At 43.9% G+C, this 72089-nt stretch overlaps 2 protein-coding genes across 2 annotated transcripts; one reads left to right on the forward strand and one right to left on the reverse strand.

Moving 5' to 3' along the window:
• The first annotated feature begins 43862 nt into the window (after positions 1-43862).
• LOC126990332 (putative nuclease HARBI1) lies at positions 43863-46926 on the forward strand. The gene is made up of 2 exons (XM_050848903.1): positions 43863-43881; positions 45972-46926. Exons 1-2 carry the CDS (start codon positions 43863-43865, stop codon positions 46802-46804), a joined length of 852 nt encoding a protein of 283 aa, XP_050704860.1. The 3' UTR covers positions 46805-46926.
• A 335-nt stretch (positions 46927-47261) lies between these two features.
• Positions 47262-52474, reverse strand: LOC126990333 (uncharacterized). The gene is made up of 4 exons (XM_050848904.1): positions 52254-52474; positions 50386-50600; positions 49567-49719; positions 47262-47344 (listed from the first exon to the last, which is right to left on the reverse strand). Exons 1-4 carry the CDS (start codon positions 52472-52474, stop codon positions 47262-47264), a joined length of 672 nt encoding a protein of 223 aa, XP_050704861.1.
• Between the last annotated feature and the right edge of the window lie 19615 nt (positions 52475-72089).

The raw sequence follows: 72089 nt of genomic DNA on the forward strand, positions 1-72089 counted from the left end.
TGAAGACTTGCAGTGCAGCGCTCTACCGATTGAGCTACCGGAGTGGTGTGTATATGTGTGTGAGTGTGTGTGTGTGTGTGTGTGTGTCCACCTAGTTGTGACATACGGGAAAAGAGCTATGCTTGCGCTTTTCCTTAAAATCATGAATGTTTCTTGCACAAACCACCTCCTCCTCCACTCCATTCCACACCTCAATGCTTCTGTTTAGGAAGCTAAACTTTTTCACATCTCGCCTACATGTGGTCGCCCTCAACTTCTTTCCATGTCCTCTTGTTTCTCTCTCACTCCACAAACACAGGTCCTCCCTGTCCAGATTCTCCACCCCACTCGCCACCCTGTACACTGCTATCAGGTCTCCTCTTTCTCTTCTTCTCTCCAGGGTTGTGAGCCCCATGCTATTGAGTCTCTCGTCGTAAGTCCGATCCCTAAGTTCTGGTACTATCTCTGATCTCCGTCCAAGGGCACAATGCATTCAAGCTAGAAATCGAGCAAATAGGGTACTGGGATTAATTTCAAGGAGCGTAAGCAACAGAAGCGCCGAAGTCTTCCTCAAACTATATTTAGCATTAGTTAGACCTCATCTTGACTATGTGGTTCAGTTCTGGTCACCTTACTATAGAATGGATATCAAAATGTTAGAATTGGTGCAGAGGAGGATGACTAAGATGATTGAGGGGTTGAGAAACTTGCCATACGAGGAAAGACTCAAACAGTTAAACTTGCATTCTCTAGAAAGGCGAAGGGTGTGTAGAGACATGATCGAGGTTTATAAATGGATGAAGGGCTTTAATAAGGGAGACATTCATAAGGTTTTGTTGGTAAGAGAACCGGGTAGGTCACGAAGTAATGGGTTTAAACTGGATAAATTCAGATTCAACAGGGACATAGGCAAAAATTGGTTTACAAACAGGGTGGTGGAGGAGTGGAATAGGTTTAGCAGTCATGTGGTGAGTGCCAATACAATTGTCACATTCAAAAATAGATTGGATAAATTCATGGACAGCGATTATTAGGTGGGGTTAGATACATGGGAGCTTAGGTTCAGAGGAGCTGCCTCGTACAGGCCTACCGGCCTCTTGCAGACTCCTATGTTCTTATGTTCTTATGTTATCTTAGTTGCCATTCTCTGTACTCTTTCCAGCTTTCTTATATTCTTCTTTTCATGAGGAGACCAGACCACTGCTGCATACTCCAGCCTTGGCCTTATCATTGTAACTATTATTTTCTTCATCATCTCTTCGTCCAAATACACAAATGCCGTCCTTATGTTCTTCAGCAAATTCATAGTTTGTCCCTTTATCCTGTTGATGTGTTTCTCCGGTGACATGTTCTCTGAGATAGTCGCTCCCAAATCTTTTTCTTCCATTCCTCTGCATATTATCTCACTTCCCATCTTATAATCATATTCACATCTTCTACCACTCCTACCAAACTCTTTTTTACATTTCCCAAGGTTGAATTCCATCTGCCATGTACCACTCCACTCCCATATTTTGTCCAGGTCCCTCTGCAATGCCTCACAGTCTTTCACATCATTGACTCGTCTCAATAGCTTTGCATCATCTGCAAACACTCACATAGCTGGTCACTCCTTCCACCATATCATTTATATAAACAGCAAACATTATTGGCGCCAGCACCAAACCTTGTGTGACCCCACTCCTCACTGGGCACCAGTTGGAAGCCTTGTCCTTGATTATTGTCCTCATTTCCCTGTTAGTTAGGAAGTCCTCCAGCCACTTAATCAGTCCATCACCAACTCCACCCCTATTTTTAATTTTCCAAATTAGTCTTCTGTGCAGTACTTTGTCAAATGTCTTTTTCAAATCCAGGTACACTCCATCCCCCCAGCCGTCTCTCTCTTGTATTAAATCTGTCACCCTTGAGTAGTAACACAACAAGTTGGTGACACACGATCTCCCTCCTGAATCCAAACTGGCAATCTGAGATAATTCTCTCACTTACCAAAAAATCCGACCACCTGTTTTTAACTAGCCTCTCACATATCTTCACAACCACACTAGTGAGTGATACCGGTCTGTAATTTAATGGGTCCTCTCTCTCTCCTCCTTTATAAATTGGTACTATGTTTGCTCTCTTCCAATCTTGTGGTACCCTTCCTTCACTCAGGGAGGTGCTCATTATGGAGTGCAGTTTCTCTGCAAGTTGCTCACTACATTCTTTCAGGATCCACCCTGATACTTCATCCGGCCCTGTCGCCTTTCTTACATCCAGCTTGTTCAAGCTTTCCTTGACCTCCTGCACCGTTAACTGTATCTCCTGCATAACCCTTCCTCTTTCCTGGCCCGGTGGTTGTACGAATTCGTCTTCCTTTGTGAAAACTCTGTGAAAGCTGTTGTTCATCACTTCTGCCATCTCTGCTGGGTCTTCATATGTAGTTCCATCCATTTTCAGTTTATCGATTGTTTCTCTATTCTTTAATTTGCCGTTCACATGTCTATAAAATAATTTAGGTTGGTCTTTGCATTTGTCGATTATATCTTTTTCATATTTCCGTTTTTCTTCTCTTCTAATCTTTGTATATTCATTCCTTGCTTGTTTGAAATTGTTCCACGCGTTGATTCTTCTTCGTCTCCTCCATCCCTTCCAGGCTTCCTCCTTTCTTTTTCTAGCCGCCTCGCATCTTTTGTTAAACCACTCCTTTTTACTAACATTCTTTTTGGTTACCTAAGGGACATATCTATTCTCGGCTTCTTTGTACAGCTTTAAAAACTCCTCCCACTTGTCTTGGGTACTTTTGGCTTTGTACAGCCCACTCCAATTTGCATTTTCAAAAAAAATGTGTGTGTGTGTGTGTGTGTGTGTATGTGTGTGTTTAAACCCTTCAAACTATAGCCTTTCATCTCTGTAATAATATTTATCTATGTTTATATATATATATATATATATATATATATATATATATATATATATATATATATATATATATATATATATATATATATATATATATATATATATATATATATATATATATATATATATATATATATATATATATATATATATATAAATATATATATATATATATATATATATATATATATATATATATATATATATATATATATATATGAAAAATCAGGGTAGAAAAAGATCACAATTTCCCTTATAATGATAATCTTTTTTATGCTTTTTAATATTTGTCCTGTAATAGATTAAATCACATAATTTAAATCAAAGCAACTCTGATATATGCCTGTCTTTTTATGTGTTTACAAATTCCATCATTTAGTAATTATTTACTTGCATTTCTTGGCTTTTAGAAATGCGTATCATCACTTTGCTTATATTCAGCCAGCCATCTTGTTTCTTTCATAACTTACCAAGTCCTTCCTTGCTCTCCAGGCCTCAGCATCACCAGACCTTGGGAGCAGCAGCCCAGTGCCAACGCCAGGCCACAGGACCCCAGGCTGCCCAGACCACTGCCAGTGCCGGGGATCTTCAGACTCGTCTCCAGCCTTAGGGAATGGAGGGCGGAGGGCTGCAGTGGCGGTGGCGGCTATAGTAATGTATCAGCAGTATTTTTTTTCTGCCTCTAGGTGTGGTAGTCTTTCTTGGTGGTGGGTCCCGTCGGTCAGCCCCAGCCCTCTATAGTGCAGGGAAGTGTTTATAGTGGCGCCACCTTGCCTGGCTCACCTTTGATCCTCTTTTAGAGAGAGAATCTAGAGTCTGGGTTGACAGGCGTCCACCAGGACAGCATGTGTGTAGTGTTGGGCCACTCGGCGGTGACTGAAAAATACTGTCTATGGTGGCGGGCGGGACCCAAACCCCCATCCTGCACTGGTAGTCACTTTTTGTGTCAATTATTTATTATTATTATTATTATTATTATTATTATTATTATTATTATTATTATTATTATTATTATTATTATTATTATTATTATTATTATCATCTTTTTTATGTCCTAGCCTATAGCAGCGGCAGGCTTTGGTCAGTGGCCTGGTGGTGGGCCCGCGGTGTTTTCAGTGGCAGGGTTGTAATTCCTGGGGCTGGATAGAGATTCCCAAATATCTTCTGCATCGGCCTCCAAATGCCCCGAAGAGTGCTGGGTTTTCAAAAATTTCCCCCACCTGAGGATGCCTTCTAGACCCCCAAAATATCTGCCAAAATTAGTCCTGAGTGGTGGTGGTGGTGTTGAAAGTGTTAATGACAGTGATGAGAAGCATTGTTAGGGGTGCTGGTGTGTAGTGATGAAGTGGTGGTGATGTCAGTCTGTGGTGGTGTTGAAAACAAGCCTCTTTTAAACGGTGATGAGTGGTGGTGAACGGTGTTTTCTGTACTGGTGGTGATGCAAATTGGTGTTGATGGCCTTTGTGGAGGTGTTGATGGCAGTGATGATGAAATATAGGCATTTTTAGAGGTTCTGGTGTTGATGGTGGAGGTACTTGTGTTGGTGGTGATGAAAATTGGTGTTATAGCCCTGGTGGTGATCTCTATACCTAATGGTGTTGTAAATATGCATCTTTAGTGGTGTGGCAGTGTTGAAGGCAGTGGTGATGAAAAATTGGTGTCTAGTGGTGTTGTGTGGTGGTGAAACATGCATCAACACCATTTTTGTCCATTCCAAAATTTCATGTCTATCTATTGCAGTTCATTTTTATTTTTATTACTTCAACAGTAAATTAGAATGCTCAAGGTAATGGAAAGGAATGAAGAAAGAGAGACAGGAGAGGATAAAAATAGCTTAATCTATCTATCCCACTCTACTCTGCAAGGTGTACAATAGGGAACATAGTCTTTCATTACACCCAGTCCTTCAGCTCTTAGGGATGGCCCCAGAGTCCAGTCTTAGCAGTTAAGTCCCCTAAGAGAGAGAGAGAGAGAGAGAGAGAGAGAGAGAGAGAGACTACATACATAGAAAGTCAGACCACACAGACCCCATGGTCCAGACTAGGTGGTCTGTCCTTAAACCTAAGTGATTCTACATTAATCAGATGGCTCCAAAACGTTGCTTTTCTATTCTAGTCAATATTAAGTTCAAGGTAGTGACGGTCGAGCTTGTTTTTAAAGGAGTCAATTGTGTTACATGTTATTACACGAGAGAGAGAGAGAGAGAGAGAGAGAGAGAGAGAGAGAGAGAGAGAGAGAGAGAGAATCAAATAAACATTAGAGTAAACGAAAATGAAAAAAAAGGGAGAGAGAGGGGGGAGGGGTCGTTCATTATCATGGCTATTATTATTAAGGGAGTCTAGTTGGTCATTATTAGCATTTCCTATCTCCCATTTCCTTATATTGATAAAATTTGTATTTATTTTGCAGATTTGAGTCAACAGGAGGAAGAAGAAGAAGGAGGAGGAGGAGGAAGTGATAATAAGAGGAATACCAAAAGAAGAACAAGAGTTTGAACAGTAGTAATAGTATTTGCCTCTACACATTCTCCCTCCCTCTCTCTCTCTCTCTCTCTCTCACACACACACACACACACAGAAAACACTCGAAAATTTCTTATTTCTAATGTTTATTAATTTATATTCTTACATCAATTTCCAAGTCAAGTCTCAATAGTACATACAACACGAACATATACATACATACATAAGTGTTTTCTCCTCCCTATCTTTTTATACTCCAGTTAGGTTCCTTCTTCTTGTGCTCAGTTCATTGTATTCCTTCCTTCCTGTTCTATTTCTTCCCTCTCTGTCTCTTCCCTCTCTCCCTCTCCATTCCTTCCTCATATCTGCTTCCTTCCCATTCCATATTTCTATCTCTTCATTAGGTTTTTATCCTTTTTTCTTTCATTACACACACACACATATTTGAGGCATTTGGAAGGGAGGGGACGTAAGGGAAAGGCCCATTGTGTTCTAGTCTGCACTGGGAAAGGAAGGTCCGGCTATTCTATGCATTCCGAGAAACAAGTTGCAAGGGAAAAGCGACCTTGTGTTGGGCGTACCAAGAGTTGCTTTCCCCTTGTAACTTGTGTTTTGTTCCTCCTGGGATGTGTAGGATAGCCAGACTTTCCCTTCCCAGTACAAACGAGAAAAAAATAGGACTGTTCCTTATGTCCCGCCTCCTCTGAAAGCCTCAAATATACAGTTACAGATAACTGTACTTTACACATTAACCTTGTATATATTTCCTTTTTCTCAGCTCTGTTTAACTTCCTTATTTATCACTCAAGTTCTTTCTCCCTCCCTTTCATGCATCTTTCTTCATCTGTTTACCTGTCTACTCCTTCCTTGGGTTACCAGTCTCTATCTCTTGTCAATCCTATTTTTCTCTCTCTCTCTCTCTCTCTCTCTCTCTCTCTCTCTCTCTCTCTCTCTCTCTCTCTCTCTCTCTCTCTCTCTCTCTCTCTCTCTCTCTTAAACAATTACTTTTCCTCGGTGTTTAATACTAACAGTCTTCCTCTCGCTACCACCAACACCAGTACTATTGTAAATCTCGACCATGCATTGCCTAATTTTGAAATAACAACCGATGAAGTCCTTAAAGCTCTCCATTCACTTAAAACAAATAAAAGTCCTGGACCTGACAAAGTATATCCAACTCTGCTGAAAGAAACAAAGAGCGAAATACTCTCCTCCCTCACAACCGTATTCAATATGTCCTTGCGACAAGGCATCGTCCCTTCAGATTGGAAAAAGGCTAACGTGACACCGATTTTCAAGAAAGGAGACAAAAAAGTACCAGGTAATTACAGGCCCATTAGTCTAACTTCGGTTGTAGGTAAGCTACTTGAGGGCATAATTAGAGACAAAATTGTGAATTACCTTGAAAGCCACTCATTGATTGGGGACTCACAACATGGCTTCCGAAACAAAAGATCCTGCCTATCAAACCTATTAACCTTTTATAACGACCTCTTCACTGTTTATGACGTAACCAAATCACTGGACGTAGTCTATCTTGATTTCCAGAAAGCGTTTGATAAAGTCCCGCATCATAAATTACTTTACAAATTAAAGCAAATAGGTATTGACGGTCAAGTAAACCAATGGATCGCGAATTGGTTGAGCAACAGACAACAAAGAGTAGTGATCGACGGATTTAACTCAGAGTGGGCGCCTGTCACTAGTGGCGTCCCTCAGGGCTCGGTCCTTGGCCCAGTGCTCTTCATTATTTACATCAACGACGTGGATGTTGGACTCAATAACCGCATTAGTAAATTTGCAGACGACACAAAGATTGGCAACTCGGTTCTCACTGACGAAGACAGGCAAAGCCTCCAAGAGGATTTGCACAAAATTTCAGCTTGGTCGGATAGATGGGAGATGCCCTTTAACGTAGACAAGTGCCAGGTCCTTCAAGTTGGAACGAGGAATAAGAAGTTCGAATACGAAATGCGCGGCGTTAAACTCAAAAGCGTTCAATGCGTCAAAGACTTGGGGGTCAAAATCGTGTCAAACCTCAAATTCTCACAGCAATGCATCGATGCAGCAAATAAAGCGAACAGAATACTTTGTATTCAAGAATAAAGATGTAATACTCCCGCTCTACAACAGTTTAGTCAGACCCCACTTGGAATATGCGGTACAGTTTTGGTCTCCCCACCATGCAAAGGATATTGCTAAATTAGAAGGTGTTCAGCGTCGGGCAACGAAAATGATCCCTTCCTTGCGCAACAAATCCTACGAAGAAAGGCTTTCTACCCTTAACATGTTCTCTCTTGAGAAACGTCGCCTCCGAGGAAAACTGATCGAATGTTTTAAAATACTTAATGGTTTCACGAATGTAGACAGATCAACATTGTTTATGATCGATGACACTTTGCGCACGAGGAACAATGGCGTAAAACTCAGATGTAGACAAGTAAATTCAGACTGCACCAAATTTTTCTTCACCAACGTTGTAGTGCGAGAATGGAATAAGCTTCCACCGTCAGTGGTCCAGTGTAACACGATTGACTCCTTCAAAAATAAGCTCGACCGTCACTTCCTTCAACTTAATATCAACTAGAGTAGAAATGCAACGTTTTGGAGTCTTCTGATTAATGTAAAATCACTTAGGTTTAAGGACAGACCACCAAGTCTGGACCATGGGGTCTGTGTGGTCTGATTTTCTATGTAAATCTATGTAAATCTCTCTCTCTCTCTCTCTCTCTCTCTCTCTCTCTCTCTCTCTCTCTCTCTCTCTCTCTCTCTCTCTCTCTCTCTCTCAGCTCACAGGCCACACAGGATGTCACCCACAGGAAGTTGATAACATCCCCCAGACACATAATGGACCCTATCCTGACCCGCCCCCCTACATAGCCACATGACCTTCCTTATGTCACTATGTGTATGTGTGTGTGTTTGTGTTCTAGCAATAAAAATATCAATTTGCAAATTGTGTTTTGTATTACATTCACCCTTGAGCTGCTTCACTAAATAACAATAAAAATCATGATGAAGCTAAATAAAAAGATACACCTAATAAACAAATATATAACAGAAAACCCATGAAATTAATACAGGAAATCTCTGGTGTCCAACTAGCCAGGAATAAATAGCATAGGATACCAGTGCCAAGTACTAGTATAATGCATGGCTCCATGGTGCTGTGGCTGGCATGCCTACCTACCAATCCGCTGGCCAGGGTTTGAATCCCGGCCTGGGCAGTCAGTATGCAGGTCATCCTTTGTGTTTGGGTGATCAAGTGTACCTGGAGACCCCTGGGGAGGCACCTGTGGTAGTCTGAGTGTCTCCCTGTGTCCTGGGTGCTGGATTCCTGCCCCCACAGCCTCCAGGGGCAGTGTAACAGAGATGAACACTGAGGCCATGCACACCAAACTTTACTTTTGACCTGGCCTAAGGATATGGGATGTCTGGATTTAACTCTACAAGAACACAACTAAATAAGGATTGGTGTACAGCAGCCGGGCTGCTCAAGTGGTGGCCGCAGTCTGCATCTGGACCTTGTGAGTATTGCGGCTGGACCCCCGGGCCGGGCGTTGGGAGTACAGGAATGTAATAACATAACATGAAGGACGTGTAATGGACTGTATGAGTCTTCTGAGATTATCTTCCTTCCTTCCTTCCTTTCTTCATTTTTCAGAGCTGTGGACAAAGACGTTCATTAATATACCTAGTGTTCTCATTATTATTATTATTATTATTATTATTTTATTATCATTATTCTTTCTTATTCTCTTTTCTTCCTTCTTGTTCCTCTCTTTATCGTATTTTCTCTCTCCTCCTTCCTTCCCATATTTCCTTTCCTATTCTGTTATTTTTCTTTTTTTTAAATTTCCCTTCCCTTCCCTTTCCTTTACCTTCCTTTCCTTTCCCTTATCTTCTTTTCCTTTCCTTCCCTCTCCCTTCCTTTTCCTTCCCTTCCTTTCCTTTCCTTCCCTCTCCTTCCCTTCCCTTCCTTTCCTTTTCTTTCCTTTCCTTTCCCTTCCCTTCCTTTCCTTTCCTTCCTTCTTTCCTTCCTTCCTTCCCTTCCTTTCCTTCCTTCCCTTCCCTTCCTTTCCTTTCCATTACCTTCCTCTCTTTTCTTTTCTGTCCATTCCCTTCCTTTCCTATCCTTTCCTCCACTCCTGACAGTTCGCCCCGAGCTGCCCCTCCCCTCCCCACTCCCCCCGCAGGATGGAACAACTTTCCTGCAAGCCCCGCCCTTCCCCAAAAGGAGCCCCGGACCCCGCCCGCCCGCCCCGAGGGGAGTCCTACATCCAGCTCTCCAACCTCATAAAGTCCTCAACCTCCTCCATGAAGAGTGATGCTCCGCAGGGAATCAACACTCCAGCCCCGCCCCGCCCCGGACACACCCACCACGCCCCGCCCCCACTTACAGTGTGAGGGTCCCTCCTTCTCCTTCCCACACAAACAAGGTCTTGGCGTTTCCTTCCCCTTTGTTTACTTAGCTCAGGTTTACTCAGTATAGATCTCTGCCTCAGTGTTCAGTTTGTAATTAAATGTAGTAACCCTTAGAATGTTAGCTAGTCAGAGCATAGCAGATCCACTAACAAGCCAGCCAGACAGTTCTCAAAGTAATCTGACCTCCTCACTATTCTCTCCTATGTAAACTAACCCAATTCCTTCTTATATTACTCTCACAAAGGTAGGCGGTGGCTGAGTGGTTAGTGCGCGGGCCCAGCATTCACTGCGTGCTGGACAAAGCTTTTTTTTTTTGACAGCTTCGGAGCCATTACAAGGCCACAAAGAAAAAAAAAAAAAAGCCCACTACTTACTGCTCCTGAATAGAGGTCAAAGGAGTGTCCAAAAAGAGAGGTCAATTTCGGGAGGAGAGGTGTCCTGATACCCTCCTCTTGAAAGAGTTCAAGTCATAGGCAGGAGGAAATACAGATGAAGGAAGATTGTTCCAGAGTTTACCAGCGTGAGGGATGAAAGAGTGAAGATGCTGGTTGACTCTTGCATAAGGGGTTTGAACAGTATAGGGATGAGCATGAGTAGAAAGTCGTGTGCAGCGGGGCCGCGGGAGGGGGGGAGGCATGCAGTTAGCAAGTTCAGAAGAGCAGTCAGCGTGGAAATATCGATAGAAGATAGAAAGAGAGGCAACATGGCGGCGGACTTTGAGAGGTAGAAGACTATCACTAGGAGGAGGAGAGCTGATGAGACGAAGAGCCTTTGATTCCACTCTGTCAAGGAGAGCTGTGTGAGGAGCCCCCACACGAGATGCATACTCCATATGAGGGCGGACAAGGCCCTGTAAATGGATAGCAACTGTGGGGTGAGAAGAACTGGCGGAGACAGTACAGAACGCCCAGCCTCGAGGAAGCTGATTTAGTAAGAGATGAGATATGAAGTTTCCAGTTGAGATTTTGAGTTAAGGATAGACCGAGGATGTTTAGTGTTGAGGAAGGTGATAGCTGAGTGTTGTCAAAGAATAGGGGATAGTTGTTTGGAAGATTGTGTCAAGTGGATAGGTGGAGAAACTGTGTTTCTGAGGCGTTGAAGGACACCAGTCAGAAATAATAGTAAGGTCTGAGGCAAAGCGAATCCCCACGCTACCACCTGGGATTTTTTAGTCACCGGCGAGTGGCCTAAGACTACCCACGTGCTGTCCTGAAGACCACCCATCAACCCGGACTCTAGAATAAATCGTTCAAGTGAATCAAGAATGAGTTCCAGGGGGGCAACATGAGCCAAGAATTAATGGCGCCACTATGAAAATTGCCTGTGTCATGGTGGGTTTGGGCCGACCACCAGGCCCCTGAAGAAAGCCCATGGGAGCTATAAGCGAACACGCAATTAAAAAATAAATTAATAAAAATAAATAAAAAAAAACAGTTCCTTTATCTCGTCACAGCACAGTAGGTTCATCAGTTAACAAGCTGCCCATTTACTTATGACTTCATTATACTCTCTAACTGCATCGTTTGTGACCTATACTCCCCGGTGTTTAGTTCACGTATAAATCACATACAAATCTTGCTCTCCCACAGTTCCTTCAGCCAGTAGCTAATACAACAACATTAACAAGCTCGCCATGACATTTGTAGGTAATTTTCTCCACCAGTAATTAGTGTTGTATATCCCCATTTTCAGTTCACAAAAAAATCTTGCTCCCCCACAGTTCCTCGAGGCAGCAAGTCCCCGAACAACATCTTAGAGGACAAGTCAGCCACGGCAATCTTGGTTGACTCTGTGCCTTGTCTGGCAACGGCTTGCTTTGATTAACCTTTTAGACTCGAGACAAATTAGAGAAGGTTTACATCATTTTAGTCAGCAAGGAGGCCTGGCTATGTCTGGTATGCAGTGTTTCCCTTCCATAAACACTCCCTCTAGTGCACCTCTCCGGCACATAAACTACTTAACGTTAAGGAATGTGTGAGCCAATTGGTGAGGACTTTAATGGTAAAGTCTTGCTCTGGCCTGACTATGCACTGGGTCTGATAGTGTTGCTTCCATTCTATGATACACCTAAATAGTCTTATTGCTGACCACTATGGCATGACCTGGGACTAATGTCTTACTGTTATATGGATTCATGTATGTATGCATGTATGTTCTAATAATGATACAGAACAGAAACAAGGTTGCAAATTCTCTCTCTCTCTCTCTCTCTCTCTCTCTCTCTCTCTCTCTCTCTCTCTCTCTCTCTCTCCTCCTCCGGCTCCTCCTTCATGTCGCCACACTTGAGGTGGGGCAGCAGGTGAACACGCCTTCCTGATGACACTCCCGGCAGTACTGTCATGGTTCTGGCAGTCCTGTAGGGAAGAAGGAAAGGTGTTAAAAGCCACTCCATGGTAGAACAAGGATACACAAGCCTGGCAGTACTGTCATGGTTCTGGCAGTCCTGTAGGGAAGGGAAAGGTGTTACAAGCCACTCCATGGTAGAACAAGGGATACACAAGCCTGGCAGTACTGTCATGGTTCTGGCAGTCCTGTAGGGAAGGGAAAGGTGTTACAAGCCACTCCATGGTAGAACAAGGGACACACAAGCCTGGCAGTACTGTCATGGTTCTGGCAGTCCTGTAGGGAAGGGAAAGGTGTTACAAGCCACCCCATGGTAGAACAAGGGATACACAAGCCTGTAAGGTATGTTTACACAAGCAGTTCATGGGGAAAAAAGGGACAGATGACAAATCAGCCTGCTGTGCACTGATGTAGCAGAAGAAAACAGGACAGAGGCTCAATTTCCTTCCACTGGAGGTGTCTTGCTCCTGAGGAAGGTCAAGTCACAGGCAGGAAGAGGCTGTTCCAGAGCTTGCCAGTGAAAGGGTGAAAGAATGAAGCTTAGTTATACCCCAACAATGTCATGGCCAGAGGTTAGTCAAGTATTTATTTTTCTGGTAATCCTGTGTGGCTAGACAGAGTTAAAACAGCTCAAAAGATAATGTAAGAGGCAAATTGGCCTCTTAATTAAGTTATGTTCCCACAATAACATACTCAGTGGCTTGTTCAGCAGTTATCACTCTGGTAAAGGCAAAGCAAGTCATGAGGCAGCAGAAGGAAAATGGCCCATAAGATACATGGTTATGGCCCCTCACTGGTACATCACATGCCATGCCGTGCAGTGGCCAGCGTGCCGGGCTGGGTCCACACACAGGCCAGGGTTCACATCCCAGCCCAGGCAGAAAGAAAACACAACAAGGAAAAAGGAATAGTAACCTCAACAAAAACAATAATAAAAATATTAATAAAAATAATAATAACAAAAATAAAAATGAATAAATGATTAGAAATAATAAGCTAGAAAAACACCACCACAACACACACACACACACACACACAGTCACTTTAAGGCACTATACCAGTGGCCAGGCCCCAAAGTCACCTCCAGATTTCCAGTGTGGCGTCAAATCTCATCCCTCCGTCAAATTCCATTCCATCCTGAGTTGCGGGCTTTGTTATTTTGTCCCTTTCCTTTAGTGCAGTGTCTTGCAATGGCTTATATACAGCTTACCTTTGATCCTATGGTGGTGTTCATGAAAAATTGCCACATTCCAGGCTGGCCTGGAACACAGTGCAGGGAAGGACATGGACAAACAGCAGAGCCCACGCAGGTGCAGATCAGGATGGGATGGAGTACGACGGAGGGATGAGATCTGACACCACACCGGCACTGCCCTTGTGGATCACAGTCAGGCACTGCACGCACACACATGACCTTGGGACCCATGATGACCTTCACACACACACACAGAGAGAGAGAGAGAGAGAGAGAGAGAGAGAGAGAGAGAGAGAGAGAGAGAGAGAGAGAGAGAGAGAGAGAGAGAGAGAGAGAGAGAGAGAGAGAGAGAGAGAGAGAGAGAGAGAGAGAGAGAGAGAGAGAGAGAGAGAGAGAGAGAGAGAGAGAGAGAGAGAGAGAGAGAGAGACTTTCTTAAGCAAAGAACAAGCTCATTCTCAGCACTTGAAAACCACATAGCAAGACTGTTTTAACTACCACTAAGCCTTGTGATTGCTGGGCTACAATCACTACTACTTGTATAAGCTTGTGAGAAATACATTGACAACTCTTTCTCTCACACACAAGCAACAAACAAGCTCCCAGCCCTTGAAAACCATATGGCAGGACTATTTTAACTACCACTAAGCCTTGTAACTGCTGAACTAAATCACTATTAGTACTTGTACAAGCTTGTGAGACCTAAATAATTTAATTACTATCACAGTCCAGTCCTCCAGGACAGTCAGTGTTAAGTTATCCATGAATATGTATTGATATTCAAATATTATGTGGAAATGGAGTTAAAACTATTATGCTCTGAGGTGTTAAGTAACTGTGGGTACTGGGGTAAGGAAGGGAGGGGGAGGGGAGGGGAGGGGAGGGGAGGGGAGGGGAGGGAAGGGATGGAAGGGAAGGGTAAGGGATGGTTAAGGGTAAGGAAGGGAGGGAAGGACGGAAGAGAAAGGTAGGGAAAGAAAATAGAATGTAAGGAAAGGGAAGAGAAGAGAAGGGAAAACATGGGATGGGAAGAGAAAGGAAAGGGATGGGATAGGAAAGGAAATCAAAGGGAAAGGATGGGATGGGAAGAGAAGGGAAAGGGATGGGAAGAGATGGGATAGGAAAAGAAAGGAAATCAAAGGGAAAGGATGGGATGGGAAGAGAAGGGAAAGGGATGGGAAGAGATGGGATAGGAAAGGAAAGGAAATCAAAGGGAAAGGATGGGATGGGAAGAGAAGGGAAAGGGATGGGAAGAGATGGGATAGGAAAAGAAAGGAAATCAAAGGGAAAGGATGGGATGGGAAGAGAAGAGAAAGGGATGGGAAGAGAAGAGAAAGAGATGGGACAGGAAAGGAAAGGAAATCAAAGGTAAAGGATGGGATGGGAAGAGAAGGGAAAGGGATGGGAAGAGATGGGATAGGAAAGGAAATCAAAGGAAAGGATGGATGGGAAGGGAAGGAAAGGATGGGAAGAAAAGAAAGAGATGGGATAGGAAAGGAAAGGAAATCAAAGGTAAAGGATGGGATGGGAAGAGAAGGGAAAAGGATGGGATGGGAAGGATGGGATAGGAAAGGAAGGAATTAAAGTAAAGGATGGGATGGGAAGAGAAGGATAAGGATTGGATGGGAAGAGATGGGATAGGAAGGAAAGGAAATCAAAGGAAAGGATGGGATGGAAGAGAAGGAAAGGATGGGACGGAAGAGAAGGAAAAGGATGGGATGGAAGAGAAGGAAAGGGATGGAAAGGGAAGGAAATCAAAGTAAAATGATGGGATGGGAAGAGAAGGAAAGGAATGGGATGGGAAGAGATGGCAAGGGAAGAGAAGGGATGAGAAAGGAAAGGGATGGGAAGAGAAGGGAAAGGTAAGGGGCAGAAAGGGAAGGAAAGTGAGAGGATGGGAAGGGAAGGAAAGGATGGGAAGGGAAGGAAAGGAAATGGAAGGGAAGGGTAACTCAATGGGAATGGGAAGAGAAGGGAAGTGAAAGGATGGGAAGGGAAGGAAAAAAATGGAAGAGAAGGGTAACACAAAGGGAATGGGAGGAGAAGGGAAGGATATGAAAGGGAAGGGAGGGGTAGCAGCAGAGGCCAAGAGGTGATATCGGGAAAGCAGTTGAGAGTCCAAACTCAGTTGAGGTTCACCAAAAGGCTCAGACAACTATGAAACACTTAACAGTATCACAGTGCCAGCCTGGGAGGTGTGTAAGTCACGGCAAACGGAGAACAAGATGAACAGACTGAGTTAGAGCCTTCAAAAGTGAAAGAATACCAGCCCAGGAAGTGCAGACATCAGGCCACTCAGAGAACCAGCTGGAGAGATGAAATTAGAACCTTAAAATGCAATACTAACAGCCCGGGAGTTAAAGAAATAAGGAGAAACAGAGAACATGATGGAGAGTTGGAGCCTTTTAACTAACAGAATGACAACCAGGAACTATAGAACCCAGAACAGACGGAGAACCAGCTGGAGAGATGAAATTAAACCCTCAAAAAGCAATACTATCAGCCCAGGAGTTAAGGAAAGGAGGAAAAACAGAGAACAAGATGGAGAGTTGGAACCTTTAAACTAACAGAATGACAACCAGGAACTATACAACCCAGAACAGATGGAGAACCAGCTGGAGATGAAATTAAACCCTCAAAAAGCAATACTAACAGCCCGGGAGTTAAAGAAATAAGGATAAACAGAGAACATGATGGCGAGTTGGATCCTTTAAACTAACAAAAATGCCAACCTCAGAACTACAGAACCCAGAGCAGACAGAGAACCAGGTGGAGAGATGAGATTAGAACCTTAAACAGAAATACTATCCGAAGTTACTATACTACCATACTACCAGAAGTTAAAGAAGTCAGGAGAAGATGGAGAGATGAAATAAGAACCTTTTAACACTAACAAAAATGCCAACCCAAGAACTATGAAACCAGAGCACACAGAAAACCAGATAGAGACATAATGAGAGCCTCCAGCAAGCTATACAACCCTGCAAATACCTTAGACCTATGTAACGGGCTTGTCGGGGGGCGTTTAAAGGGTGTTGATTAAGACTTCAGCTTCCTTAAGGCGAATTATATTCGTAGCCTTTATGTACAAGAAGCGACGGAGCGAGAGCGACTGTCGTTGTGTGTCAGTCGGACTCTCGTGAAGGAGTGGCGAGTTACAGGTTGGAAAATAATGGTTACAATTGGTCACGTATGTCAAGGTGACCTCCACGCACCATCGGAGTGCTAAGTATACAAAACTGAGACGGTAAACACTGACGGACGACATTCCTATAAGGTGGCGTGATCTATCTGTCGTGGGGTTTTTCCATTGACAATTGTATGCCTAATTCGTGGTGATAATAAATAATAATACATTGATATCCTACTATAACACTGCTCGGTCACCTACCAGTGATCGCGACCTCGCGATATATAAAAATCTAAATAGCAGTCTAGTTACCATGAACATACATAGAGGGAGTTTGTCAAGCAGACTGCCTATGATACAATTATATTAAAACACTGGCTATGTAAGAACATATGTGGAATCATAATATAAATAGGGAGTGGGAAACCACAACGTGTGTGACATGAAACATAAGAAACCTCTCAAAAGATAAATATAAGGACACATGTATAAGAAACTATCAACTGGCATAGTTACAGACAATGAAACGTTCATCTAGCTCCTAAAAAAAATACAGTAGTGAAACACAGTACAATGTTAAGTATAGGAGCAGCCAGGTTTCTGTCCCCTGACTTGTCTGAGAAAAGGAAAACTACCTTGCCAGTGGCCTCCCTGCATCCAGTCGCCGCGTCTGCACAACCAAATAATCGTGCAGGACAGAGTTTCTCCTAATAAGGTAGCACATGACGACGAGACTGACGAACATCAGAAACATTGGTACAAAAAATCCAGGGTACAGGTAGGGGAGATGCAAATAATCAGGCAGCGTTTCCTCCAGGGTTTCCGCAAACTCTGTTTTGTTCGCGAAAGACAATGAATTAAGGGAATTAGTCACATACGAGATGCTGGAGAAATGAATGTCATCGAGAGACCGTAGAGGAACACTCGATGGGAAATATTGGCCGTGAAAACCAGACGAATCCGGGACGGGTACGTTGTTATGTTAGTGGAGCGGATATAGCATGCTTCCGCTATGGCATAGTGACCAGTAACCCGTTGATAAGTGGTACCTCCGGGCAGATGACCGAAACATAGAATGACTGAGGAAATAAAAATAATGCAGACCCTGAAAGTTCTTATGGAAAACAGGCGTTGGTGTTAGCTGCTTGTAAGGGCACAGGGAAAGAGCGTCAGACGCGTTCACGCGGGTGAGGGCGATCTCGCATACCCCTCCCCGAACTGGAAGGAAGGCAAAGAGAGACGCAGAGCAATAGAATCGCCTGAAGACCGTCTCCTTGCAATACTGCAAGAGTGAGTAGCTACCCGTTGAATACAGAGCGAAATCCTTCGCGATTAGAACAAGAGACGGGACGTGTCCAGGGCTAACACACTGTCCTTAGCTGAAAAAGGAACGGACGATTTCGTGCCTCAAACACGTCCGCCGTCTGAAACGGAACATGAATGATTATGGCATCAGGGGTGAGGCTGGACTCAATCAAGGGGTAAAAATATTGACTCATGTCCGGGGTGAATAAAGGCGTCAGGCTATAATGTTGATACCCGATCTGGACAGTCGTTCTCAAATCGTGTAGAGGGAAGAAGGCAGGTGTGACTCTACCGTGCGCTGCGTCAACCACGTTGCTAATAACCTGCTGATTTGCCGTTGCGACGGAGCTAATGACGTTTTCCAATACATGCAAGGCCTGATCTAGGAGGAGAAACTGATTCACCTGGTCGATCTGTTTGACAACTATGTTGATAACCTCTACCATCTTATTTGTCTGCTCTAGCAGTACCGCAATGTTAGTATGCAATTGCGCAAGTTTCCTACAATTGGCGTTGATCACCCTGCGATTTCGAGCAGCAAAGGAAAGTACATGAGCGTAGTGGTCCCGCAAATCGCGAACGTCCTCGTCGGCAGCCGTACCGAAAAGGAACTTTGAGGCGGACCCAACGATGTTGAGCAACCCCCTCTTTACCCGAGAGTGAACTGAGTGAAAACTATAATCCATGTTTACCTCATCAACTTTTCCCCGTAAGAACAGAATCCTATCCTCCAGTAGTTGAAAAAGAGTCAGAGAGTTGGTACTAGAAGGAGCCTTTGATTCCCTAGTCTTGGTAGCCCGGATGGCGTCTGCCATGCCGAGTAGTTTTTCTGAGACTATCCTGATTGTGTCCGTGGTGTTGGTCAAGGAAGTATATGGATATTTTACGAGGAGCACATCTTCTATGAGGAAGACCTCTCCTATGTGTGCCGTGAGGGCACCAGGCTTCAGGTGGATGGGTGTTGTTGCAAGCAGGAAGCAGAGGACTACAAGATGGTCTGAAAACGCAACATCATGATCTGAAAGTGGTGGGAATGAAGTATTTAAACCCGTGGTCTCAAGTTATAGCTATGGGTGTTGGGATTATCTTGTTGAACATTTGACTCTGAGGGGGAAGTACCAATATCAAGGTCCAAAGGTGAGGGAATTACTTTCAGACGATCACTGTGAACTTCTAGACTGACTCCACTATTCGACTCGAGAACCTCGAACCGATTTCCCCTGACATTCCGGAACAACTCGGTAAGGACCTACAAATTTAGCCCCCAGTTGCGAACTCCTTTCCGCCTGCTTAATCATGACTGTGTCACCCTCTTTGAAATTCACCGGGACGGCCTGTTTGTGTTGTTTTGACATCATTTCAACCTTCGTACCTTTAACGTACACCTAACTTCTGAGTGTATCTTGGAAAACATATGCATCTGCTGTTGTGCGTACCTATCAATGGTGTAGAGAGGTTGCTGTGGGGTAGTTAGGAATTCGAACGGAAGACGTTTCTCAACCTCATACAAGATTTAGTAGGGAGACTTCCCCGTAGAGTCGTTTAACCACGTATTTATGGAAGCGGCTATATGCGATAGCCAATCCTCCCAATTATCGTGGAGATCGTTCACGATAGGCCTGAGGACCTGTAAGATTTTCCTATTAGCCCTCTCCGCCAACCCATTAGCAGCTGGGTGGTAAGCTGTGATGAAGGATTGCGTGATGTTAAACTGAGCGCATATTTCGCTCAATACTGAGTTCCTAAACTCGGTGCCATTGTCACTCAGAAGAATTCGAGGAGACGAATGTGGACACAACACGTGAGTCACGAGGGCATGGGCCACGCGTGTGGCTGTCTTGTCCTTGAGAGGCGCTAGAACTAGAAACCTAGAGAACTGGTCGACGCACACCAATAAGTAGCGCGAGCCATGTTGGCTCTGGGGGAGCTGTAGTAAGTCTATATTAACAACATCCCATGTCGCCTCTGGTACTGGGTATTGCAACATAGGTGCTGGCCCTTTGACGGACCCCTTGTGCTTAGCACAAACGACGCAATGTGCGACATGTTTTTCTACATCAACCCGTAATGTGGGCCAGTAGAATTTTCGTCTGGTGACAGACAGCTTCTTGTCTCTTCCTGGGTGACCCGCAATGGGTGTGTTATGGACCAGCTTAAGCGTCACGGGGACGCATTTGTCTGGGATGACCAGTTGGTCTATAGGTACCGGTTTGGTTGGCCATGACCTACAAAGGAGGTTGTCCTCTGATAGGAAGAATTGTGAAAAGGGAACTGGCAATTCAGGAAGGTTTGATTCATCTCCCGACTCGAGGGCGTAAATTAACCTCTTCCACACAGGGTGGTCTCGCTGAGCAGTGTGTAGCTCAGGTGAAGTGAAGTTGTGGATGACCTCTGGGGTGGTAATCAAGCCTATCGGAACATTCCGAGATAAGGCATCTGCGACCACATTTGTTTTCCCGGTGATGTATTTTATCTCCGGATTGTATGCTTGGATCGTTAAGAACCATCTTGCCAGACGACCGTGTAGGTTTTTTCCCTTGAAAAGATCAGTTATGGCCGCGTGGTCCGTAAACACCACAATTTTGTACCCCATCACAATGTCACGAAAATGCTTCAGAGCCCACACAATGGCAAGAGCCTCTAGGTGGGTAACAGAATAGTTCTTTTCCGGAGCTGTAAGTACTCGACTGGCGAACGCTATCACATGTTTTTTGCCGGACATATCTGTTTGCATCAGCGCGGCTCCTACTCCACTAGCCGAAGCGTCGGTACAAAGCTGAAAGGGGTCCTTGAAATCCGGAAAGACAAGGACCGGAGCCCGTGTAAGCGCTGTCTTTAAATCCTCAAAACTCGTTTGTTGAGCTGGGAGCCACTGAAATGGTACGTCTTTCTTTAAAAGATGGGTTAGGGGACTCGCGCGAGCTGCGAAGTCCTTAATGAAAGGCCTGTAATAACCTGCGACACCCAAGAAAGACCGTACCTTGTCCGCAGACGTTGGCTGAGGGAACTCGGCAATAGCCTTTATTTTGTCGTCCACTGTGTGGATGCCGAATTCGTCCACGACATGCCCCAAGAACTTGATCCGAGGCTTTAAAAATTCACATTTGGTGATTTTGAGCTTTAATCCGACCTCTTGAAGTCTGTGTAGGACTGCTTTTAGTGTTTCCATGTGTGCATGCACGTCTTTACTTGCTATGATGATGTCGTCTAAATACACATAGACAGAGTTGCCCAACAAGTCACCAAAAATACTGTTCATTGTCCTTTGGAAAGTCAAGGGAGCTCCTTTGAGCCCGAACGGCATCCTCGTCCACTCATAGTGGCCATGAGGCGTGCTGAAAGCCGTTATTTCACGTGACTCGGGGGCCATGGGCAGTTGCCAGTAGCCACTGACCAGATCAAGACTCGTAAAGACTTTATTTCCTCTACCGAGACACATCAGAAGATCTCGAAGAACGGGAAGCGGAAAATGATCATCCACGGTCGCGGTGTTCACACGCCGGAAATCAATCACAGGACGATAAGAGCCGTCTTTCTTTGGAACCAGGAACAAGGGCGAATTTCACGGGGAATTCGATTCTTTGATGACACCTTGTTCTAACATTTCAGAGATAAGTTGTTGCACCACCTCCCTCTGACTGTGGGGGAGCTTGTACGCATTGATATATACCGGATTTGTATTGGGTTTTAACTTAATGTGGTGTTCAGCACACTGCGTAACTCCAAGCGGCTCGCCTGGTAGAGCAAGCGCCCCCCGATAATGCTCCAGAAGCTGGACTAAGGTTGGCTTAATTTCGGAATAGTGTGCAACTTTTAGGAACGCCTCTAAATGAGCTGTGTCTTGTTCGGGAGAAGCCTGACACGCCGAGGATATGCCTGAAACTTGGGCTGAAGGGTATTCAGCTGGTTCCGGGGCGACATTTCTCCCATACACTAGACACTGGCATAATCGAACACCGTGTTTTAAGGATACAGGGGATCCAGACGTGTTTATTACCAATGCCTCTGCAAAACCTCCCTCCTTGACTGTTGCAAGAGTTACCTCCACCGTCACGCGGTGTACGTGAGGAACTCCGTCGATACACACATCACTGCCCGCCGGAGGGGCGTTAGGCAAACGGATTTTAACAAGTTTTGCAGCACGATCCGGAACTATATGAGGACCTTCTACGACTGCCGTTACTGTTCGCCACAAGTCTGCAATGGTTTCGTGTGGTTTGACCGTAAGAGGGGACACTTGGGCGGTGGCAGCCCCTGAGTCTGTGGTGGGTTGGTCATTTTCCACCTCTGAGGGTGAGATTACAGTTGACAGAGGCGATGGATTGACCATACACTGTATGCGTCGGCCTTGATACACGATCGCGTTGCTTACAGGGTTTATGGCGATGTGCAGGTCTTTCATGGCGTTCAATCCTAAGATCCCATCCACAGGTAAGGCAAACCTGCTAGAGACATAAAAGAAATCTCGAAAGGGACATACTTTTTCATGTAAGCTGACTGTTAGTGGTACTCGCCCAAGGATACCCAAAGTGGTGCCCGTCACGCCTACCACATTCAGGTCGTTCTCATTGAGCGGCCAATTTTCCCCACTCGCTTGTCGTGTCAGTGACCTGTAAGCGGAGTCGGATATGACATTGACTGTGGCACCTGTGTCAACCGCTAAGGTGAGTGAAGTGTTGCCCACCTTGCAAGGGAGGGCAATTATGCTTGTCCGTCCCAAGGCGGCAATGACGGAGTCAAGTTGCTCCCAATTAGTATTTTCCTTAAGGGACACTTGGATGTACGCCTCGGGGCTGTCACGAAGTCATGTCTTTTTATTCTGAGAAGAGGAGTGGTGTACTGTCCGCGGAGGACTTGTACTTCTGTTCCTCCTTGGCCTTTTGTATTGCAGAACAACTGTCTGAATCATGAAAACAATTCCCGTGGATATGGCAAAAGGCAGCCTTCCGCTGATGGTTTGGCCTAGGGTTCCTGTGTGATGAATGATGCCCGCCCCTGTAACCTCCTGACCTCCTATCTGAGCCCTGTCTTGAATGTGTTGACTCCCTACGTTTCGCGAAACAAGAATGTTCAGAATGTCCTGATTGGTTGCAAAAACTACAGGTGAGAGAGACCTTACTTTGAGCCTGTAATACTGCGGCCGGTGCGAGGGGATGCCGGTGAGGGTGTCCTTGAACCTTGAGTGGGTTGTAAGTATGCAGACGAACCCGGGGGTGAACGAAGTCTGCGGCCTGTAATTGATAAATAATGAGTGCCTGAACATAAGATTACCTTAGTAAATTCACCGGTTGTGGTATCGTGTTCCAGTCCCACTTCACTTGAAGGACGAGCCAACTGTTGAAAGGTGTCGCCGAGTTTAGCGAGAGTGTCTTTGGTCATACTATGGTGTAAATCATTTACAAAATAGGAGCATATGTTGATAGCTGGAAATATGAACCAATAAACGGAACGTGTATGAATGAATAGTTTGCGTTGAAAACCCAAAAAGGCAAGAAAGAATGGCTAGCAAGGTGCCTGTTTAGACGTAATAGAAGTTAAGGTAATAATGGAATGCCCTAATGATATGGGTATATATAGAAAGAATAACTATATAAACAAGCGGTATGTTAAGTGAGTATACCATTGATGCTCACGTTTTCTCTCGAGCGGTGAAAAGAAAACGGAGGCAGGGCACACTGATGAAGATTAACTTTGATCAGGGAAATCACACTATACTCAATAGACTCGCTAGCAAACAATAAGAAAGAATCAATATCGTATGCGAATGAACGTTACTCCCACAATTATGACTGATTAACAGCGTTAGGAACACAGAAATAAAAAAAAATCGTGCCCCTGCACGGACAATAATGAAAATAAGCCGAGTCGGCATATTGGGACAAGAATGGAATATCCACAAATACCAAGATTAATCAGCTGATGTAGTGGAGAGGGCGACGGCTTGTGATGCCCTGGGTGACGTGCAGTCGTTGAAGGCGCGTCAGGAAACCTCGGCCGCGGCCACAGCGGCGGTGAGAGGTGAGGGATGGGCTGACATCGGAGGACTCGCCATGGAGGTTGAAAAACTGCTGACCCAGCAATTTGAGCGGCCGCGGTGCGCGGCTGGGAGCTGGTACACTGCCGCCAGACGTATGATGGCCGCGTCGTCCGTGTTATAGTAAGAGATGGGCGGCGGTGGCAGACAAGACGACTTGGGTGTGTAACCTCTTGAGAAGACGCCTTGCAAGAAACGGTAGTGGGAACAGCTTGCAGTCACCGGGAGATGTCCGCGGGTACCCTTGCTGACTGTTTGCCGGAAGAGGTTTGGGCCGATGCTCCCGGCAGCGGCGGTGGTGCCGCCAGCTGTGGAGCGAGGGGCATGCGGGGTGTCCCAAGGTCAGCGGGGCGTGCCTCCTCGTTGCAGGTGTGAATACTTCTGCCGTAACGTGGAGTGGCTTGCAGGGTACGTAGCAGTGCTGGCTTGAAGCGGGGGAGCGGCTTGTAGATTGTGGCCCTCGCGTTCGGCTGCGTAGGCCTGTGGGTGTGCTCGGGCTTGGAGGCTTGACGCCTGTAGAGTTGCTTGAAGCTGGTGTGCTCGAGGCTTGTAGGCTGTAGAGCCTGTAGGCTTGTAGCTGGTGTGCTCGAGGCTTGTAGGCTGGACGCCTGTAGAGTTGCTTATAGCTGGTGTGCTCGAGGCTTGTAGATGGCGCCTTGTGAGTTGCACGTAGGTGGCGACTTGTGAGATGCTTGTAGCTGGCGCCGTGTGAGTTGCACGTAGGTGGCGACTTGTGAGATGCTGGTAGCTGGCGCCATGTGAGTTGCACGTAGGTGGCGACTTGGGAGATGCTTGTAGCTGGCGCCTTGTGAGTTGCACGTAGGCGGCGACTTGGGAGATGCTTGTAGCTGGCGCCATGTGAGTTGCACGTAGGTGGCGACTTGGGAGATGCTTGTAGCTGGCGCCTTGTGAGTTGCACGTAGGCGGCGACTTGGGAGATGCTTGTAGCTGGCGCCTTGTGAGTTGCACGTAGGCGGCGACTTGGGAGATGCTTGTAGCTGGCGCCTTGTGAGTTGCACGTAGGTGGCGACTTGGGAGATGCTTGTAGCTGGCGCCTTGTGATTTGCACGTAGGTGGCGACTTGTGAGATGCTTGTAGCTGGCGCCTTGTGAGTTGCACGTAGGTGGCGACTTGTGAGATGCTTGTAGCTGGCGCCTTGTGAGTTGCACGTAGGTGGCGACTTGTGAGATGCTTGTAGCTGGCGCCTTGTGAGTTGCACGTAGGTGGCGGTGCCGCGGACGGCAGGTGCGTTGACTCCTTCTTCCCTTGTACGCCTGTCCCCGGAGTTTGTTGGTGAGTTCTCGTGGCTTGGAGGAGAACGAGGTAGCGAAGGCACAGGCGCGGGGTGACCGCTGCCAACCAAATGTAACGGGCTTGTCGGGGGGCGTTTAAAGGGTGTTGATTAAGACTTCAGCTTCCTTAAGGCGAATTATATTCGTAGCCTTTATGTACAAGAAGCGACGGAGCGAGAGCGACTGTCGTTGTGTGTCAGTCGGACTCTCGTGAAGGAGTGGCGAGTTACAGGTTGGAAATAATGGTTACTATTGGTCACGTATGTCAAGGTGACCTCCACGCACCATCGGAGTGCTAAGTATACAAAACTGAGACGGTAAACACTGACGGACGACATTCCTATAAGGTGGCGTGATCTATCTGTCGTGGGGTTTTTCCATTGACAATTGTATGCCTAATTCGTGGTGATATTAAATAATAATAATACATTGATATCCTACTCTAACACTTACCCTAGAGTGTGTGGCAGCAACGGCAGCATCTCCCAGAAGCCTAACGAGGCATTTGTCAAGGTGCCTGCACCCTCTCCCTAAGCTGGGTGCTGGGGTGGGAAGGAGGGATTTCAGGGCTACTTAAGCACTGTAGAAAAAAATTATGATTTCAGGGGCTACTTAGTCATTGTGGATGTGTAAGTACAGTCTTTTGCAGCAGTAATGAGACCACTGGCGCCATCTGGTTGCTGGGTGGGAAGGAGAGAGGCTTGAGGGGTTACTTAGCGTTAGGGATGTTCAAGTGTAGGGAGTGACAGTCTTTTCCAAGTGTAGCCAAAGTTGTTCCTGGAAAAAGGAGAAAAGGAGGAAGGAAGAAGAAAAGGAAAAAGAAACAAAATAAAAACAAAAAAAAGACCACAAATAATAGCAAGAAGAAAAAGTAGAAAGGAAAAGTAAAATAGAAAGAAAAATGAAGAAAACATGAAGAAAGAAAAAGAAAAAAGCAGAAAAAGAGGAAGGAGAAAACATGAAGAAAAAAATCAGAAAAAATATAATAAAAGAAATAAATGAAAAAAAAGAACACAAAAAACAAAAAAACAAAAAAAAAATTCCGTGCTTGTCCTCGGAAACGAGACCCTGGCCAAAGGTGTTCCTGGAAAGTGACAACACATAGAAGAAGGAAGAAGGAAGAGGAAGGAAGAAGAAGAAGAAGAAAAAGAAGAAAACTGATGCCTTCCCTAGCACCCTGACTCTTCATGGCAGGAGGTAAGCACTATGGGAAAACATGACGTTATACAGAAGGTGACTGTGATGAAGACTGGGAGGAGGGAATGTACCACAGGGGAGACTGGAAGACTTTTGGCACTCCCATTCTGAAGAAGTTTAGGTCATGGGAAGGAAGAAAGGACTGTGATGAAGACTGGGAGGAGGGAATGTACCACAGGGGAGACTGGAAGACTTTTGGCACTCCCATTCTGAAGAAGTTTAGGTCGTGGGAAGGAAGAAAGGACTGTGATGAAGACTGGGAGGAGGGAATGTACCACAGGGGAGACTGGAAGACTTTTGGCACTCCCATTCTGAAGAAGTTTAGGTCATGGGAAGGAAGAAAGGACTGTGAGTTTTCAGACTAGGAGATGCCAAGAGGCTATCAAATTTAATAGTTCAAGAGGTCTTTTAGTAGCAGTACTTAAGTGCTAGAATACCAGAAATTAAATTGTTCAAGAAATAGAAGAATGAGATGCAATACAACTCTTGAATTAGAGAGTTGGAGGCCACCAGGATGAACTTGGAAATACAGCAGAAGTTACATAATCATTCACCAGTCAAGAAATGGAAGAATTAGATACACTACAACTCTTGAATTAAAGAGTTGGAGGCCACAGGGATGAGGTTGGAAATACAGAAGTTAGATAATTATTCACCAGTCAAGAAATGAAAGAATGAGCTACGATGCAACTCTTGAATTAGAGAGTTGGAGGCCGCAGGGATGAGCTTGAGTTGAAGATCTTGAGCAGTAAGTATGGAAACACTCATAACAAAGGAAGGGAAGCAGCAACACCAGCACCAGAGCTTGAAGGCACTCATTCAGAAGCTACAGGACATGTTGTGGGACCATATACTCTGGCAAGGCTTCCACAATGTTTCATCATGTAAGACTCTTACCTCTAACACTTTGACCATCACGTTGTTGTCAGTCTTGATAAACCCTCGGCCGTCTTGGCTCTCTGTGCCTCGGTCCCAGAGCCTGGCCACTCTTTGTTTCCTTGGCCTTGTCCTGCAGAGCCTCCAGGAGTGCCCCAAGCATCTGGTCTAGCGCCGTCATCTCCTTGTTGTTGATCTTCAGCTGCCGGAAACACAGAGCCATTAGAGTTTAAGCCTGTATATTTAAAGTTGTGGTGACCACTGGTGGAAGCATGATATAAGAGTGGAGGAAAGAGACGTAGGCTGTCAGTGTTGGCTGTGAAGAAAGTGATGTGACATCTTGGAGTACTCCCCCAGCACACAGGTACTCCAGTGGTGACTATAACCCACAGGCCACACCTTTCCCTGCAGGTGGAGTGGCCGGCTGCTGCTGTCCAGGACAATGCTGTGCTTACAGGGACATAGGCAACAATTGGTTTACTAACAGGGTGGTGGATGAGTGGAATAGGCTTAGCAGTCATGTGGTGAGTGCCAATACAATTGTCACATTCAAAAATAGACTAGATAAATTCATGGACAGCGATATTAAGTGGGGTTAGATACACGGGAGCTTAGGGTCAAAGGAGCTGCCTCGTACAGGCCTACCGGCCTCTTGCAGACTCCTGCGTTCTTATGTTCTTATGTTACCCGGAGTGCTCCAGATAGTCCCTGGCCCCTTACTGAGTGTTTTGGTGCTCTGGGTTTGTACAGAACTTGCCCTTACTTAAAAAAAAAATCACCTTCATAAACAGATTGCCACACTCATACTTCTTATTTATGGCCACAGGGGAGATCAACTTCAGGAGGAGAGAAGGCCAAAGAAGGAGATCAGTTGGGTATTTAGGAGTGGTATTTTTAGTCCATGGTTGAGGAGAAGGGTTAAACTGCCACCAGGAATAACCCCACTTTGTTGTATAGAAAGTCTCATTAGTAAGGAAGCATAGATGAGTTTTCTGAGTCAAGATGCATAGCGATTGGGTTTTGTTAAATTATGTTAGGTTAAATTCAGGGTATCTTCAAACACATGATGGCCAGCACCTTATGGTATAAATCAACAAAGAATGATCCCACTTTGTTTTATAGAAAGTCTCATTAGTAAGGAAGCATAGACAAGTTTTCTGAGTCAAGACCTATATAGTGACTGGGTTTTCTTAAGTTAGGTTAAATTCAGGATATCTTCCAACACATGATGGCCAGCACCCTATGGTATAAATCAACAAGGAATGACCTCACTTTGTTGTATAGAAAGTTGGTCTCTCTCTCTCTCTCTCTCTCTCTCTCTCTCTCTCTCTCTCTCTCTCTCTCTCTCTCTCTCTCTCTCTCTCTCTCTCTCTCTCTCTCTCTCTCTCTCTCTCTCTTATTCCCTTTCCTTTTTCCTATCAATTTTTCTTCCATTTTTCCATCATTATTCTATTTTTATTTTTATTCTCTTAATCGTTCCTCTCTTCCATGCTGCTCTCTTTTCCTCCTCCTCTCCTCTCCTCTTCTCTCTCTCTCTCTCTCTCTCTCTCTCTCTCTCTCTCTCTCTCTCTCTCTCTCTCTCTCTCTCTCTCTCTCTCTCTCTCTCTCTCTCTCTCTCTCTCTCTCTCTCTCTCTCTCCCCGAGTCACCTGATGTACAGGAGGCCGTGTAGTGCTATGGTTATTGTTCACTGGCACAACTCCATGAGGCCTCAAAACAAACACTCATATGAACTTAAGAAGAAAACAAAGTGTGAAGTGGGCAGAAAAGAAATACTTCAGTGGAACCTTTACCCAATTGGTTCCTAAATGTTGTTCTTAAAATGAACTGTTTGTAAAGTGAAGCCAACCTTCCCATGACACACAATGTGATACGAGCCTGACCCCAAATGAAGGCTTCTCTACCAGTGTCTGGGATTTTCTTGGCCAAATCCTCATGCCAATGCCTGGCTTTTCATAGCCTCAGAAACACTGCCACTGGCAAACTGCTTTCATCTTTTTACAGCAAGGGAGGCAGCTAAAGGGCAATGAACAAAAAGAACAACAAGCCTGCTATACGCTGCTCCAACAAGAGAGGCCAAAAGAAGTACATCAATCTCGGGAGGAGAGGTGTCCTGGTACTCTCCTTGTGAAAGAGGCCAAGTCATGGCCAGCAGGGAATACAGACCAAGGAAAGCTGTTCAGGAGTTCACCAGCAAAGGGGATGAAAGAATGAAGATGGTGGTTAGCTCTTGCATAAGGGGTTTGGACAGCACAAGGATGAAAGAATGAAGATGCTGGTTAACTCTTGCATAAGGGGTTTGGACAGTATAGGGATGAGCTTTTTTTCTTTTCTTTTACAGCTAAGGAGACAGTTCAACGGCGTAAAAAAAAAAAAAAAAAAAAAAGCCCACTACTCATTGCTCCCGAACAGAGGTCAAAGGAGTGTCCAAAACGAGAGGTAAATTTCTGGAGGAGAGGTGTCCTGATACCCTCCTCTTGAAACAGTTCAAGTCGTAGGCAGGAGGAAATACAGATGAAGGAAGATTGTTCCAGAGTTTACCAGCGTGAGGGATGAAGGAGTGAAGATGCTGGTTGACTCTTGCATAAGGGGTTTGGACAGTATTGGGATGAGCATGAGTAGAAAGTCGTGTGCAGCGGGGCCGCGGGAGGGGGGGAGGCATGCAGTTAGCAAGTTCAGATGAGCAGTCAGCATGAAAATATCAATAGAAGATAGAAAGAAAGAGAGGCAACATGGCGGCGGAATTTGAGAGGTAAAAGACTATCAGTATGAGGAGGAGAGCTGATGAGACGAAGAGCCTTTGACTCCACTCTGTTAAGGAGAGCTTTGTGAGTGGACCCCCCCCCACACATGAGATGCATACTCCATACGAGGGCGGACAAGGCCCCTGTAAATGGATAGCAACTGTGCGGGGGAGAAGAACTGGCGGAGACGGTACAGAAAGCCCAGCCTTGAGGAACCTGATTTAGTAAGAGATGAGATATGAAGTTTCCAGTTGAGATTTTGAGTTAAGGATAGACCAAGGATGTTTAGTGTTGAGGAAGGTGATAGCTGAGTGTTGTCAAAGAATAGGGGGTAGTTGTTTGGAAGATTGTGTCGAGTGGAAAGGTGGAGAAACTGTGTTTTTGAGGCGTTGAAGGACACCAGGTTCCTCTTGCCCAAATAGGAAATGATAGTAAGGTCTGAGGCTAAGCGTTCTGCAGCCTCCAGCCTTGAATCGTTAAGTTCCTGTATGGTGGGTCTTCTATTAAAAGAAGTTGAGTAATGCAGAGTGGAATCATCGGCGTAGGAATGGATAGGACAGTTCGTTTTGGAAAGAAGATCATCAATGAACAACAGAATGAGAGTTGGAGATAGGACAGAACCCTGCGGGACACCACTGTTAATAGGTTTAGGGGAAGAACAGTGACCGTCTACCACAGCAGAAATAGAACGGTCAGAAAGGAAACTGGAGATAAAGGTACAGAGAGAAGGATAGAAACCGTAGGAGGGTAGTTTGGAAAGCAAAGATTTGTGCCAGACCCTATCAAAAGCTTTTGATATGTCCAGCGCAATAGCAAAGCTTTCACCGAAACGGCTAAGAGAGGTTGACCAAGAGTCAGTTAAGAAGGCTAGGAGATCACCAGTAGAACGCCCCTTGCGGAACCCACACTGGCGATCAGATAGAAGGTAAGAAGTGGAAAGGTGCTTTTGAATCTTCCGGTTAAGAATTGATTCAAAAGCTTTAGATAGACAAGAAAGTAAAGCTATAGGACGGTAGTTTGAGGGACTGGAGCGGTCACCCTTCTTAGGTACAGGCTGTATGAAGGCATACTTCCAGCAAGAAGGAAAGGTACATGTTGACAGGCAGAGGCGAAAGAGTTTGACCAGGCAGGGTGACAGCACGGAGGCACAGTATTTAAGGACAATAGGAGGCACTCCATCAGGTCCATAAGCCTTCTGAGAGTTGAGGCCAGAGAGGGCATAGAAAACATCATTTTGAAGAATCTTTATAACAGGCATAAAGGAGTCAGAGGGGGGATGAGTAGGAGGAATATGCCCAGAATCGTCCAGAGTGGAGTTTTTAGAAAAAGTTTGAGAGAAGACTTCAGCCTGAGAGATAGATGAGACGGCAGTGTTGCCGTCAGGACTGAGGAGTGGAGGGAAAGATGAAGAAGTGAAGTTGGAGGAGATGTTTTTGGCTAGATGACAGAAGTCACGGGAAGAGTTAGAGAAAGCAAGGTTTTGGCATTTTCTGTTAATGAAAGAGTTTTTGGTTAGTCGGAGAATAGATTTGGCACGATTTCGGTCAGAAATGTAAAGTTCATAATTAGCATTAGTTTGAAGGCTCTGATACCTTTTGTGAGCTACCTCTCTATCATTGACAGCACGAGAACAAGCATGATTAAACCAAGGCTTTTTAGCATGGAGAGTAGAGGAAGTACGTGGAATGTATGCCTCCATTCCAGAGACAATCACTTCTGTCATGCGCTGAGCACACACAGAGGGGTCTCTATCCTGGAAGCAATAATCATTCCACGGGAAATCGGAAAAGTACATCCTCAGGTCGTCCCACTGAGCTGAAGCAGAATGCCAGAAGCATCGCCTCTTCGGTGGGTCCAGAAGGTGTACAGGAGCGATAGGACAGGATACAGAAATAAGGTTGTAATCAAAGGAGCCCAACGGAGAACAGTTTGACAGAATAAGCAGAAGGGTTTGAGGTAAGGAAGAGGTCTAGAATGTTGGGCCGATCTCGAAGACGGTCGGGAATACGTGTAGGGTGCTGGACCAACTGCTCTAGGTCGTTGAGGATAGCAAAGTTGTAGTCTTGTTCACCAGGATGGTCAGTGAAAGAGGATGAAAGCCAAAGCTGGTGGTGAACATTGAAATCTCAAGGAAGGAGATTTCAGCGAAGGGAGAGTGGGTCAAGATGTGCTCCACTTTAGAATTCAAATAGTCAAAGAATTTTACATAGTTGGTAGAGTTCGGTGAGAGATAAACAGCATAGATGTATTTAGTAATAGAATGACAGTGAAGTCTTAACCAGATGGTGGAAAATTCAGAAGAGTCAAGGTCGTGGGCACGAGAGCAAGTGATGTCGTTGCGCACGTAGGCGCAACATCCAGCTTTGGATTGAAATTTAGGATAGAGATAGTAGGAGGAACAGAGTAGAGATTGCTGTCAGTAGTCTCAGAAACCTGTGTTTCAGTAAGGAAGAGAAGGAGAGGGTTAGAGGCGGAGAGATGTAGTTCCATAGAATGAAAAATAGAACTACGACCGCGAATGTTGCAGAAATTGAGAAAAAAGAGGTTCGATGAGTTATCAAGACAACTCTCGGGTCGGCAGAGTAGTCCTCCCTGGGGGAATTTGTGGTCACCACCCCAGGCGGGGACTCCGAGGCTTGGTGTAGGTGCGCCTTTTTGAAATCTGAATTTTGGGAAAAGGTGTATATGTTGTGTGAATGTAGTGTGGTGTGGATAAAGAGAGGATCTGTCTTTAGAGAGCATGCTGAACTACTCTCCGATGTTGGTGAGACAATAGGGAAACGGTTAGTGAGGACATGGGAAGGGTCTTTCGAGGGCTTCAGCTCCCTTCTCACCTCCCATATATACCTCACCGGGAGTGGCTTGCGCCCGTTCGGTAGGTGTCTTCCTACCTACTCCAGCCAAATAAAAGCCCACCTTGGTTTAATAGCGAAATTACACACTCAGTCAAAGAGAGAAAATTGTTTTACATAGAACGGCCGAAAACATTAGACTTTATCATGATGCCAGGTGACGAGTAAAAAGATTAGTATGTCAGGCAAAGCGTAGATATGAAGAAAATATTGCGGCACACTGTAAAAATAGTCCGAGATCCTTCTTCAGTTACATAAACAACAGAAAGGCGATCAGAAGTGGAATTGGACCTTTAACAAACAGCGACGGTGCACTAGTGACTGACAGCCAACACATTGCAAACCTCTTAAACAATTACTTTTCCTCGGTGTTTAATATTAACAGCCTTCCCACCACTACCACCAACACTAGTACTTATGTAAATCACGAGCATGCATTGCCTAACTTTGAAATAACAACCGATGGAGTCCTTAAAGCTCTCCAATCACTTAAAAAAAATAAAAGTCCAGGACCTGACAAAGTACATCCTATACTGCTTAAAGAGACAAAGAGCGACATACTCTCCTCCCTCACAACCGTATTCAATATGTCCTTGCGACAAGGCATCGTCCCTTCGGATTGGAAAAAGGCTAACGTGACACCGATTTTTAAGGAAGGAGACAAAAAATTACCAGGTAATTACAGGCTCATTAGTCTAACTTCAGTTGTAAGTAAGCTACTTGAGAGCATGATTAGAGACAAAATTGTGAGCTACCTTGAAAGCCACTCATTGATTGGGGACTCACAACATGGCTTCCGTAACAAAAGATCCTGCCTATCAAACCTATTGACCCTCTATAACGACCTCTTCTCAGTTTATGACGTAACCAAATCATTAGACATAGTCTATCTTGATTTCCAGAAAGCGTTTGATAAAGTCCTACATCATAAATTACTTTACAAATTAAAGCAAATAGATATTGACGGTCAGTTACACCAATGGATCGCGAATTGGTTGAGCAACAGACAACAAAGAATGGTGTTTGATGGATTTAACTCAGAGTGGGCGCCGGTCACTAGTGGCGTCCCTCAGGGCTCGGTTCTTGGCCCAGGGCTCTTCATTATTTACATCAACGATGTGGATGTTGGACTCAATAATCGCATTAGTAAATTTGCAGACGACACAAAGATTGGTAACTCGGTTCTCACTGACGAAGACAGGCAAAGCCTCCAAGAGGATTTGCACAAAATTTCAGCTGGGTTGGATAGATGGGAGATGCCCTTTAACGTAGACAAGTGCCAGGTCCTTCAAGTTGGAACAAAAAATAAGAAGTTCGATTACGAAATGCGCGGCGTTAAACTCAAAAGCGTTCAATGCGTTAAGGACTTGGGGGTCAAAATCGCGTCAAACCTCAAATTCTCACAGCAATGCATCGATGCAGCAAATAAAGCGAACAGAATGTTGGACTTCATTAAAAGAAACCTTTTATTCAAAAATAAAGACGTAATACTTCCGCTTTACAAAAGTTTAGTCAGACCCCACTTGGAATATGCGGTATAGGTTTGGTCTTCCTACCATGCAAAGGACATTGCTAAATTAGAAGGTGTTCAGCGTCGGGCAACAAAAATGATCCCTTCCTTACGCAACAAATCCTACGAAGAAAGGCTTTCCACCCTTAACATGTTCTCTCTTGAGAAACGTCGCCTCCAAGGAAAACTGATCAAATGTTTTAAAATACTTAAAGGTTTCACGAATGTAGAAAGATCAAAAATTGTTTATGATCGATAACGCTTTGCGAACGAGGAATAAGAGCATAAGACTCAAATGTAGACAAGTAAATTCAGACTGCACTAAAATTTTTCTTCACAAACGTTGTAGTGCGAGAATGGAATAAGCTCCCACCTCAGTGGTCCAGTGTAACACAATTGACTCCTTTAAAAACAAACTCGACCGTCACTTCCTTGAACTTAATATTGACTAGAGTAGAAATGAAACGTTTGGAGCCATCTGATTAATGTAGAATCACTTAGGTTTAAGGACAGACCACCTAGTCTGGACCATGTGGTCTGTGTGGTCTGATTTTCTATGGAAATCTTCGTAAATCTCTCTCTCACAAGGTCTTTTATATGGGAAATCCGTCCATTCTTCAGGTTTCATTAGCTTTAGATTATTTTTTATCTGTGTTTCATTTCCGCGCCCACTTATCCTGCTTTCTGATTTATTTCTTCTTTTCTGTTTTCTTATATCTGCTGCTTCTTCATTTTTGTTTATTCTTTGTCTTCCTCCGTTCACTTCTTAATATTCTGCTTCCTCTTTCTTCCTTTTATTACGGTTATCTTCTTTATCTTCTTCCCTTCTTCTTTTTCCATATCTTGTTACTTTTCTTGTTTTAGTTCGTATTCTAGCTCCTCATTTTCCTCCTCTTATTGTCTTCCTTTTATCTTTATCTTCTTACAAATTATCCCTTTCTCCTCCTCCTTATTTTCTTTTTCTTCCTCTTCTTTATCTTCTTTTTCTTCTTTTTCTCACGGCGTCTTTTTACCTCCCCGTAACCTCATCATCACTCCTTTCTTCCTCACGCCTACCTTCATTTACGTCCTCATTTCATCCTTCCAGTTCCTCAGCAAAATTTCTCTCTCTCTCTCTCTCTCTCTCTCTCTCTCTCTCTCTCTCTCTCTCTCTCTCTCTCTCTCTCTCTCTCTCTCTCTCTCTCTCTGCGAGAAGCGAATTAACACTAATAAAAGCCCACCGTGGTTTAATAGCGAAATTAAACAATCAGTCAATGAGATAAAATTGTTTTACAGGTTAAAGAAAGAACAAAGCACGCCCGAAAACATTAGACTTTATAATGATGCCAGGCGACGAGTAAAAAGACTAGTAGGTCAGGCAAAGCGTAGATACGAAGAAAATATTGCAGCCAACTGTAAAAATAATCCGAAATCTTTCTTCAGTTACATAAACAACAGAAAGGCGATCAAAAGTGGTATTGGACCTTTAACAAACAGCGACGGTGCACTAGTGACTGACAACCAACACATTGCAAACCTCTTAAACAATTACTTTTCCTCGGTGTTTAATACTAACAGTCTTCCTCTCGCTACCACCAACACCAGTACTATTGTAAATCTCGAGCATGCATTGCCTAATTTTGAAATAACAACCGATGAAGTCCTTAAAGCTCTCCATTCACTTAAAACAAATAAAAGTCCTGGACCTGACAAAGTATATCCAACTCTGTTGAAAGAAACAAAGAGCGAAATACTCTCCTCCCTCACAATCGTATTCAATATGTCCTTGCGACAAGGCATCGTCCCTTCAGATTGGAAAAAGGCTAACGTGACACTGATTTTCAAGAAAGGAGACAAAAAAGTACCAGGTAATTACAGGCCCATTAGTCTAACTTCGGTTGTAGGTAAGCTACTTGAGGGCATAATTAGAGACAAAATTGTGAATTACCTTGAAAGCCACTCATTGATTGGGGACTCACAACATGGCTTCCGAAACAAAAGATTCTGCCTATCAAACCTATTAACCTTTTATAACGACCTCTTCACTGTTTATGACGTAACCAAATCACTGGACGTAGTCTATCTTGATTTCCAGAAAGCGTTTGATAAAGTCCCGCATCATAAATTACTTTACAAATTAAAGCAAATAGGTATTGACGGTCAAGTAAACCAATGGATCGCGAATTGGTTGAGCAACAGACAACAAAGAGTAGTGATCGACGGATTTAACTCAGAGTGGGCGCCTGTCACTAGTGGCGTCCCTCAGGGCTCGGTCCTTGGCCCAGTGCCCTTCATTATTTACATCAACGACGTGGATGTTGGACTCAATAACCGCATTAGTAAATTTGCAGACGACACAAAGATTGGCAACTCGGTTCTCACTGACGAAGACAGGCAAAGCCTCCAAGAGGATTTGCACAAAATTTCAGCTTGGTCGGATAGATGGGAGATGCCCTTTAACGTAGACAAGTGCCAGGTCCTTCAAGTTGGAACGAGGAATAAGAAGTTCGAATACGAAATGCGCGGCGTTAAACTCAAAAGCGTTCAATGCGTCAAAGACTTGGGGGTCAAAATCGCGTCAAACCTCAAATTCTCACAGCAATGCATCGATGCAGCAAATAAAGCGAACAGAATGTTGGGCTTCATTAAAAGAAACTTTGTATACAAGAATAAATATGTAATACTCGCTCTACAACAGTTTAGTCAGACCCCACTTGGAATATGCGGTACAGTTTTGGTCTCCCCACCATGCAAAGGATATTGCTAAATTAGAAGGTGTTCAGCGTCGGGCAACGAAAATGATCCCTCCTTGCGCAACAAATCCTACGAAGAAAGGCTTTCTACCCTTAACATGTTCTCTCTTGAGAAACGTCGCCTCCGAGGAAAACTGATCGAATGTTTTAAAATACTTAATGGTTTCACGAATGTAGACAGATCAACATTGTTTATGATCGATGACACTTTGCGAACGAGGAACAATGGCGTAAAACTCAGATGTAGACAAGTAAATTCAGACTGCACCAAATTTTTCTTCACCAACGTTGTAGTGCGAGAATGGAATAAGCTTCCACCGTCAGTGGTCCAGTGTAACACGATTGACTCCTTCAAAAATAAGCTCGACCGTCACTTCCTTCAACTTAATATCAACTAGAGTAGAAATGCAACGTTTTGGAGTCTTCTGATTAATGTAAAATCACTTAGTGTTAAGGACAGACCACCAAGTCTGGACCATGGGGTCTGTGTGGTCTGATTTTCTATGTAAATCTATGTAAATTTCTCTCTCTCTCTCTCTCTCTCTCTCTCTCTCTCTCTCTCTCTCTCTCTCTCTCTCTCTCTCTCTCTCTCTCTCTCTCTCTCTCTCTCTCTCTCTCTCTCTCTCTCTCTCTCTCTCTCTCTCTCTCTCTCTCTCTCTCTCTGTGTTTATTTTTCATATCCAACGTGTCCGTTTCTCTTATCGTATTTAACTCTATCGCTGTAGTAGATATCACCATTAAATTTACTATCACTATATTACCTCCCAATCCACTGCCTACACATCACCACCACGCATTATTAACCTCATCATCAGACGTGTCCTCGTCTTCACCGTTATTAACACCACGATTCACTTCCACTATTATCCACTAATTGTTACTCTACAGAGACTTGTCTATTGACATCATATACAATTTTTGTCACTTTCGTTTTCATATTCGCCGTGTAAGAAGTGTCCACAAACTGCCCGAAAAAGCGCAGCACTTGTGCGAACCTGGCGATTACCGTGGAATTTTTTTCTAAATGCGTAAGAACTTTTCTGAAGGTGTGGGCATTTTTTTGAAGGCGTGGAAACTTTTCTGAAGCCGTGGAAGCTTTTCTGAAGGCGTGGGAACCTTTTTTTATTTATTTGTGAGGGAGGCTGTATGGGAAACGTGACAAAGAAAAGCTGTACAAGAACAAAAAAAATAATATATTAAGATATCAATAAATAACAGTTGTATGAAAAAACTGAAAAAAAACATGAATAGGAACAACGCTCAAAGACTTCAATAAATAACTAATATGAAATAACAACGAAAAATACGAACAATGACAACAATGATAAGAATGATAATTTAAGCGATCTATAAATAACATTAAAAATCAATATGAAATAACAACGAAAAAAATAACCCAGAAATTCCTTCTTTCTCAAGCGCCAATGAATGTGTTGATGTGCAGGGAAGGTTTGTGTGTGGCAAACAGGGTGAAGCGAATAACACACACACACACACACACACACACACACACACACACAGTCGTACACCGGTATCACCGCTCCTACTGTCACGCTTGTAATGCCATAACCGTATTTCACTGTTTGGAGGGAGCTGAACCCCCCTCACCCCCTCTGCCCTCATCGCCTGCCTCCTCCTCCCTTCCCATCCCCCACCACACCTTCCGTTCTTACACCTTCCCTCTCCCCCTCTTCCCTTACAAAATCCTTCCCCTACCACACACCTCCCTATTCCCCTGTTCCCTCTTTCCTGCCCCTTCCCCTTACCACAACTCTCACCCTCTCTCTCTTACTCTCCTCCATGATCTCTTTTTTCTCTCTCCCTTCCTCTTATCTCCTTTCATCACCTCCCATCATTGCCCTACTTCCCAACCTCTTCCCATTCCTTTTTTAACCCCCCCTCCCCTCCCTCCCATCTCCCCATCACCACAAATCCCAGTCGCCTGATTTCCATGTCCTCCCATCGCCCCATTCATCCTTCCTCTCCTCTATCTGACGCCACAATAGCCCCTTCCTCCTTCCCTTGTCCTTCCTAACCCTTCCTCGTTTCCCTGTATTCAGAGTCAATTTCCTTCCCCCCTCCATCCTCCTTTCGTCCTGTGCTCTCTCTTATTTGCCCTTGCCTTTATATATATTTTTTTCTTGTTCCCTCTTAGTCTTCTCTTTCCTAATATATTTCACCCTCCATGCTTTTCCCCTCTATTTCTCCTTTTCTTCTTTACTCTCAACACTCCCCCACTTTATATAATTATGTTTGAAGGGAGGCAAAGACTGTCAAGTAAAAGTGGCATTTATCAAGTTGTCATCCTCTTACACTTTACAAACTGTGGGTGGAGTAGGTAGGAAGACACCTACTGAAACGGGTGTAAGCCACTCCCGGTGAGGTACGTATATATGGGCAGCGAGGAGGGTGCTGAAGCCCTTCAAAGACCCTTCTCATGTCCTAACTCACCGTTTCCCTATTGTCTCATCAACACCAGAGAGTAGTTCAACATGCTCTCTAAAGACAGATCCTCGCTCTTTCCACACCACACTGTATTCACACAACATACGCACCTTTTCTCAAAATTTAAAATTCTAAATGGCACACCATAGCATTGCCTCTGAGTCCCCGCATGGGGGGGGGCACAAATTCCCCCAAGGAGCACTCCCCTTCTGGCTGCCAACTTGAGAGGTGTCATGATAATTCATCGAACCTCTTTTTTCGCAATTTCTGCAACATTCGCGGTCTTCGTTCTAATTTTCATTTTGTGGAGCACCATCTCTCCTCCTCGAAACCTCACCTTCTCTTCCTCACCGAAATACAGGTTTCTGAGGCTACTTAAGCAATTTCTACTATGTTCCCTCCTACTACCTCTATCCTAAATTTCAATCCAAAGCTGGATGTTGCCTCTACGTGCGCAACGACATCACTTGCTATCGTGCCCACGACATTGACTCTTCTGAATTTTCCACCATCTGTCGAAGACTTCACTGTCATTCTATTACTAAATACATCTGTGCTGTTAATCTCTCCCCTAACTCTACAAACTATGTAAAATTCTTTGACTATTTTAACTCTAAAGTGGAGCACATTTTGACCCACTCTCCCTTCGCTGAAATCTCCATCCTAGGATATTTCAATGTTCACCACCAGCTTTGACTTCCATCTTCTTTCACTGACCAGCCTGGCGAACAAACCTACAACTTTGCTTTCCTCAACTATCTAGAACAGTTGGTTCAGCACCCTACACGTATTCCCGACCATTTTTGAGACAGGCCCAACATACTAAAACACTTTCTTACCTCTAACCTTTCTACTTACTCTGTCAAACTGTTCTATCCATTGGGCTCCTTTGATCACAACCTTATTTCTGTATCCTGTCCTATCGCCCCTGTACATCCTCTGGACCCGCCGATGAGGCGATGCTTCTGGCATTTTGGCTCAGCTCGGTGGGACGACCTGAGGATGTACTTTTCCGATTTCCCGTGGAATGATTACTGGTTCCAGGAGAGAGACCCCTCTGTGTGTGCCCAGCGAATCACAGAGGTGATTGTCTCTGGAATGGAGGCATACACTCCACGTTCTTTCTCTACTGCTCATGCTAAAAAGTCTTGGTTTAATCACGCTTGTTATCGTGCTGTCAATGATAGAGAGGCAGCTCACAAAAGGTACCAGAGCCTTCGAACTCCCGCTAACCATGATCTCTACATTTCCGCCCGGAATCGTGCCAAATTTATTCTTCGACTTACCAAAAGCTCTTTCATTCATAAGAAATGTCAAAACCTTGCTTACTCTACTCCAACTTCACTTCTTCTTCTTTCCCTCCTCTCCTTAACCATGATAGCAGCACCCCCGTCTCATCTGTCTCTAAGGCTGAACTCTTCGCTCAAACTTTCTGTAACAACTACACTCTGGACGATTCTGGGCATATTCCTCTAACTCATCCTCTCTCTGACTTCTTTATGCCTGTTATTAAGATTCTTAATAACGATGTTTTCTATGCCCTCTCTGGCCTCAACTCTCAGAAGGCTTATGGACCTGATGGAGTGCCGCCTGTCCTTCAAAGCTGTGCCTCCGTACTGACACCCTGCCTGGTCAAATTCTTTCGCCTCTGCATGTCAACATCTAAATTTCCTTCCTGTTGGAAGTACGCCTTCATACAGCCTGTGCCTAAGAAGGGTGACCGTTCCAATCCCTCAAACTACCGTCCTATTAGTCGGTAGCCCATTAGGGTTGATCGGTACCATCTGAGGGGAGTAATGCGCATAGTGATATTTGGCAAGTTAAATATCTCTAGAGTTTCAAAATATGTGATAGTTGACCGTTCCAGTCTCTCAAACTTTTGAATCAATCCTTAACCGGAAGATTTAAAAGCACCTTTCCACTTCTGACCTTCTATCTGATCCCTCGTATGAGTTCCACGAGGGGTGTTCTACTGTCCATCTTCTTGATCCTTTAACTGACTCTTGGTCATCCTCTCTTAGCCGTTTCAGTGAAACTTTCTCAGTTGCGTTAGACATATCGAAAGCCTTCGATAGAGTCTGGCACCAGTCTTTGCTTTCTAAACTGCCCTCTTTCGGATTCTATCCCTCTCTCTGTTCCTTTATCTCCAATTCCCTTTCCGGCCGTTCTATCTCTGCGGTGGTAGACGGTCCCTGTTCTTCCCCTGACCTATCAACAGTGGTGTTCCACAGGGCTCTATTCTATCACCCACTCTCTTCCTGTTATTCATCAATGATCTTCTTTCCATAACAAACTGTCTTATTCACTCATACGCTGATGACTCCACTCTGCATTATTCAACTTCTTTCAACGGAAGACCCTCTCAAGAGGAAGTACATGACTCCTGACTGGAGGCTGCAGAACGCTTAACCTCAGACCTTGCTATCATTTCCGATTGGGGTAAAAGGAACCTTGTGTCCTTCAATGCCTCAAAAACTCAATTTCTCCACTTATCAACTCGACACAATCATCCAAACACCTATCCCCTATTCTTCGACAACACTCAGCTGTCGCCTTCTTCAACACTAAACATCCTCGGTCTATCCAAATCAAAATCTTAACTGGAAACTTCACATCTCCTCTCTCACTAAATCAGCTTCTTCGAGGTTGGGCGTTCTGTATCATCTCCGCCAGTTCTTCTCCCCCGCACAGTTGCTATCCATATACAGGGGCCTTGTTCGCACTCGTATGGAAAATGCATCTCACGTGTGTGGGGGCTCCACTCACACAGCTCTCTTGGACAGAGTGGAGTCTAAGGGTGGTATTGCTAGACGGAAGGTCGAGGACAAGTTACTTCCCATGAAGTCAAGTCGTTACTGAGAGTACTTGAAATGCCCGCCAAAATACTGGAACATGGTCGAGTGTCGAGGACACGGGTACCCCCGTGTCTTCGTTGAAATCGTGATTTAAATTGTTATCAGAATTTAGACTGAATGTAAAAAATACAATAAATTATAAAATAAATTTTCGGGAAAAAAATATCCTATTAGGCAGAACACTAGTGTTTCTCTGACAACAGTACCCGTTCCGCGTTTTACAAGAATAAAGCGTCGTGACGACAACAAGCTCCCCCCTCCGGCCTGGCGTCACGCGGGAGAGGAAGGCTGCCGCCATTACTACAATTCATCATCCATATACAGGTAAGACCAAGCGTATTTTCCCGGCTGTGAATGATTGTTTAGTGTTTTTAAAGTGGCAGGATACGTTAGGCGGGATAAGGCGTGTTTACATCTTGCTGGAAGGCTGACAGGAGGCTCGCCTTTCATCGCCATGCCGTAGCCCCAACAAAATGTATTATTACACCCGGGTGAGGGAGCTTGACAGGATGTATGATCTTATTATTCGTGCTTGGTAATACTAAGAGGTCTCCGTGGTCTAGTGGTCAGCGTGGCTGACTACTACTACGCGGCCCCGTGTCCGAATCATGACCCGAGGAGTCAGCGTGCTGCTCACCCAGCTGTTCATCCTCCCTCTCGGGCTGGTTGATAAATGGGTACCTGGGGAAACCTGGGGAAGGTAACCTGTGGTAACCCGGATGTCACACTGGCCCTGTGTCCCGGGGTGTTGGGCTCCCTCCTACCACAGGCTCACGTGTTCATGCAACGGAGAACCCACGCGCAGCGCAACTATAGCGTGTGCCCCCAACTTTACCTTAACTTTGGTAATACTACAGTGAGCCTGACGCCAGTAAACCTCAATAAGTATGAATTGTGAATGCTATGAAATAGGTCAAGGAAGCAGCCTTCATTACTGAGCCTGCCCACCCCAGCATGGCCAATATTAATATTTCACACCATCTAAGCTCAAGCTTATATTCAGACAGACCTTGATGCTTAAGTTCCAATTCAAATGAAAATAATCCTTGATGAGGGTGATGACACAAAAGATTAAATATAATTTTTATTAAAGAAAAAGCAGCAATGGCAGCCTACAGACACCTGCTACGTAGAGTGGCTCACGTGGGACAATGGGAAGACCTGGCCATCAGGAGGAGAACCCGTTTGTTCAGGAGCCGTAGGGATCCCTTTGAAATGTACTCGGAAGAGGAGTTCACTCAACGCTTTCGGCTCTCCAAGCAAGTCACCCTGGATCTCTTATAAAAAATCCAGCACCTATTGCCAGATTCTACCAGGAAAAGAGGTAAGCTTAAAATATCATAGGTCTGAAAATATAAAAATGCCATTCTTTACAGGTACTTTAATCAGACCTGATCAAGCTGTGGCTAGCAAGATTAATGTACTGATGCTTAACTGCAACAGGAGCCGATTCAGGAAAAAAGTTTGCCGGGGGCCCGATTGTTGAAAAGTCCAATGAAATTGCCTACCACACAATTTGGAATGTCCTGCGAGTTTTGTTGTTATAGCCGCAGCGCACTTCTGAGCTAGTTTCCAGTATTCGCTCAGGACCATGGGGGGGCGGCCCCTGGGTCCCCCTTTAGATCTGCCAACAAACCACAACCATAAACAGGGACAGCCCTGATAAATTTCAAATTATACGAGGTGCCAAAGTCACAGATCCATACCCTAGTTATTCTCAGCTATGTAAAAATATGTCTACATATATGTCTATGATTTTTTTGTCAAATTATCATTCTTAAGGAATAAATGTTTATTTCATATTTCCTAGCGATAGAGTTTAGGTCAAAGCAAACAATTCAGTTCAACATATCTTTTGACACACTTTTCTAACATGAGTTTCTGTTGTCAGCCATAATTTCTGTGGGGGGGGGGCTAGGGGGCTACAGCCCCTCCAATGTTTTTCAATCAGCCTTAAAATGCCCCTAAAAGTGCCTATTTACAAAATATTCCCTCACCTGCACATCCTTGCTTCGATCGTTAACCTCTTCCCCCCCCCCACCTCATGAAACTATGATGCCTTCTAGACCCCTGCAAAAATCTGCAAAAATTATGGGCTTGGTTATTGATTGGTTGAAAAGTAGGATAAGGCAGTCATCCACATTCTCAGTGAAAGTAAGGTGAAGGTAGGGGCACATACTATAGTTGCACATGGCCTGAGTGCTGACCTCTGTCACATTAGCACTATAGCCTGTGGTGGATATGAACCCATTACCCCAAAAGAGAGGGCAGGTGTAACATCTGGGTTACCACAGGTTTCCACAGGTACCCATTAATTTGACAGGCACAAGAGGGAGAATGAACAGTTGGGTGAGGTGCACACCGACTGGGATTTGAACCTAGATCTGTGGATTTGTAGCTTGGCACGATAACCACATCACCATGGAGGTGCAGTCATCAGGAATTATTATTATTGCTATTGTTGTTGTTATTATTATTATTATTATTATTATTATTATTATTATTATTATTATTATTATTATTACTATTATTATTATTACTATTATTATTATTATTATTATTATTATTATTTGTTATTATAATTATAATTATTATTATTTTCATTATTATTAATTAGTTTATTATTATTATTATATTTTTTTTATAATTATTATTATTTTCATTATTATTAATTAATTTATTATTATTATTATTATTATTATTATTATTATTATTATTATTATTATTATTATTATTATTATTATTTATTGTTATAATTATTGTTATTATTTTCATTATTATTAATTAATTTATTATTATTATTATTATTATTATTATTACTATTATTTATTATTATTGTTATAATTATTATTATTATTATTATTATTATTATTATTATTATTATTATTATTATTATTATTATTATTATTATTATTATTATTATTATTATTATTATTATTATTATTATTATTATTATTATTATTATTAATATTATCATTATTATTATTATTATTATTATTATTATTATTATTATCAGCCTGTTTCCGGATGTCAGGAGTATACTGGGCCCTGGGAGAACCTTCTTTTCTCTTGTAGGTACACACCATCCCGAAACAAAACAGAAGTGTGTACCATTTATGTAGCTGTGGTCTCTTGTACCCAATTATGGTGGTCTCAACTACCCCATGTTATATAAAGATCAATACAAAGTAAACATTAACATTGATCACCTCCACATTGGCTGTATACTTACATAGGATGCCTGGCTACAGATCACAGAAATTGGACTTGGCTGAGGGACACGGCTTGTGTACAGCACACCTTAGCGTTACTGGGTCACATTCCTCGAATATACATATACAAATGAATAGGAATGAGGGGTACTTGTGGAATGAGTGAAAAGATGTGGTTTACATTTTCAGATCTTATGTACTTGAATGTCTACAAAACAGAAGTTAACAAAACAGTCCTACCTATTATTATATATATATTTTTTTTAATTTTTAAAAGAAATTTCCTAAGCTGGTCTCAGTTGCCCCAGGTGGTCGCAATAGCCCCGTTCTATGGTGTGTGTGTATATATATATATATATATATATATATATATATATATATATATATATATATATATATATATATATATATATATATATATATATATATATATATATATATATATATATATATATATATATATTCTGATAAATATTTCTTTCTTACAGGGCTTCCAATCCCACCACGTCTCCAGCTGCTGGTAACCCTCCGCTACTATGCCACTGGGAGCTTCCAGCTTGACATGGGGGATTGCTGTGACATGTCGCTGCCCAGTGTATCTACCTGTGTCAAGACTGTGACCAGTGCAATCTGCCAGCTAGCAAGGGACTACATAAAGTTCCCCAGTCCTGCTGAAGAACAGGATGTCATGCGACAATTTGCCGAGGTAGCTGCCATGCCCGGAGTTATTGGATGTGTAGATGGTGTACACATCCCAATCATCAGTCCAGGTGGAGAAGATGCAGAACTTTACCGCTGCAGGAAAGGCTTTTTTTCATTGAATATAATGGGGGTCTGCAACTCATCCATGCTCTTCACAAATCTGGTCGTGAACTGGCAAGGTAGTGCACATGGTGCCCGCATCTTCAGTGAGTCTGTTTTGTGTGCTACTCTGGAGGGAGGGCAGTACAGAGGATACTTGTTGGGGGATTCGGGCTATGCCTGTAAAAGCTACCTTTTAACTCCCATTCGAATTCCTCGTACTGTTAAGGAGAGGCATTACAATGCCTCTCACATCAAAACAAGGAACCTGATCGAGAGAACGTTCGGGATTTGGAAGAAAAGATTTGCTATTCTCTCAAAGCCAATGAGAACAGCACTCTCAACATCAAAAAAAATTGTGACTGCATGTGCCATCCTGCACAATATTGCAATCCTCAACAAACTCCCCATTGACATGCCAGAAGAAGAACTTGGGCCCATCAACATAGACATACTTGCAGAGGATGATGTAGGCACTGGAAATGCTCGCAGAGCTTCCATTGTTGAGAGATTCTTTTAGATCTTCTGTGGATGTCAAAATGTACACCATTGAGTGCTGGCAATGGAACCCAGGCTTCTGGATAGGAGTCAGGGCAGCAAGCCAACCGAGCCATCGATGATTTAAAAGTTCTCCGTCTAGTCCAAGACCTACACTGCCCATGGTGCCTCACACAGCCTAACACACCAGAACATTTCCCGCTCCACTGCCCAAGATTCCACTCCCTCCACACCAACCTCAAATTAAGCATCCCTAACCAGACTCAACATCCACAGGCCAACTTTACGTATAAGGCCTGCTGGGCAGCGACCCTCAGCCCCAACACTGCCTTCCAAGCCCTCAAGTCTATGCAGACCTTCCTACAGAAGTCCTGGCAACTCAACAGGATCTAACCCCTCCCCTGGTGACACATCGACAGAATAACAACATCCGCTAACATTTCCCACTGATGGGGCTCAGGAGGCAGTGGTCCCACAGCCTAACCAGCCCCATAAAACACCCCAGAAAAAGATGATCCCAGAGGCCACTTCTCTGGCACTGTATCTGACATCCTCGCCCCCACTGTGGATATGCAGGAAAGGTGACTTCGCCCACACTCATGGTGGCTGGAAATGCTTTTATTTAACCCACAGTAGCACATGCGGTGCTATATTTATTAGAGGAACTGCAATAACACATTGAAAATTCAGTAATCTACATGACAAAATTTTTCACTATTATTGCAGTTTTTCTAATGTAAATATATACTACAGGTGGCATTATGGGTTGACTAAAAGCGATTAAAAGCGTTTCCAGCTACCATGAGTGTGAGCGAGGTCACTTTTCCTTCATATCCACAGTAGGGGCCAGGGTGTCAGGTATAGTGCTGCATAAGTGGCCCTTGGCATGGTGACCTCAGTAGCTCAGTTGGGTTGATTTATACACAGATAGCCCAGGTTTGATCTTTTTTTTTCCCAGCCTATAGTGCTTTTAGGCTTTATTGAGAGACCTGGATGGTAGTCGGCCCTAGCCCGTCATGATGCAGGCAAGTGTTTTATAGTGGCGCCGTCTTTTCTTGGTGTGGTGGTTGGTCACAGTGGTGTACATTTTGAGATCTTTATTGTAGTTTCTCTAATAATAAGTTATGTCTGTTCAGAAAATGAAAATAGCTTGTAAGATTTTGCATATATATTTTCCGATCAAAATTTACAGTCTCTTTAATTTGTTAATTTCCTGTCTGAAGCCTATACGTACATAATCATGATATAAATAAATGAACAAAAATATTTATCAAACATCATTGAATATAATGTATTTCCTACTACAACTACTACTACTAACACAAGTTAATGTTGGCAATATATGCTAAAATGCTGATGATACAGAGATTGGCAGAGTAATTGAGTCGGATCGGGTCGCTAGTATTCTCCAGGATGAACTAGACAGATTGCGTGAATGGGCAGGGAAGTGGCAGATGGAGTTCAATGTCTGGAAGTGCAAAGAATGGGCTAATCACTCTGACGTAATATTCTTGATGTATAAATAAAAACCCACACTGGCAGACGATAGTTATATTTTTAACTAAACAGTTTCGGTGGACACTGCCACCATCTTCAGTGGTGTAAAGAAAGACCACTGAAGATGGTGGCAGTGTTGGTTTTTATTTATACATCTGGAAGTGCAGTACTCTGAGTGTATATGGGAACAACCCCTCATAATTATGGTTAAATGACACTCCCCTAAGAAGATCAAGGTGTGAGACGAATTCAGGGATCTTGATGACCTCTGATCTCCATCTAAGAGCACAATGCATTCATCCTAGATATTGTGCAAATAGGGTATTGGGATTCATTTCAAGGAGAGTAAGCAACAAGTGCTGATGTCATCAAGCTATATTTAGCATTAGTTAGATCTTATCATGATAATGTGTTTTTTTTCTGGTCACCTTCATAATTGTAGAATGGGTATCAAAATGTTAGAATTGGTACAGTGGAGGATGACAAAGATGATTTACGGGTTAAAAAACTTGACATATGAGGAGACTCGAACAGTTAATTAAACTTGCATTTTCTAGAGAGGCAAAGGGTGCAAGGAGACTTGATCGAAGTTTATAAATGGATGAAGGGCTTTAATAAGGGGGATATTTATAAGGTTCTGATGGCAAGAGAGCTGGGTAGGACATGTAATAATGGGTTTAAATTTGATAAATTCAGATTCAACAGGGTCATAGGCAAAAAATACTTTACCAACAAGAGAATGAGTGGAACAGGCCTGGCCTTCATGTTATGAGAGTCAATAAGATGAACACATTAATAAAATGTTTAGATAAATTCATAGGTAGTGATGTTGGGGGGAGCCTACATGCTAACGGTGAAGAAGACTGGCGGTGGCCCTCCTCAATCACCTCCCAAGAACACGAGGCCGTTGCCTCCATGATTTCTGGAGAACTCAGTATGGGCGAGTGTGTCCTTGACACTCTTACAATACAAGATGGGCATGCAGTTGATGAGGCAGGCAATCCCATCATGGATGTTACTCTCCGGCATTCCCCAAACTGTCAAAAATTTTGGCTTTGCAGGTGTCTGCTGCCTCACGGATATGATGGCAAGTCTCCGTGAAGACATCCAGCTGCCGATGCAACACCTCCCTGTGAAACTGGTACAGTTTCATCTGTTGGTTGTGCTCCTCTCTGGTCTGTTGAAGAAGGAGTTGGTGATACTCATCCTGCTGCTTCCGACAGGCCTGGTACTCTGCATCAAATTTCCTCCTCTGCCGTGGGGCTGCAGAAGAGGAGGCCACATTACATGTAAATGTAGTTAGTGATGGTGCAGTGGATGCCGAGGATGAAGCTTCTGGCTGGAAAGATGTAGAAGCACTTGGAGGTGCAGGTGCTTCAGCATATTCAGCGGCAGAAGTAGCAGAGGGGACCTCTGTCGGTGGCAGTTTTCCACTCACAGCTGTGAAATAATACAATGCATTATCAGTCATACTTATACACGAAAGATGATGTGACTCGGGAAATTTCTTCCTTCAATAACAATGTTAGCTTCTTTTCTTATAATACTTGAAAAAACACTACCCCATCAATAAAGGCACCAGAGGGAATTTGATATCTATTGCATTTATAGTTATTTAAATTTAATCCTAGACTGGGCCCCCTCAGAGCTTGTTCCCAGAAATGAGTAACTTATCTATCTATATCTATATCTATCTATCTATCTATCTATCTATCTATATCTGTATCTCTCTCTCTCTCTCTCTCTCTCTCTCTCTCTCTCTCTCTCTCTCTCTCTCTCTCTCTCTCTCTCTCTATATATATATATATATATATATATATATATATATATATATATATATATATATATATATATATATATATATATATATAAATTTATTTTTATCTATATTCTCTCTCTCTCTCTCTCTCTCTCTCTCTCTCTCTCTCTCTCTCTATATATATATATTTTTTTTTTTTTGCACATCTTTTAACCTAAACCAGTGTATCAAAAAGTGAAAATTGATGATGAGAATAACAATGATAGTATTTATATGCAGCACCAGAACAAGAATGCAGAAAGCTGGATAATATAATGTGATATACTTTCAAGCAATGATTAACTTACTGAAAGTAACATCCATGATGGGAGTGCCTGCCTCATCCACTGGATGCCCATCTTGAATGGCAAGAGTGTCAAAGACATCCTCGCCCATGTTGAGTTCTCCAGAGATCATGGAGGCAACAGTCTCATGTTCTTCTGTAAACTTGGGAGGTGATGGAGGAGGGGCACCACCAGTCCTCTTCACCTTCAGCTTGTAGGCTCTCTCTTCCTTTTTCACACTGCAATGAAACATGATTTTAATAACAATTATATATCAAAGGCATACTGAATTGTAAACCCTTTAACAATACACCTCTGCAATGCAGTGGTTGAGCCCCTAACAATGAATCTGCGGGCCTGGGCAGTCGGCATGCAGCCACCCAGCCGTTCATCCTTCCTTTCACCCGGGTCAATATATGGTACCTGTGGCCACCAGGGAAAGTAAACTGTGGTAACCCAGATGTTACGCTGGTACTGTATCTGGCTCAAAGGATCAATGGGATGGAGATGAGTACTGCCACCACCCGCAGCTATAGCGTATGCTCCCAACTTAACCTTTACCTTTTTTTACCCTTTGACCAAATATAGTAAAGAGCATTGGAAACAACTTGTTGTACCAAAATTGATATTACTGTTGCAGATTTAATATTCTAGTGCCTATTAATATTAATAGTGTTTGCATTAAAGATACATTGCTATTCAATTAGGTTGATAACATGGGATTATTTTAGTTTGAATATAGCTCTTAACTAACAAAGCAAGAATTAATGGGTTACTATTTGATCAGCAATGGTATAATATTATCATATGTAAGAGCTACACCTGCTCTATGCTTATTGCTATTCTACCAGTAATTCTTTCTTTATGCCTTACAAATAACATGTAATAACAATGAAAAATAACTCTAGCCTATTTTTAATGCATTATTATTATTTCAGATCTGGAAAACACATTATTGGTGTAAGCTGTGTCTCAAAAGGTGAAAAGTTGATCATTTTAATTATCGCCCAAGCTTTGGAGTGGATAGGTATTTATCAAAGGGGGGCACATCTGAGTATGGGAGGGCACTAGACAAGTGAAGCTCCGCGGTATTATGATGCCACATAGAATGCTAAAAGGGCACATTCTAAGATCATATTAATGGTGGGTATAAAGGCATGGTCGATGGGGGGCAGTATGTTCTCAGGGGGGAGGGAGTGACATGTGACCCCCAGTTGCTACGCAACCGCATGCTGAGGAGGAAGCATTTTCCCTGTGACCTCGTGATGCAAAAACTATATGGTAATTCACAGTAAGAGCATTAATTATTTTATTGCTAAAATGTGGCAGCGACGTGCTAGTGGTGTTTTGAGTCTCCCGCTCACAATACATGTTCCAACACTATTCCACAACCCCATAGTAACTTTATTCTGATGGAATGTCCTTGCCTCCACCACCACCTCTTACATTATGCATCCACATAATCATACGTGAAACATGTTGCCTGTCACCAGAACGGGGTGAATTGTGCTTCGTCTAGTTGGCTGTCACAACCACCAAGTTATAGCGAGAATAATATATACCAAACTATACTACCTAGACGTATTATAATAGCGTTTTTTTTATTTTTTTAGATACGATGGCAAAATATAATTGTTTATTCGGTCATCACATGAAACTGGCAATATAATTAAGCAAGTTGTATAGTATTTGCCTTTATCTTTCCAATGATATGCCGAATATTTGCTACAATGCATAGTTACAGAGGTGTGGAGGTGAAAATAGAACTCACCTCATGACGCGTTGCGCACTGAAAGGATCGAGGAGAGGAGGACCCAAGAAGCGATACAAAGCGATACTGGTCAAAAGGTTAACTGTATACAGGGTAAAATCAATGCACCTCATTTACTTACTTCAATTTGATGCGGTTGAAACTTCTTTTCAATTGTTGAACTGATCGCGGCTCCAGATCAGGGTGCATGGCGTTGAAGTTTTTGGCGATCTCATCCCACGCCAAGTTCTTCTTGTGCTGGACCGCAGTGCTGGTTGACCTATCTTGAAGGACAGGCCTTCCCTCCACTAGCTGCACCAGGACTCTCCTCTGCCTTGACGAAAGTGGTGCAGCGCGGTCCATTGTCGATCAGCTTCCGTGCGTGCGCGTTGTTGTGATGGCGGAATATGCATTCATATCGGCACTCTGCATTATCTTTTTCATTTTTCTTTTTTTCATAATTGTTTAATTTGAATTTGTATCTTAAATGCTATTATTTTTAAAAGAGTACTTCCTTATAATTTCTTCTATGTATGACTGCTGAAATAAAGTTTATGCAGTGCACCTCGTCTTCTTCCATTAATTACGGCTATATCTAGCTTTTCTGTTTTGTTTATCACTAAATTTATCTTTTTCTCTTAATGTAGTCCCGATATGAAACATGATTTTTGAAAAAAACGGGAAATCGGGCCGGTGCATGGCCAGTTGATGCCGATCAGGCGTACCAACACCCAGATGCAGCCAGATGCAGCGGGGGCTGCTGGCGGGTAGGGATGGGCAAGTACCGTTAATTTGAGTACCGGTAGTACCGGTACCGAAAACTCAAGTACCGTTAGTACCGGTACCGGTACCGGTACCCAAAGGAGTTTTTTTTTCTTAATGACTTCTGATGAAATTCCCAAACAAATTTCCTGTAAAGAAAACCCTCTCTCTTCCTTCAACTTAATATCAACTAGAGTAGAAATGCAACGTTTAGGAGCCTTCTGATTAATGTAAAATCACTTAGGTTTAAGGACAGATCACCTAGTCTGTACCATGGGGTCTGTGTGGTCTAATTTTCTATGTAAATCTATGTAAATCTCTCTCTCTCTCTCTCTCTCTCTCTCTCTCTCTCTCTCTCTCTCTCTCTCTCTCTCTCTCTCTCTCTCTCTCTCTCTCTCTCTCTCTCTCTGAATGAAGTGAATATTTATTTTTTCGAAAAAAAAATAGCATGTATAGTTATTATGGATGTACTCGATCATAGTCTAATAACAATAAAACTATTTATTAGCAACCTAAAAAAGAAAAAGAATCGGACATGAAGAATTATCCAGTAACTCCAATAAATAAATCAAATAATGGAAACGGGAGCTGTGATGGAAACGGAAAGCAGGACAAAATGGTGGGAACTTGGGGAGACGGTCAGCGGGGCAGTGACTCAGCGTCTACACACAGGGCCCATACCACATGGAGGCGGGCGAGCACCGAGTGATCATTAAGCTTCCCGGAACCCAAGTGATCATGATGCTTCGCGGTACCAGTACCGATAGCAGTTATCGATACCAGGGTATCGATAACTGCTATCGGTACTGGTACCATCGATCATGATGCTTCGCGGTACCAGTACCGATAGCAGTTATCGATACCAGGTACCAGTCCTGATCTCGATAACTGCTATCGGTACTTGTCCCGCGAAGCATCATGTTCACTTGGGTTAAGTGAAGCTTAAAGATCACTCGCCGGTACTGGTATCGATAACTGATATCGGTACGGGTACCGCGGAGCATCCTGATCACTTGGGTTCCGGGAAGCTTAATGATCACTCGGCACTGCGCATTGCCGTTAGGATCTTAGTGACGCTCGGTGCTCGCCCGCCTCCATGTGGTATGAGCCCTGTGTATAGACGCTGAGTCACTGCCCCGCTGACCGTCTCCCCAAGTTCCCACCATTTTGTCCTGCTTTCCGTTTCCATCACAGCTCCCGTTTCCATTATTTTATTTATTGGAGTTACTGGATAATTTTTCATGTCCGATTCTTTTTTTTTAGGTTGCTAATAAATATTGTTATTGTTATTAGACTATCTCTCTCTCTCTCTCTCTCTCTCTCTCGAGATCTCTCTCTCTCTCTCGCCTGCTACACCTCCAATATTTAATCATCTTATATAATTCATCATGCAATTCTTTATAGCCAGAAACTCTCGCCAAAGGGATTCAAACTTTTTCATTAATGCTTTATTGGATAAATATGATCTCTCTCTCTCTCTCTCTCTCTCTCTCTCTCTCTCTCTCTCTCTCTCTCTCTCTCTCTCTCTCTCTCTCTCTCTCTCTCTCTCTCTCTCTCTCTCACACTCTCTCTCACTCTCTCTCTCTCTCTCTCTCTCCTCTCTAGTTAACGAGTCATACGAATTTAACAGTGGCAAGTAAAAAGAAAACGAAGTCTTGGGTTAAAAGTTAGTGAGTCCCACGAGTCTTTAGAAAACGCTAATATATATTGTTATTGTTATTAGACTATGATCGAGTACCCACTACCCATATCACCGAGATATCCACTAAGTGGTGATCTCTCTCTCTCTCTCTCTGAATGAAGTGAATATTTATTTTTTCGATAAAAAAATAGCTTGTATAGTTATTATGGATGTACTCGATCAAAGTCTAATAACAATAACAATATTTATTAGCAACCTAAAAAAAAAATCGGACATGAAGAATTATCAATGAATCCAATAAATAAATCCGAGCAACTGGTACCGGTACCGAGCAATCTGGTACCGGTACCGTACCGTTTAGCTGGTACCGTTAGTACCGGTACTGGTACCGGTACCTGCCCACCCCTACTGGCGGGCTGGTCTCTCAATACGGTCGAGGGACGAAGTAACTTTGCCTACCTACATGGTCGAGCGACAGGAAAGGACGCTAGCCTTCGCGTTTAACAATACCACCCTCAATGTTTTACTGGGCCTTCAGTGGACCCGCTGGTGCCTCAGTGTTTTACTGGGCCTTCAGTGGGCTCGCTGGTGCCTCAATGTTTTACTGGGCCTTCAGTGGACCCGCTGGTGCCTCAATGTTTTACTGGGCCTTCAGTGGACCCGCTGGTGCCTCAATGTTTTACTGGGCCTTCAGTGGACCCGCTGGTGCCTCAGTGTTTTACTGGGCCTTCAGTGGACCCGCTGGTGCCTCAATGTTTTACTGGGCCTTCAGTGGACCCGCTGGTGCCTCAATGTTTTACTGGGCCTTCAGTGGACCCGCTGGTGCCTCAATGTTTTACTGGGCCTTCAGTGGACCCGCTGGTGCCTCAATGTTTTACTGGGCCTTCAGTGGACCCGCTGGTGCCTCAATGTTTTACTGGGCCTTCAGTGGACCCGCTGGTGCCTCAATGTTTTACTGGGCCTTCAGTGGACCCGCTGGTGCCTCAATGTTTTACTGGGCCTTCAGTGGACCCGCTGGTGCCTCAATGTTTTACTGGGCCTTCAGTGGACCCGCTGGTGCCTCAATGTTTTACTGGGCCTTCAGTGGACCCGCTGGTGCCTCAATGTTTTACTGGGCCTTCAGTGGACCCGCTGGTGCCTCAATGTTTTACTGGGCCTTCAGTGGACCCGCTGGTGCCTCAATGTTTTACTGGGCCTTCAGTGGACCCGCTGGTGCCTCAATGTTTTACTGGGCCTTCAGTGGACCCGCTGGTGCCTCAATGTTTTACTGGGCCTTCAGTGGACCCGCTGGTGCCTCTGTGTGTGTTTCAAAATTGTTTGCTTGATAGGCTGAAGCTTGAGGAGTTATATGGATTACTTTTCATATTAGGTAATGGCTTTTTTACCTCATTTTATTCATCCAATAAATTTAACTTTATAAACTGCCTAATGCATTTGACTCAAATGTTATTTTGTAATAAGGGATCAAATAAATTTGTGCCAGATGATGAAAAATCTGATCATCTAGCACAGTGTATCATTCTCCACCTGTCAAAGATATTTTCCTATATCAATAAAGTTAAAATAAGTTGTCTTGGTGCAAATTATTCTCCAAATGTTATAAAAAGTTTCTTCACTCCTTTTATAGAAAAGGGATTTTTTTTTTCATGTTAGGCTGAGGACACTTGTGAAGTACTGTGGGTTATCAAGTGTACAGAGTAGTGTTGAGGGTTGGGTTTATTTTCCTTTGAGTTTTCATTCTCACGTACAGACACCCTGGCAGACCTGAACGCTGAAGACTGCGTCGCGGCCTTGCCAGTTGACTTAAGTCCAAATTTCGTATCGGCAAGTCTGGGACCACCTCCTATATCTCAATAACTACTGCAGCCACTGGGAAGGCGATTGCGCTATAGTTTGAGGGTCTATCGATAATAGGTTAGGTGTGGCTAGCACTTTAATCCGACGTATAAGTAACAAAATAACAAAAGACGGTGCAAACTCAGACGGTCCGAACTTATATTTCCCAATTGTGCAAAAACTATGCAACCTAGAACAACGGAACTCGATTAATTATGATGTCGCAAGCACTGCGCGTTTGATGATTACCGAATCGTCAAAATTACGAAAAAAACTAGAGCTACCAGAAAAGACGTACTTAAGTCACAATGACCTCACCTGACATATTTTACCACTTGCAGAAAAAAACGGTAGGAAGCGATAAAACCATTATTATTCGGTATTTTAAACTGATTTTCAGATATGATGCGGGTAATGCACTAACGAAGCATATCATGGGAGCTATTCAAAATAAAACGTGTTTGAAGGTACTTTTACCTGACTTTTCCGGTTTCGAGTGTCACCTCCCCTAAGTAACATTTGGGCTTTACCAAGTAAAACCCAACGCTTCAAGCGCAAATTCACAGGTTAAGGTAGTGCTGCATGCTGAACTCAACTTTGAACAGTACAAAGGCCTATCGATGCTACTTTTCGAGATTCACCAGGTTATCAGTGTCTTAAGTACAATGTATTGTCCTACATTGAATTGGCGAGTCCCACTTTTCACCCGTAATGTTTATAAACGGATTGGGACAGTTATTGCCGGCACGTAATGGGACTGTCCGGCTCATATTAAGTAACATGACATGTCTCACATGTTACTTTAGCGCAAAGTGAAACTGGAAAGACCTTAGTGTAACTAGCCACTCAATACTGACATGCCCTGCTTTCCTGACTAAGACTGTGACTGGTTACATAGACATAACTGTTACAATCTCATACATAATATAGTATTAGGCAGCATATCGTTTATTCGTTTCTCACATTGGCACAGTTGGCGTATCCAGGATTTTTGCCAGATGGGGCAAACACTTGAAAATTTTCCCCCAAACATTTGGCACCAGAAGCAGCGCTCTTTGATGTTAAATTCTACCAGAAAGAAAGGAAGGAGGAAGGAAGGTTGAGTTAGAGGAAGGGAAGGAAGAAAGGAGGAAGGAAGGAAGGAAGGGAAGGAAGGAAGGAAGGTTGACTTAGGGGAAGGGAAAGTTGAGTTAGGGGAAGGGTAAGGAAGAAAGGAGGAAGGGAAGATAAGGGAAGGGAAGGTTAAGATAGGGGAAGGGGAAGGAAGAAAGGAGGAAGGAAGGAAGGGGAAGGGAAGGGAAGGGAAGGAAGGTTGAGTTAGGGGATGGGGAAGGAGATAGGAGGAGAGAAGAGAAGGAAGAGAAGGGAAGGAAGGTTGAGTTAGGGGAAGAAGAAGGAAGAAAGGAAGAAGGGAAGGGAAGAGAAAAGAAGGGGAGGGAAGGTTGAGTTAGGGGAAGGGGAAGGAAGAAAGGAGGAAGGGAAGGGAAGAGAAGAGAAGGGAAGGTTGACTTCGGGGAAGGGGAAGGAAGAAAGGCGGAAGGGAAGGGAAGATAAGAGAAGGGAAGGTTGAGTTAGGGGAAGGGGAAGGAAGAAAGGAGGAAGGGAAGGGAAGGTTGAGTTATGGGAAGGAGAAGGAAGAAAGGAGGAAGGAGAAGAAGAGAAGGAGGGTTGACTACTACTACTACTACTACTTTTACCACAGCTAATATTGCTACTACTATTACTACCACCACAACTACAACTACTATTACTACCATTACTACTATAACTAAGTACTACTACCACCACCACAACTACTACCACCATCACCACTGTTTCTATTTATCTTCCTGTCCTAAATCACCACCACCTAAATGCACCACAGCAGGTTAGTTTCCCTTCCATCGGCGCTCCTCTTTCCCTTCCCCTCGTAGCTTCTAATGCTGTCTTTGTGCTGCGCGCCTTTAGTTTTTTTTTTTACCTTTCCCTCGTAGCTTCTAATGCTGTCTTTGTGCTGCGCGTCTTTAGTTTTTTTTTTTACCTTTCCCTCGCCCCATTCCCCTCGCTGCTCCTGAGTCTGTCGGGCGATTTAATTCCGCATTGTTTTGTTCCCGAGTCCGGCGGTCAGGCGGAGCGCAGGTGAGGAGGGTTAATTAACGGCCCGTGTACAGGTGTGTTTTTAAAGAGACTGAAATGCCCAAATCTCTCTCTCTCTCTCTCTCTCTCTCTCTCTCTCTCTCTCTCTCTCTCTCTCTCTCTCTCTCTCTCTCTCTCTCTGTCAGTTTGCTTGTTTCTTTGTTTTTGTTTGCATGTTTGTCTGTTTAGCTTTGTCTGTCTGTCTGTCTGTCTGTCTGTCTGATAGCCTGTTCCCAGATAGCTTGCTATTACACACACACACACACACACACACACACACACACACACACACACACACACACACACACGCACACACACACACACACACACACACACACACACACACACACACACACACACACACACACACACACACACACACACACACACACACACCTCCGACTTGAACTCCTTCAAAAGGAGGGTATCAGGACACCTCTCCTCCCGAAACTTGACCTTTCTTTCGGCCACCTCTTTTGATTCTTTTTGGGGAGCAGCGAGTAGCGGGCTTTTTTTATTATTGTTTTCTTTTCTTTTTTATGTGCCCTTGAGCTGTCTCCTTTGTTGTAAAAAGAAAAAAAAAAAAAGGACTGCTCCAGTAGCTCTGTGGATAAGGCCCTGCGCTGCCAGGCTTCGCGGACTGGCCGGTGGAAAGATAAAAGCGTTGCAGAGCGGGCAAGAGAGAGTTTGTTGGTAGTGACGAGGCTGCTGCTGTGCCGGCCCACGGAACAGATCAAGGAACATTCAGTTCACTCCTGTCGCAATAAAGTAATGGTCGATGCGATTTTTTAGGAATTTAATCGTTTTCGCTTTAATTACTTGTGAAGGGAAAGTTGTTCCAATGGTGGACGACTCGGTTCGAGGAAAAAAAAAAAAAAAACAATGCCTGCACTGCATCGCCTCGCCGGATACCAGTAAACCAACAGTTTAGCGTCGGGTTTGGAGCTCAAAAGTAACGTTTATTTCATTTCGTGTTTTCAGTTCTTACTTTTTTTCTTTTAGTTCTCTTCTTTTTTCCTCTTTTCTTTTATATCTTTTCCTCTTTTTCGTTACAGCTTTTCCTCTAATTGTTTCTCTTAACTATTACTCTCCTTCCATCTCATCTTGTTCTTATTCTCCTTCTTTCACCTCTTTGCCTTCTCCCTCGTCAGCTTCCAACACTCACCACCCTCGCGTGCTAATAATCGCCTCTTCCTCCCTCTCCCCGGTCGTCCTCTCGTGCGCGTCGCTGTTCTTACTTCCGCCACTCTTCACTTTCCTTCCCGTTACGTTTGTTACTACATCCCTCCAATGTTCCTGCCCATCGGATGTAAATGCCGATATCAATTACCACAAGCTTTTCTCTCTCTCTCTCTCTCTCTCTCTCTCTCTCTCTCTCTCTCTCTCTCTCTCTCTCTCTCTCTCTCTCTCTCTCTCTCTCTCTCTCTCTCTCTCTCTCTCTCTCTCTCTCTCTCTCTCTCTCTCTCTCTCCAACACACAAACACCGACGGGAGCTTCAGGGAATATAAAATGTACGTGACAATAAAACAACAACAACAACAACAATAATATTTACAACAAAAAAGGCAAGAACCAAAAATCTGCACACACAGAGAGAACAAATGATATGAGCGATAGGGGTTCCAATACTACTACTACTACTAATAATAATAATAATAATAATAATAATACTATTCTACTTATGGAACTGTAATATATAAACAGAGTGAATGTGCAATCAAATTTAAGTACCGAAAGCAACACGCACACACACACACACACACATAAGCAAGGCCCCAGATGGTTTGCACATTTTTCAACATTTTCCAGGAATATTCATCATTCAGGGAACATGCAGGCGGCTCCGTCAGGAGGGAGGGAGGGGAAGGGGGGAGGCATGGCGGGAGAGGTGGTGGCAGTTGACGGGAGGGAGAGGAGTGGGAGGCCGGGTGGGGTGGGGGTGGGTGCCTGGGTGGTGGAAGGGAGGGGGTGGTTGAGGATGGCGGGAGGAGGTGGAGTGAAGGTTTTGGTGGAAGGGTTAAAAGGTGGAAGAGTCACAGGGGGAGGTGGCTAAGGTGACAGGGTGGGTGAAAAGGTGGAAGGGTAGTAAGAGGCATGGAAAGTGGAAAACAAGGTGGGTGGGTGAGTGGATGAGTGGATGTAAGGGATGCGGAGGATAAGATGGATGGGTGAAGTGATAGCAGGGTTGGCAGTGGTAGGGGAGAGGGGGTAGGTGTGTGAATGCTTGGCAGGGTGGAAGATGAAGAGGTGGCAGTGTGACGAGGTGGATTAGAGTGATGGATGAGTGGCAGGGTGGTTTCAGGGGATGTGGAGAGGGAAGTTGGTAGTTCGATATCTGGCAGAGTAGGAGATGGAGCGAGGAATGGATGGCAAAGGTGGAAGAGGGAGTGGAGGGTGGGTGCGAGGTTGATGGCAGGATGGTGGCAGGGTGGCGGCGGCGGGTGCTCGCCCATCGCGGGAATATCACTCTCCGGCAGCTGCAGGGGAGCTTTTTCCTGCCCTGCCCGCGCGTTATTACTCCCCCTCGCCACGACCTTGCCCTTCAAATACTCGTGCTTCTCTATAATTACCACCACTACTATTGTTACTACTACTTCTGCTACTGTTACTGCCCCTCTAACTGCTGTTACTACTACGACTCAAAAGATCGTGGCCGAGATATGGGTACAAGTAAGTGCTGTTCATGACGTTATCGCGTGTCGAGGATCAGAATCACGCGTGGGATCCGTCAGTCATGATTTAGGTTCCAACTCTCGACATGGGCGGCACTTAAGGAGCAGAAAAAAGGCTAAGAGTCGCTCCTATAATATTTAAGTGCCCAACACGCACTTCAGGTTCCCTCAGAGCCAGCCATAGAGTACGGAGACACTGTAATGGCAAACACGTGTATCAGAGTTAGTGTGTTTATCGAGCAGGGAAGGTTTTGGGATCGTGCTGGTTTGTGATGGATCACTGTGGTTCATGCTCCACACCCTCGCTGGTCCTGGCGTGTGGTGTGGGCGTGTGGCTCACTGGCTAGCTCTGCCTTTCTCTTTTATTTCGTGTTACTTTTTTTTTCCTTTTTTCTTTACTTCGTGTTTTTTGTCCACTTTCACCTTTTTCTTTTTTCTCTTCTTTTTCTTCTCAGTTATAGTTTCTCCTCCAGTCCTTTTCATAACTATTAGTCTCCTTCCCTCTCGTTTTGCTTTTTTCTTCTTTCCTTTTTCATTTACTTCGTGCTTTTTGTCCATTTTTCTCCTTTTCTTTTTCTCCTGTTCTTTTCTTCGTTCGTTATAGTTTTCATCCATTCCTTTCTCTTAACTTTTATTCTCTTTCCTCTCATCGCATTTTTGTTTTCCTTCTCTTCTTCACCTTCTTCAGCTTTCAACATTCATTACTTCTGCGTGCTAATAACTTCTACAACCTAATTTCTCTAAGCTAATCTCTCTTTTAACAGTGTCTGAAGATAAAATAAGTTAAACCCTTTATCACATCCTCTAATTGAATCTTCCTTTATACTGCCCCTTCATATTTGCTCTTCTCCTATTCCCTTTCATCTCTTCGCCTCCCCCCATTGTCTTAAGACACCAGACGCCGAGAACGGCTCAGGCTGGTGAACACGTTATAGATACAGGGCCTGTCAAGCTGTTCCAGGAATGACGTGTGTGGCTTCCTGGGGGCTGGGGGGGATTTTCTAGGAGCGGCGCAGCAACGGTGGTGTGGCGGGTACAGGCGAGATCTTTGGAGGTAGAAATATCTTGGGTACATGCAGCCTTGTGTGGACCGAGGCTGGCAGAAAAGATAACATCAACAAGAACATCACAACTCTACGATTCCTACCACCCCCCTCCTACCACCACAACCACCACGGCTATTATTACAACATCTACTTCTGTACGACAACACCAACCAGTAGTACCGCTATAACCATCCTTCCTTTCACCCTTTACCTCCGCACAGCAACGGTCCGCCCTCAACCTTCCTGCCACAGCCTTTACAAGCACGGGACAGAACAAAACAGAGCCTCAAGTACTTACCCGGCCGAAGCAGCGTGTCTGTGTGGCGCCGAAACACTGCATCACGGAGGGAGGGAGAGAGGGGGAGAGGGAGGGAGGGAGAGCAGGTGTGAGGTGTGAAGCTGCCCCGTCTGTCTCCCCTCCGCTAACCCCTCAAGATGGCTCTCCTCGTCCGCCGCTCGCTGCCTCTGTACGTGTGAGAAATGCTGTCATGAGGAGATTGGTAAATGGTTGACGGAGTAATTATATAGCTAGGTAATTAACGAGCTAACTTAACGAAAAAATGAATAAATACATAAATAAGTAGATAAATAAGTATAACTAAGTACAAAATGACATAGTGAAGCCAATGCAAAAAGACCAAAGGATAACATTTTTAAAAGGAAGATAGACCGATAAATATAGATATAGAGAGAGAGATAAATATGTGAAAGAAAAAACAAGGAAAACAAAACTAGAAAATTGGGGATGAAACGATCTTTACAACAACTCCAATGATGATGAAAATAATAATAATAATAATAATAATAATAATAATAATAATAATAATAATAATAATAATAATAATAATAATAATAATAATAATAATAATAATAATAATAATAATAATAATAATAATAATAATAGTAATAATAATAATAATAATAATAATAATAATAATAATAATAATAATAATAATAATAATAATAATAATAATAATAATAATAATAATAATAATAATAATAATAATAATAATAATAATAATAATAATAATAATAATAATAATAATAATAATAATAATAATAATAATAATAATAATAATAATAATAATAATAATAATAATAATAATAATAATAATAATAATAATAATAATAATAATAATAATAATAATAATAATAATAATAATAATAATAATAATAATAATAATAATAATAATAATAATAATAATAATAATAATAATAGTAATAATAATAATAATAATAATAATAATAATAATAATAATAATGATAGTAATAATAATAATGATAATAATAATAATAATAATAATAATAATAATAATAATAATAATAATAATAATAATAATAATAATAATAATAATAATAATAATAATAATAATAATAATAATAATAATAATAATAATAGTAATAATAATAATAATAATAATAAACACGTGCCTTTTGACCCCGTTACCTCGGCTGCCTCGCCTGGCGGGATTTATGAATGACTAAGCTGTGGAAAATGAGGCGATGGAAGGAAGGAGGGAATGAGGAGGAGGAGGAGGAGGAGGAGGAGGAGGAGGAGGAGGAGGAGGAGGAGGAAGAGAGGAAACGAGATGGAGGGGAGGGGATGGGAGAGCAAGGCAGGGACAGAGGGACGGAGAGAAGGAAGGGAGGAGAGAGATGGGAGGAGATGGCTGGGGAAGGGGGAGGGGGGGTGGAGGGGGAGAGATGGGGAAGGGAAGGAAGGGGAAGGAAAAGGAAGATGAAGAGCAATGTATCATTACTCTGAGGTGGCGGAGGAGGGAGGTGAGAGGCTGTTGTTGTTGTTGTTATTATTGTTGTTGTTGTTGTTGTTGTTGTTGTTGTTGTTGTTGTTGTTGTTGTTGTTGTATAAAGTAGTGTTAAGGAAGCTTTTTTAGTCTTACGTTCACTCTTTCCTGCTAACTAAATAACAAAATACACTTGATATCTTTTTGTCTTATTTGGAGTCTCGTTGGCTGTTCTTAACCTAAAGCCCCATCGGAGCAGCTCTTCTTAACCTTTACTCAACACACACAATCCTTCTGTGATTAATCTGATTCCAACACCCTTCGTAACACATGCTGTTATCAGGCTAAACTTAATTGTGTAAATCTCCTGTCAATCATGTCTAACTTTCTGCCGAACTAAACCCCCAACAACATGTACTTCAGCCTAATTTTCTTTCATCTCTCCTGCCACCAACCCTTCAGCCAATATGGTGCAAAGTCTTACACTGTCAGGTCACCTTTTGGCTCTTCTTTGCCCAAATCTCCTGTAAATTCATTATTCTCCAAACAACTGGACTCTGACTCCCCCCCTTCGTCTAATAACACTACTACTAATATAATGACAAACTAAAAATCAACTTACACTGTCAGGTCAACTTTAATGAAGCTCTTATCAGCCCAAATCCCTTGGAATGTCATGTCCAAACTCCTACCAGCCTAAAATCCTATCAATTTGACTGGGACCATTTCTAAACTCCACTCTGTAACCCTCTCAACTATTCCAAACCTCTAAACTCACGTCACCTCAAAATGAAACCCATATTAACGTACTTCTTCCAGCCACATCACAACCTCCCAGCCACCACGTCAACCCACCACGTCGACTGACAAGCCCACCAACCCTCTAACCATTCAACCACTCGTCACATCAAAATTAAACACCTATCAAGTTACGCCTTCCAACCCCATCACCACCTCCTTGCCACCCCATCAACCCACCCATACTACTACTACTACTACTTCCCATTGTGTTTGTACGTGCGTAGAAAAGCTGTACCGGTAGGATAATAGATAAGAGTTGTAATAAAGAATGAAAAATGCAACAGTAACACAGTCTTGGGGCTCTCTCCTTGCGCCTCACGCCCCTCACAGCCCCCGCCGCCGCCGCCCCACCGCCACTCGTCAGGGTCAGCGAGTGGCACCCGCGAGACCAAGACCGCAGCGGCGGCCAGTAGCAGGCGGCGCGGCGGCCGCCACGCCGCTCCCAGCCTCGCCAGGAAGCCGCGGCCGCCGCCACGCTCCTCTGTGCCTCCAGCAGTTCCCCGCCCAGCCTCCTCCTCAGCGTCTTCTTCAAGAGTCTCCCATCCACTCTCATCCGAGTCTCCGGGAGTCTCCCGTTCACACTTCTCGGAGTTTCCGTCCTCAGACACCCATCCACTCTCCCTATCTGTGTCTTCAGCAGTGTCAAGTCCACTCTCCTCGCCTGAGTCACCTACACTCTCCTCTGTGCCTTCTTCGGGAGTTTCCCATACACTCACATCTGAGTCTTCTTCAGAGTTTCCCATGCACTCACATCTGAGTCTTCTTCGGGAGTTTCCATGCACTCACATCTGAGTCTTCTTCGGAGTTTCCATGCACTCACATCTGAGTCTTCTTCGGGAGTTTCCCATGCACTCACATCTGAGTCTTCTTTGGGGGTTTCCCATGCACTCACATCTGAGTCTTCTTCGGGAGTTTCCCATGCACTCACATCTGAGTCACTGGTGTCCATCTTTTCTTGGCACTGGTCTATCTCAGTGACCTCGGGGTCATAGAAGGCACGGTCCTTGTAAGATGAACCTTTGTGGGCGTCATTTCCCTTCCCGTCAAACAGCCACTCATTCAGAACCTCCGGAGATGGCTGGCGGGTCTGCAGCAGGGCGACCTTCCCCTCGTACACGTACAGGGTGAAGCACTCTGGGCAGCCGCTCTGCATCAGCTGGCCCAGGAAGTCTTCCAGGCCCACTTTGGCCACGCGCGTCTGGCCGCTAAGGAGCGTCAAACAGATCTTAACTTGCGCTGCGTCCGCCTCGCTGCTGTACCGGAAGACGTGCTCCAGGTCCAGGAAGGCGTTGGACAAGAAGGGGGCCCGCGGCCTGTCGACGAAGGAAAACGCGGCCGCCTCCCTCCAGGCTCCGGCCAACCTCCCCCAGCACCCGCGGCGCCGGCGGACGCTGACCGTCACCCGGATAGGCGCGGCCTCCACGCTGCACCCTCCCACGGGCGCATCCACCAAGCAAGTGCCGTAGACGGCACGTCGGATCTCTTCTTTGCGGAAGGTTTTGGTTGCCATTTAAATGTTTTTGTTGTGTGACTTCAAAGAGAAGGAAGCTGCGGCAAGTTAGGCCAATAACAGATGGTAGCAGCAGCACCCCCCCTCCCCCCCACAGAAACAGACAAGAAACCCTCCACACACAACACAACACAACACAACACAACACAACCCACACACACACACAACACAACACAACACAACACAGCACAACACAGCACAACACAACACAACCCACACACACACACAACACAACACAACACAACACAGCACAACACAACACAACACAACACAACACAACACACACACACACACACACACACACACACCCCAACCCAACCCAACCCAACCCAACACAGCACAGCACAGCACAGCACAGCACAGCACAGCACAACATAACATAACATAACATAACATAACATAACATAACATAACATAACATAACATAACATAGCATAGCATAACATAACATAACATAACACAGGGTAGGCGGTGGCCGAACTGGTAGCGTACTGGACCAACATTCGCCGCGTGATGGACGACGCGGGTTCGAATCCTCACGCTACCACTCGGATTTTTCAGACACTGAGCGGTGCACCCGCCGGACACAGGGGTGTGCCAACATTGCCAGGTTATCGTACATGCCACTTCCTCCATCTTGTGACATTCACTAAGAAGAAGTTTATTCGTGACCATTATTCTTTTTGACTCATTGAAGTAGCGGTTGGTAAATCTGTGCAACTTTTATCCCCCAGCTGTTACACAGAAAAGAGAGGTGGCAGCTGCAGGTTTGAATCACAAGTGGAGTATAGGCGAATGGGCAGCGTTGACAGATTATCGTACTCAAAACGTCATGATAAGAAGGAAAGAGGCGAGAGGGAGAGAGGGAGGGAGAGAGGGAGGGAAGGAAGAGGGTAAAGAGAAAGACTGACTGAGAAAAGATGAGAGGAGGGAAGCGATAAGGCTTTAAAAAAGAGGAGAAAAAGGAAAAGGAGGGAAGGGGAGGAGGAGGAGAAAAAAAGAGGTGAAGGACGAAAGGAAAAGAAGTGAAAGATTAATATCGAAGGATGAAAGAGGAGGAGGAGGAGGAGGAGGAGGAGGAGGAGGAGGAGGAGGAGAGATGAAGGATGGAAGGAAAGAAGATAAAAAAGAAAGACTTATGGGGGAAAGGGAAAGAAGGAGAGAGGAAGGAAGAGAGGGAAAAAAGGAAGAATTGTGAGGTCCAGTGCGAAGAAAAATGATATTAATAGTGATGGTGATGATAATAATGATAATAACGAGAGAAGATTTTTGGTAACTTTATAATGTACTTCTTCCGTAAAAGACAAAAAATACACAACAGCTATTACTACTACTACTACTACTACTACTCTCTCTCTCTCTCTCTCTCTCTCTCTCTCTCTCTCTCTCTCTCTCTCTCTCTCTCTCTCTCTCTCTCTCTCTCTCTCTCTCTCTCTCTCTCTCTCTCTCTCTCTCTCTCTCTCATAATGGCGTTCTCCACCTTTAAACTCCGCCGATCATTTCAACATTCAAAGCTTTTACCTTACACGGCTGGAGTAGGTAGGAAGACACCTACCGAACGGGCGCAAGCCACTCCCGGTGAGGTATATATGGGAGGTGAGAAGGGAGCTGAAGCCCTCCAAAGACCCTTCCCATGTCCTCACTAACCGTTTCCCTATTGTCTCACCAACACCGGAGAGTAGTTCAGCATGCTCTCTAAAGACAGATCCTCTTTATCCACACCACACTACAGTAACATAACATATACACCTTTTCCAAAATTCAAAATTCAAATGGCTCAATTAAGCAATGCCTCAGGTCCCCGCCTGGGGACCACAAATTCCCAGGAGGACTCCCCTTCTGGCTGCCGACCCGAGAGGTGTCTTGATAACTCCTCGAACCTCTTTCTTCTCAATTTCTGCAACATTCGGTCTTCGCTCTAATTTTCATTCTGTGGAACATCATCTCTCCTCCTCTAAACCTCACCTTCTCTTCCTTACCAGAAACACAGGTTTCTGAGGCTACTGACAGCAATCTCTACTCTGTTCCTCCTACTATCTCTATCCTAAATTTCAATCCAAAGCTGGATGTTGCGCCTAGGTGCGCAACGACATCACTGCTCTCGTGCCCACGACCTTGACTCTTCTGAATTTTCCACCATCTGGTTAAGACTTCACTGTCATTCTATTACTAAATACATCTGTGCTGTTTATCTCTCACCTAACTCTACCAACTATGTAAAATTCTTTGACTATTTGAATTCTAAAGTGGAGCACATCTTGACCCACTCTCCCTTCGCTGAAATCTCCATCCTAGGAGATTTCAATGTTCACCACCAGCTTTGGCTTTCATCCTCTTTCACTGACCATCCTGGTGAACAAGCCTACAACTTTGCTATCCTCAACGACCTAGAGCAGTTGGTCCAGCACCCTACACGTATTCCTGACCGTCTTGGAGATCGGCCCAACATTCTAGACCTCTTCCTTACCTCAAACCCTTCTGCTTATTCTGTCAAACTGTTCTCTCCGTTGGGCTCCTCCGATCACAATCTTATTTCTGCATCCTGTCCTATCGCTCCTGTACATCCTCTGGACCCACCGAAGAGGCGATGCTTCTGGCATTTTGCTTCAGCTCGGTGGGACGACCTGAGGATGTACTTTTCCGATTTCCCGTGGAATGATTATTGCTTCCAGGATGGAGACCCCTCTGTGTGTGCTCAGCGCATCACAGAGGTGATTGTCTCTGGAATTCCTCGTTCTTTCTCTACTCCTCACGCTAAAAAGCCTTGGTTTAATCACGCTTGTTCTCGTGCTGTCAATAATAGGGAGGTAGCTCACAAAAGATACCAGAGCCTTCAAACTAATGCTAATTATGAACTTTACATTTCTGCCCGAAATCGTGCCAAATCTATTCTCCGACTAACCAAAAATTCTTTCATTAATAGAAAATGTCAAAACCTTGCTTTCTCTAACTCTTCCCGTGACTTCTGGCATCTAGCCAAAAACATCTCCTCCAACTTCACTTCTTCATCTTTCCTCCACTCTCAGTCCTGACGGCAACACTGACGTCTCATCTATCTATAAGGCTGAACTCTTCTCTCAAACTTTTTCTAAAAACTCCACTCTGGACTATTCTGGGCATATTCCTCCTACTCATCCTCCTCTGACTCCTTTATGCCTGTTATAAAGATTCTTCAAAATGATGTTTTCTATGCCCTCTCTGGCCTCAATCCTCAGAAGGCTTATGGACCTGATGGAGTGCCTCCTATTGTCCTTAAAACTGTGCCTCCGTGCTGTCACCCTGCCTGGTCAAACTCTTTCGCCTCTGCCTGTCAACATCTACCTTTCCTTCTTGCTGGAAGTATGCCTTCACACAGCCTGTACCTAAGAAGGGTGACCGCTCCAATCCCTCAAACTACCGTCCTATTGCTTTACTTTCTTGTCTATCTAAAGCTTTTGAATCAATCCTTAACCGTAAGATTCAAAAGCACCTTTCCACTTCTGACCTTCTATCTGATCGCCAGTATGGGTTCCGCAAGGGCGTTCTACTGGTGATCTCCTAGCCTTCTTAACTGACTCTTGGTCATCCTCTCTTAGCCGTTTCGGTGAAACTTTTGCTATTGCGCTGGACATATCAAAAGCTTTTGATAGGGTCTGGCACAAATCTTTGCTTTCTAAACTACCCTCCTACGGTTTCTATCCTTCTCTCTGTACCTTTATCTCCAGTTTCCTTTCTGACCGTTCTATTTCTGCCGTGGTAGACGGTCACTGTTCTTCCCTAAATCTATTAACAGTGGTGTCCCACAGGTTCTGTCCTATCTCCCACTCTTTTCTGTTGTTCATTGATGATCTTAGTTCCAAAACGAACTGTCCTATCCATTCCTACGCCGATGATTCCACTCTGCATTATTCAACTTCTTTTAAGAAGACCCACCCTTCAGGAACTTAACGACTCAAGGCTGGAGGCTGCAGAACGCTTAGCCTCAGACCTTACTATTATTTCCGATTGGGGCAAGAAGAACCTGGTGTCCTTCAACGCCTCAAAACACAGTTTCTCCACCTCCACTCGACACAATCTTCCAAACAACTATCCCTATTCTTTGACAACACCCAGCTATCACCTTCCTCAACACTAAACATCCTCGGTCTATCCTTAACTCAAAATCTCAACTGGAAACTTCATATCTCATCTCTTACTAAATCAGCTTCCTCGAGGCTGGGCGTTCTGTACCGTCTCCGCCAGTTCTTCTCCCTGCACAGTTGCTGTCCATATACAGGGGCCTTGTCCGCCCTCGTATGGAGTATGCATCTCATGTGGGGGGCTCCTCACACAGCTCTTCTGGACAGAGTGGAGGCAAAGGCTCTTCGTCTCATCAGCTCTCCTCCTCATACTGATAGTCTTCTACCTCTTAAATTCCGCCGCAATGTTGCCTCTCTTTCTATCTTCTATCGATATTTCCACGCTGACTGCTCTTCTGAACTTGCTAACTGCATGCCTCCCCCCCTCCCGCGGCCCCGCTGCACTCGACTTTCTACTCATGCTCATCCCTATACTGTCCAAACCCCTTATGCAAGAGTTAACCAGCATCTTCACTCTTTCATCCCTCACGCTGGTAAACTCTGGAACAATCTTCCTTCATCTGTATTTCCTCCTGCCTACGACTTGAACTCTTTCAAGAGGAGGGTATCAGGACACCTCTCCTCCCGAAACTGACTTATCTTTCGGCCACCTCTTTGGATTCTTTTTAGGAGCAGCGAGTAGCGGGCTTTTTTTATTTTTATTAATGTTTACTTTTTTGTGCCCTTGAGCTGTCTCCTTTGCTGTAAAAAAAACAAAAAAAAAAAAAACACGGTCTCCACATGTCTCCCAAGGGCCTCCTCCTCCTCCTCCTCCTCCTCCTCCTGCTCCTCCTCCTACAGTTAAAATCATACGTTTTCTCTCCTTTACCTGCAAATATGAGAATGAAATAATTATAGTTTTATTTCTTTTGTTTAATATTCCCGCATTTGATCTTAATACCATCTGATTGCAATAGTAGTGTTCTTGTTGTTACTCTTGTTTGTGGTGGTGATGGGAGGGGGCTGCTGCTGCTGATGATGATGATAGTTATGCTCTTAGCGATGGTAGTGATGGTGGTACTGGTTATGAATTTGTTGTTGTTGTTGTTGTTGTTATCGTTTTTGTTGTTGTTGTTGATGGTGGTGCTTGTTGTCTTTGCTGTCGCTCTTCTTATCTCCTTCGTTATCTTTCCTAATTGGCTATTATTCACGGTCCGCCGGAGAGAGAGAGAGAGAGAGAGAGAGAGAGAGAGAGAGAGAGAGAGAGAGAGAGAGAGAGAGAGAGAGAGAGAGAGAGAGAGAGAGAGAGAACACCAACAAAACAAAGTCAAAAACAACCAAAAAGATAATAGACACAAAAAGGCAAAACATGGAATTTGACGACTGAGAGAAGTAAAAAAGAACATAACTCGAAAGAAGATGGACACGAGGAATAAAAACGAAGAATGAAAAAGAAAGAAGAAAACAGACTAACGTGTGGGAATGAAGAATGAAAAAGGAAAGAATAAAAGAATGGAGGAAATGTATGAATGGAAAATGATGGAGATAAAGGAGAACGAAGACTCCCCCCCCATCAATTTACGAGAATGAAAACACAAGGAAGAGGGAACGAAGAGGCGAGCATATAAACATGGAGATGAAAGCAGCAAATAAGAATGACGGAATGAAAGAATAAAGAAAGAAAAATAACTGCGGTAGGGAAAAGAAACCTGATGAGCTTACGAGAGAGAATTGAATGAAGAAGGACAGGAAGGAGAATGAAGGATGGAAGGAAATAAGAAAATGAAAGAATAAACAAATAAAAAAGATAAG

This window comes from Eriocheir sinensis, unplaced genomic scaffold, assembly GCF_024679095.1.
Source record: "Eriocheir sinensis breed Jianghai 21 unplaced genomic scaffold, ASM2467909v1 Scaffold156, whole genome shotgun sequence".
Classification (NCBI taxonomy): Eukaryota; Metazoa; Arthropoda; class Malacostraca; order Decapoda; family Varunidae; genus Eriocheir; species Eriocheir sinensis.

Bases quoted from the DNA above. Each gene is read 5' to 3' on its own strand.
- LOC126990333 (XM_050848904.1), bottom strand. From the start codon at position 52,474: ATGGACCGCGCTGCACCACTTTCGTCAAGGCAGAGGAGAGTCCTGGTG. The intron at 50,601-52,253 runs GTAAGTAAATGA...GTTTCATTGCAG, and splicing joins TTCAACCGCATCAAATTGAA to TGTGAAAAAGGAAGAGAGAG. The intron at 49,720-50,385 runs GTAAGTTAATCA...ATTATTTCACAG, and splicing joins CATCATGGATGTTACTTTCA to CTGTGAGTGGAAAACTGCCA.